Source organism: Caenorhabditis briggsae (genome assembly GCF_000004555.2).
Source record: "Caenorhabditis briggsae complete genome, chrIII, whole genome shotgun sequence".
NCBI classification, from domain to species: domain Eukaryota; kingdom Metazoa; phylum Nematoda; class Chromadorea; order Rhabditida; family Rhabditidae; genus Caenorhabditis; species Caenorhabditis briggsae.
The window spans coordinates 12256639-12327106 of record NC_013490.2 but is presented as its reverse complement, the minus strand read 5'-3'; the positions used below and the strand labels follow the sequence as shown (position 1 = coordinate 12327106).

General features: G+C 36.4%; 11 protein-coding genes across 11 annotated transcripts in view; 2 read left to right on the top strand and 9 right to left on the bottom strand.

Annotated features, from left to right (window-relative positions):
* Cbr-cdh-3 overlaps positions 1-5153 on the bottom strand; it is a gene marked incomplete at both ends in the record, with an annotated part of 20314 nt that extends 15161 nt beyond the window's left edge. Inside the window, 7 exons of the mRNA XM_002642609.1 lie at positions 51-420; positions 884-1375; positions 1901-2051; positions 2645-2879; positions 4018-4427; positions 4879-4985; positions 5126-5153. Of these exons, the coding sequence (XP_002642655.1) occupies positions 51-420; positions 884-1375; positions 1901-2051; positions 2645-2879; positions 4018-4427; positions 4879-4985; positions 5126-5153 (1793 nt within the window). The remainder of the gene's footprint in view (positions 1-50; positions 421-883; positions 1376-1900; positions 2052-2644; positions 2880-4017; positions 4428-4878; positions 4986-5125) is intronic.
* Positions 5154-5194: 41 nt separating this feature from the next.
* CBG26053 lies at positions 5195-5308 on the bottom strand (the record flags this gene model as incomplete). The annotated part of the gene is made up of 1 exon (XM_045244522.1): positions 5195-5308. The coding sequence occupies one exon, from the start codon at positions 5306-5308 to the stop codon at positions 5195-5197; it is 114 nt and encodes a 37-aa protein (XP_045097850.1).
* Positions 5309-12843: 7535 nt separating this feature from the next.
* Positions 12844-16819, bottom strand: Cbr-pcp-1.1 (the record flags this gene model as incomplete). Its single annotated transcript, XM_045244521.1, has 7 exons — positions 12844-13401; positions 13506-13668; positions 13719-14310; positions 14468-14625; positions 15046-15449; positions 16606-16698; positions 16736-16819. The coding sequence occupies 7 exons, from the start codon at positions 16817-16819 to the stop codon at positions 12844-12846; spliced, it is 2052 nt and encodes a 683-aa protein (XP_045091455.1).
* A 3141-nt stretch (positions 16820-19960) lies between these two features.
* Cbr-pcp-1.2 lies at positions 19961-24184 on the top strand (the record flags this gene model as incomplete). Its single annotated transcript, XM_002642607.2, has 7 exons — positions 19961-20044; positions 20093-20217; positions 21036-21428; positions 22303-22460; positions 22619-23210; positions 23261-23423; positions 23984-24184. 7 exons carry the CDS (start codon positions 19961-19963, stop codon positions 24182-24184), a joined length of 1716 nt encoding a protein of 571 aa, XP_002642653.2.
* Positions 24185-24386: 202 nt separating this feature from the next.
* On the top strand, positions 24387-25221 carry CBG00034 (the record flags this gene model as incomplete). The annotated part of the gene is made up of 2 exons (XM_002642606.1): positions 24387-24461; positions 24700-25221. 2 exons carry the CDS (start codon positions 24387-24389, stop codon positions 25219-25221), a joined length of 597 nt encoding a protein of 198 aa, XP_002642652.1.
* Positions 25222-25731: 510 nt separating this feature from the next.
* Cbr-mtx-2 lies at positions 25732-28432 on the bottom strand (the record flags this gene model as incomplete). Its single annotated transcript, XM_002642605.1, has 4 exons — positions 25732-25971; positions 26937-27089; positions 27930-28219; positions 28381-28432. 4 exons carry the CDS (start codon positions 28430-28432, stop codon positions 25732-25734), a joined length of 735 nt encoding a protein of 244 aa, XP_002642651.1.
* Positions 28433-29836: 1404 nt separating this feature from the next.
* CBG00032 lies at positions 29837-37602 on the bottom strand (the record flags this gene model as incomplete). Its single annotated transcript, XM_045244520.1, has 7 exons — positions 29837-30002; positions 31467-32032; positions 32751-33174; positions 34094-34447; positions 34667-34803; positions 35864-36172; positions 37564-37602. 7 exons carry the CDS (start codon positions 37600-37602, stop codon positions 29837-29839), a joined length of 1995 nt encoding a protein of 664 aa, XP_045091454.1.
* Positions 37603-38816: 1214 nt separating this feature from the next.
* CBG00031 lies at positions 38817-40684 on the bottom strand (the record flags this gene model as incomplete). The annotated part of the gene is made up of 3 exons (XM_002642603.1): positions 38817-38923; positions 39354-40042; positions 40458-40684. 3 exons carry the CDS (start codon positions 40682-40684, stop codon positions 38817-38819), a joined length of 1023 nt encoding a protein of 340 aa, XP_002642649.1.
* A 978-nt stretch (positions 40685-41662) lies between these two features.
* Positions 41663-42766, bottom strand: CBG00030 (the record flags this gene model as incomplete). Its single annotated transcript, XM_002642602.1, has 2 exons — positions 41663-41892; positions 42340-42766. 2 exons carry the CDS (start codon positions 42764-42766, stop codon positions 41663-41665), a joined length of 657 nt encoding a protein of 218 aa, XP_002642648.1.
* Positions 42767-45736: 2970 nt separating this feature from the next.
* Cbr-mab-5 lies at positions 45737-57166 on the bottom strand (the record flags this gene model as incomplete). The annotated part of the gene is made up of 5 exons (XM_002642601.1): positions 45737-45859; positions 46143-46291; positions 54155-54258; positions 55243-55325; positions 57017-57166. 5 exons carry the CDS (start codon positions 57164-57166, stop codon positions 45737-45739), a joined length of 609 nt encoding a protein of 202 aa, XP_002642647.1.
* Positions 57167-59062: 1896 nt separating this feature from the next.
* Positions 59063-59119, bottom strand: CBG26052 (the record flags this gene model as incomplete). Its single annotated transcript, XM_045244518.1, has 1 exon — positions 59063-59119. The coding sequence occupies one exon, from the start codon at positions 59117-59119 to the stop codon at positions 59063-59065; it is 57 nt and encodes an 18-aa protein (XP_045097849.1).
* Positions 59120-70468: the final 11349 nt, after the last annotated feature.

The following is a 70468-nucleotide window of genomic DNA, read 5'->3' as shown; positions in this document are numbered from 1 at the left end:
TCAAAAACTAGAAAAGCGATCAAAATGTTTAATGTTTCTACAAGACCCACCTATTCTCCAAAATTACTTCCAATCGAACCAAATCTCCAGAAATCGATTTTCCAACAAAAATCGATCCATCCGGAAAGACACCTAACTCTGATTCCAGGTCCCTTGTTGAGTAGATTTGTGCTTTTGGCAGTTTGCCAACTACAGTACCCACTGTCACATTTTGCCACGTGTCAAAGGTATAAGCCCTTTTTAGATGTACCGGTGGATCTGTGCTTCTGATGAGATTTTTCGGAACGGAAGAGGCTTGAAGAATTTTCACGAAGACGTCAGTTTCCAAAATCTGAGTGCTAGGAGGTGGAGGATGGATTCTGATAGGTAGATGGTAGCTAGAGACGTCCGATGGGAGTTCAGAAGACGTGACGATGATTCCTGGAAGATTTTTGAGTTCTTATGACACTGTCCGATAAAAATCGAAAAAAGTTAATAAATTATAAATGCTACAGTTTATACATTGTTAGAAAGCCCTTTTAGTTTACTAAATTTCGCAATAAGAATTAATTTTCTAGCTCTATTTTGAAGCGAGTTACGACGCTATTAATGTTTCTGTGGGCGCGCTCAGAGAGAGGTGGGGAGCTACGGGCGCGACAGCGCCACTCCCATGTTCCGGTGGGCGCGACCATCAGTGGCGTTTTCTGTCGCGCCAGCCGCTCATCACCTCTCTGCGGCCACGCCCTCAAAAACACTAATTTGCCTATAATTCGCTTCAAAATAGAGCTAGAAAATTGATTTTTATTGCAAAATTCAGGAAAATAGAAGGGATTTCTAGTTGTAGCAATTTCAACCTGAATAACTTTGAAAAATTTTCCGTCAAAAGGGTATTTTTTTAACTTACCATTCATCCCATCAATTCTAAAAACATCCGAGCTCTGTTGCAGTTCAAATCTGCACATTTCCGAGCAATTCGTCTCAACATGAGCAACAAAACTTCCAGCTACAGTATCCCTCTCCAACTCGACATGAATCTCTCTGGCCACTTGGATTACAGTAGATTTGACAAATTTTTTGAAGAAGATTTTCAAGCTCCTTCGACAAATTTTCTCCTCCGGACCCTGTCCATCGTTAGCGGCGAATTCCAGAGTGTACTCCTCTTTTTCAGCCAATTCCACATTTTTCAGCGTTAGAATATTGATTGATTGGCGGGAGATCAGAGAGAATATCGATTGATCGTTTCCAGAATCTATCCAGATTTTTGAGCTTGGACCCAGCGGACCATCTGGATCGGTGAGTGAAAGAATAGCTAGCGTTTTGCCATTCACGTCTTCTGGTTGAACGACGATGAAGGGAAAATCCGACGGGTAGAATCTGAAAGTGTAGTTTATTGTAGCTTATATTGTAGCTTGTGCATTGTAGCTTGTGCTATTTTCAGAATTTTATTTGACTCAAAGATTACAAGTTATATATAGCTAGAAAGCCCTTAAAATTTCTTCCTGCGATTTGCAAAAACTTCCAATTCTCTAGCTCAATTTTGAAGCTAGCTATGGGCAAATGAGTGTTTTGAGGGCGCGTTCAGAAAGAGGTGGTGAGCGATGGGCGCGACAGGCAAGGGGCTGCTCCTGTCGCGCTGGCTGTTCACTTACCTTTGGGTGAGCGGCGGGCGCGACAGGAAGCGCTGGTGCCTGTCGCGCCAGCCACTCATCACCTGTCTGTGACCGCGCCCTCAAAAACATTGATTGCGCCATAACTCGCTTCAAAATAAAGCTAGAAAGCTGATTTTTGTTACAAATTTTAGGAAATTTGAAAGGCTTTTTAGTTATATAAATTTCATATTTTTTACTCTCAGTTTTTTTAAAAAGTTGAATTTTGACTTTTCGCAAAACTTTCACCCTTCCTATAATTTTCAAATACCAACCGTATATTAATATTTGGCTCATGCTCATTTCCATATTCCATTTGAACAACTCCATTTGAACAACCACATTTAGCGTTGTCGCCAGCGGTGGAATCCCCGAATCTTTGGCTTCGATGACGAATTCGCAAATTGGTGAACATTTTGTAGAATTCTGCAAAAAGTTAAATTTAGGTCAATTTCTTTTTTTGAAGTTGTCTAAATGGTCAAAAATCTAAAATTTTACTAATTGTTCAGACAAAACCACACTCATGGAAAAGTAAATAGATACTTGAGTTATGGTCAAAAAACCTTTTTTTTGTGTCTGTTTGTTTGCCCGAGTGTCCGGATGTCGGGAAACATTGGAAAATTGAAAGTTTTGACAAAATGGAATTTTCTAGTGATTATTAAAATTTATGAGTTTTGGAAATTCAAAACAATTATATATACCTAGAAAGCTTTTACAATTTCCTAAATTTTCCAACAAAAATCAGTTTTCTCTCTTCATTTTGAAGAGAGATATAACACAATTTATGTTTTTGTAGGCGCGGTCACAAAGAGGTGATGAGCGGCCGGCGCGACAGAAGCGTTACTACCTGTCGCGCCAGCCGCCTACCACCTCTTTCTGAGCGCGCCCTCAAAATACTTAATTTGACTATAACGCGCTTCAAAATTGAGTTAGAAACTTGATTTTTAGTGGAAAATGTAGGAAATTTAAAGGGCTTTTTGGGCCTAAAAATTAAAATAATTCAATGTTCTAAAAATTACCTTGGTCACCAAAAATCGCCCATCTTTCTCTTCTAGAATACCAAAAATTTCTTCTCCTCCTTGAATTCGATACTTTAATATTCCATTGTCTCCAGAATCCGCATCCGTGGCATTCAGAAGGAAAAGTTTGGCGTTTTTATGTCCATTCCATTTTAGATGAATTTGTCTAATTCCGAAATCCGGTGGGTTATCGTTAATATCCAGAATTCTAATGTTCAGGAGACATGAGGCGCTTCTGAAAAAAGAAGTTTAGGAATTCAGAATCCCCTAGATGACGTTGGTTGTCAAGAATCCTGAATCAAGATTCTGAATCAAGAATCCTCAATCCCAATTTAATCCCTATATAAACTTGATTTCCATTCGTTCCCCCAATTCTATTCCACACAAAATGATTGGTCGGTCATAAAAACAAGCCATAAAACTGGGGAAAAAAGAGGGGACACCTGTCCCGGCTACACGGTCATCATTTCTGGAGGCAAAAGGATATGCAACATCGACTTTACTGGTTTTGAGGTCTTTGGCGGGAAAATTAAACAGACATACACCATATGGCAAGCGACCTTGATAGGCGATGATAGGGGAGGGTTTGGAGGCGCAGAGGTTAAAGGCGCATATCTTGAAAACTAGGCGAGCAGGAGGAGAAGGAGGCGGAAAGGGGTACGCAATCTTTAAAGGCGCATATTCCCAATACAAAGTTTGCTATTAGAAAATGATAATTACAAAAACGTAGAACATAAAATGTTAACCATTTTGTTGAGTTACAACTTTTTGCTAGCTATAATAGTTTTTGAACTATGCGCCTTTAAAGATTACGTACCTTTTAATAGGATGAAGCAGCAAAGGGGTGTACAGTCTTTAAAGGCGCATATTTCAAAAACTAAGCAAGCTGTTTAAAAATTAATCATTGCAAAAATGTAAAAATTTAAATTTTACACATTTTGCCAATTAATAGCTTTTTGCTAGCTATTATGGGTTTTTAGCTATGCGCCTTTAAAGTTGGCACACCTCTTGCCGTCTTCCAAGCGTCCGCCAGGCGCGCAACTATTGAACGCTCATATCTCAAAAACCAAGTTAGCTAAAGATAAATAATTAATTACAAAATGTAGCTTAGGAAATTTCACACATTTTGTTAATTGATAACTTTTTGATAACTAATTTACTTTTTGAGTTATGCGCCTTTAAAGATCACACTCCCCTTACAAGGAGGATGCTTCCCGTTTTTTTGTGCGCGCTAACTTTAAAGGCGCATAACTTCCTTCTAACTTTACCGATTAGGAATGAACTAATTTCCAAGTATAGAACATTTCAAGCTCTATACACTCCATTTTACAGAACTATTCTAGTTTTTCTAATAATTTTTGAGCTAAACTCACAACTCCGGTACCCCTTCATCACTTGCTGTCAATCGCATTGAATAAAAATCCCTCATCTCTCGATCCAACGTTCCCACCACTTCCAAATAAACAAAACCATCGGATTGAAGCAATCGAAACAACGGTGGCGTCGGGGTGTCTCCATCTACAGTAATTTCATCCAACTCGTACTTTCCAATCGACCCATTCTTTCCTTGATCCGGATCGGTGGCGCCGGAAATCGGCACACGCCAACCGATTGGTGCGGTTTCCGGAATTTCGACGTTTTGGATCTCGAGTGGAAACTTTGGTGGATTATCGTTGATGTCGAGGATGTCGATGAGAACGTGGATTATGGATGGAGGAGATGAGACAATGAGCATGTCGATCGCATTTTCAGATTCACGGTCGAGTGCGGAGGATACGGAGAACTGCAATATATGGAGAATGGTAGAAGCTAGCCAGAAGATGATGACTGATAAACTGTAGATCATAAAATTTTACACATTTTGTTAGTGAGCAATTTTTTGATTGCTATATTGCTTTTCGAGTTATGCGCCTTTAAAGATAGCGTGCGCAAAAACAAAGATGTTTGGACTTCTCAAAATTAAAGGCGCATAACTCAAAAACTGGGAAAGCTACTAAAAATTACTAATTAACAAAATGTATAAAATGTTATAAGCTACATTTTTGTAGTAAAAGTTTGATAGCTATCATGGTTTTTGAGATATCCTCCTGGGAGGTGTGCAATTTTTAAAGGCGCACTCAAAAACCAACTAACAAAAAAAAACTAACTCAAAAACCAACAACTCTATCAAAAAGTTGTTAACTACTAAAATGTACAAAATTTCAAGTTCTATAACATTATATTAGCTTTCTTACCTCAAGTGTCTCCTCGTCAAACTTAATTTTTGAATTCCCGCGCGACAGTCGATAGCTATAACCATTTTCCGGTGTAAGGTGTCCAATGATTGTATCGATTGGAGCATCTGAAAACATCCAAGATTTTGAAAAAGTTCAATTTCCCCTAAGTATCCCTAATTATCCACTTTCCATCTAAAAATTTCACACCTCATCGACCGCGGCAAAAATAATTTTGCCTTTTTTTTTGCCATCCTTTTTTAATTACCTTCTTCTGGGCCAAAATAACTGGTCATATAAAGTGGGTTTCATGTTTTTTTCGGTGTATATGCTAATATTATAATTTACCTTCCGCAATCGAAAACTTGACTGTTTCTTCGGAAAATTGGCGCGAAAATTTGAATATTAGAGTGAGAAGAAAAACAAGAAATAGGTGGTGTCGTATTAGCATCTAGTCGGCATTGATCTGGAAAGAGAAAAGTTTAAAGGCACATAACAGAAAATTGAAAATTGAGAAAATGTGTGAAATTTTATGAGCTACATTTTTGTAATTAACACATTTTAATAGTAATTTTAGTTTTCGAGATATGTGCCTTTAAAGATTGCGTACCCCTTTGCCGCCCTCATGATAGTCAGGAGGAGGCGGCAAAGGGTGCGTAATCTTTAAAGGCGCATAGCTCAAAAACTAAATTAGCTAGCTAAACGTTGTTAGATAAAAAAATGTGTAAAATTTTATAGGCTATATTTTTGTAGTTAATTATTTTTAGCTAGCTACTATGGTTTTTAATACATGCGCTTTTAAAGTTAGCACCCTTCTGTAGCCGTCTATCAGAAGGAGGCAGCCGCAAAAGAGTGTGCAATCTTTAAAGTCGCATAACTCAAAAACTAAATTAGCTAGCTAAAAGCTGTCAATTAACAAAATGTGTAAAATTTTACAGGCTACATTTTTGTAGTGAACAAATTTTAGCTAGCTTAAATGGTTAGTGAGATATGTGTTTTTTAAGAAAAGGTAATTTCAAGTAAGATCATATTCCCTCAAGAAAAGGAAAAAAGAGAAAAGAAGAAGAAGAAGGAGGAGAAGAAAAAAGGATTGCATAATTTCGAAGAGAGAGAATCCGAATCGGAATCGAAGTGTTTGTTCGGGAAAAATGGAGGGAGGAGGAAAGGAGAAGAAGAGGAAATTAGATGGTATCATGGTTATTAAGTGGAACATTTGAAAAAGAAGAAGGGGAAGATGACCCGCTGATTTGAGGAAGAAATATTGAATAAGAGGTGAATATGAAAATAATTTAGAGAAATTGAAAGTGAGAGATCCGGTTGGGAAGATATTGAATATTTAAGAAATAATAGGTAAATCTAGGAAATTTTCGAAATACCGTACTTTGAACCCATATATCTCATTTTCTGTAAAAGATATCAAAAAGTAGTCAACTAACAAAATGTTTATCATAAAATCAGCAACATTTTGTTAATTGATTAATTTTTGATATCTCTTGCAAGAAATGAGAAAAATGAAATCAAAGAAAAATGCGCTCCATAGACAAGTTGAGAGGGGGCGTAGTTCATAGCTTCTACTTTAAGCTCTCATATCTAATTTCTCAACAAAGATATCAAAAAGTGATCAACTAACAAAATATTGTTGGTACTATGATAAACATTTTATCAGTTAATTACTTTTTGATATCTTTTACAGAAACTGAGATATAAGGGCTCAAAGATAGCGTCGGTCTAGAGTGGAATACTCCCACAAAACGCAATTTTTTCAAAAATAAATCCTATCAACAGTACCCCTTATCACCTATTCTCTAACCCATAACACTATGATAGGGGGTCCTCAGAGCAAACATGGCTCAAATCACTAAATCATGCGTCGGGGTACCTGGTACCTGTTCAAATAAACAGGTCCCAAGAATAAGAACAAGAAGAAGAGGCAAAAGGAAAATACATACAAATAGAATGAATCTATCCATTGGAAACAAATAAAAAAGTGGTTGTTGTAGATGGCTGGGATGACAGGTAATGGATTGGCGGAAAAAAAAGAAGAAGAGGAAAAAGAAAATTAGCATATCAAAAGGACATATTGGCGGAAACCAAGAAGGGATTTGTATTGGCTGTGAGGTGTGAAGTACACAGGCCTGTGTTCCGAAAGACAATTGGCACTGTTTTGGAGGACAATCTCGAAAATTGGATATATGAGAGGAACAGGAAGAGGAAGAGGAACAGAAGGATTTGAAATTGGGGAGGTCAAAAGCGACATCGGGACAAACAGACACATAACTCAGTTTGAAATTGGAAACTTTGTTCAATCAAAAAAGGACCATGTAGAGCTGAAAAAGAGCTACAAAACAGTATTAAATTTGACTACATTTGACTGCCAACAGTTTGCACCAGACCCCAGGAAACAGTGAGGCCTAAAATCAGATCTTGGGTGGCGCTTATTATGACTGCTGCATAACTTGTGTCAAGATTAAAATTTTTGTTTGAATTTCAAAAAGTGTTGTAGAGCTTAAGAAGATCTACAAAATGATAATACATTCAACTGTATTTGATTGCCAAAGATTTGCGCTAGAGGATGGAAAACAGAGAAGCCACAAATCGGAGCGCTGGGGTGCCGCCTACTAAGGGGTGACGCATACTAAGGTGCATAACTCGGTTTAAAATGAGAACTTTGATTTGAGTGATAAAGGGTCTTGTAGAGCTTAAGAAGAGGTACAAAATGATAATAAACTCGACTATATTAAATTGCCAAGTTTCGCACCAGAAGCTGTGAAATGGAGGGAGTCGCAAAGTCGACATTGATGTCGCTTACTATGGCGCATAACTCGGCGCATAACTCTGTTCAATGTCAGAATTTTTGTTTGAGCAAAAAAAACTAAATAGGACCCTGTAGAACTGAAAAAGAGCTACAAAATGATAATAAGTTTGACTATATATGACGGACAGACTTATGCACCAGAGGCTTCGAAACATCTGTCGGCCCTGGTGGCGCCTACTATGGATCACAGGTTAGTGCATAACTCGGTTCAAAATTGGAATTTAAATTTGAATGAAAAAGAACCTTGCAGAACTTAAAAAGATCTACAAAACAATAACAAATTCGACTATATTCTATTGTCAAAGCTTTGCACCAGAGGCTTGGAAATCGGAGGTCGCAAAATCTGAAGACTAGGTGTAATCTACTAGAGCGCACAACTCGGCGCCTAACTTGACTCAAAGTGTAAATTTTTGTGTGAATTAAAAAGAACCTAGTCGAACTTTGAAAAATCTACAAAATCGTATAAAACTCACCTAGTTTGAACGACAGAGTTTTACACCAGATGCTGAGAAACAAAGGGGCCTGCAAAATCGGGATAGCGCTCGTTATGGATCGAAAACTCGGTATTCGAATATATCCGAATTTAACATCATTTTAAAGATTTATTCTAGTTCTACAATTTTCTATTTGATTTGCGCAAAAATACCAATTTTGAACCGAGTTATGCTCCATTTTACGAACTTCTATGAGTCACTTCCACCCCTGTTAGCGCGCGGTAAGTTTAAAGGCGCATAACTCAAAAACCATGAAAGTTATCTTAATTTTGTTAACTAGCCAAACGTGTAACATTTTATGAGCTACATTTTGATAGTCGACAACTTTTTGATATCTTTTCCAAAAAACGCGAAAGCTAAGTATGGTAGCCTGAAACATCATTGAGCACTTATTCCCATCTGCTAGGTATATTCTACTAGATATATATTATACGCCAATTAAACCACCCAAAAAAAAAAAGATTGAAACCTATGTTCATAACCAGGTGTCACACTAATGCTACACTATATACGGAATATGGGGTTGGAAGGTCGAATCCGGAAGCCCTCTTGGATAAGTGGGGTACCACCTATCCATCAATCCAACCCAATCCAAGTATCTTTATTCGGTTGGTGTACATGACACTTCCGATACAGTACTACTCGTATTTACGTATGTTCTGTATTGTTATACGCTCATTTACACACACCTTTTGCTGTGTAAAAAAGAACGGGAAGGAACACAGAACAGGCCACTTGAAGAGCGAAGGGTGAAGGGTGGTAATTAGTACGGTTCGAGTGTCGAGAGAGGGAAGTAGAGGTGTTAATTAGAGAGAAAGAAATGATTTTATTTATGGGAGTTACCATATTTTGAAATACCTAACCGTTAGGTCAGCTTCACCTAGAGAACTCCAAAGCCAGGGGAAGGAGTTTCCTAGCTTGAGCCAATTTATCTCGGCTCCAGTGTAAGATACCAAAAAGTGGTTAACTAACATAATAGTGCTAATATTATGCTAAGAATTTTATTAGTCAATAACTTTTTGATATCTTCTACAGGAAATTAGCTGAATGAGCTCAAACTTTGTTTCTAAAGCTCTTAGAACGGGATGAGACGAAGATTATGCACATTTGGAAGCGTTATAACTCTGAAACCAAAAAACTATTGAAACATTTTTAACTAACAAGATGATGATACTTTTAAGGGCTTTGTCTTCATAAAAACACCATTTTATGCGCCTTTAAAGTTAGTTTCAGAGACGCTTTCTGTGGCGCGCCAACTTCAAGAACTCAAAAACTATAAAAGTTATCAAAAAATAGCCAACTAATAAAATGTTGGGCATAAAATTTTATAGATTTCAGTAGTTATAAAAATTTGAAAAGCTTTTATGGTTTCTGAGTTATGCGCCTTTAAAGTTAGCCACGCTTACTGTGTCGCGCAAATTTCAAATGGGCGTATCTCAAAAACGGTTGAAGTGATCAAAACTTTGCTAACTACGAAAATGCTAAGCTTAAAAATTTATGCAGTTTATTAGTTAACAAAATTTAAGTAGTTCTCATGGTTTTAGAGTTATGCGCCTTTAAAGTTTGCACGCGCTGCGGAGTGGAAGAGACGCATGTTTGTGCTGCGCTAACTTTTAAGGCACATAACTCAAAATGGAAAAAAGCAATTAAAAAATTGTTAATTACAAAAATGTTAGGCATAACATTTTATGCAACTTAATAGTTAGCACAGTGTAGATATCCTTTATGTTTTTTGAGTTATGCGCCTTTAAAGTTAGCCGAGTTATTTGTGGCGCGCTAACTTTAGAAAGCATTATCTCAAAAACGGTTGGGTTTATCAAAACATTGCTAACTACAAAAATGCTAAGCATAAAAATTCATACATTGTATTAGTTAATAACATTTAAGTAGTTTTCATGGTTTTAGAGTTATGCGCCTTTAAAGATTACACACCTTTCAGGAGGAGGCGGCGAGGGCCGCACAATCTTTAAAGGCGCATATATATAAAACGGTTAAATTTATCAAAAAGTAGTTAATTACAAGAATGTTAAACAAAGAATTTTATACATTTTGCTAGTTAGCAAAATTAAAGTGGCTTGTATAGTTACTGAGTTATGCGCCTTTAAACTTAAAGCGCGCATGAAAAAAGGTGCGGGAAGAGCCGAGCTTATCTCAAGAACAGAAAAAACTAGGAAGATTTTGCAAATCACGAAAACGTTAAGAAAACAAAAGAGAAAAAAAAACATAGAAGAAAATGGAGCCAAAACTGAGCCATATGTCACCATAGCCCAATTACTGACCTCTTTTGCTTTCTTTCGACCCACACCGGTAAGCACAATAATTGTTCTCCCTGTCCCGAAAACGAGCTCATTTTCTCATCCGAAAAGGGGGGAGGTACGTACACAAGCCAGACCATTTTATGGCCTTGATTGGTTATTAGGGCATATTCCATTTGGTCTGTTTCTGTGTCTGTGGAATGGTGGATACGCGCGAACGAACACACAAAAAGACAGGTGGCTAGGAGGGGGCAGGAAGAGGAGGTGGGGGTCCGTATGGCCTCGAGATTGTTAATTGTTTCACACAAACTTTTTTTTTATTTCTTATACACGACGCGCGGTACGTTTTGTAGTTAGAGACAATACGGGAGAAGGTGTCAAAGGGGCGGGGATTTAAGGAATTCAGAAATTGGGGGGACTTTGAGCGTAGAGCTAAAATGCTCCAACTTTAAAGACGCATAACTCAAAAAACAAAATTAGTTACCAAAAAGTTATCAATTAAGAAAATGTATAAAATTGTATGATAACTAACACGCTTTTTGAGATATGCGCCTTTAAAGATTACACACCTCTCAGGAAGAGACGACAAGGTGTGCGGGAACTTTAAAGGCGCATAACTGTTTTTTTTTGAGAACCTTAAAAGTTCGGAAGGGTTTAAAAGGACAGGAGTAAAAAGTTTTGTGGATTTACAGTATAAATAAGCCTCATGGGGAAATGTACTTCGAGGTGCTACCGGCTGAGCTACGCTATTGCAGCAGATAAGAAACACCGCGCTTCGAGCTTAATTATCTCAGTTCCTATAATTTTGCTCGTGAGTTATGCGCCTTTAAAAATCGTGCATCCTTTGCCGCTTCCTTCAGAGGGCAGCAAGGGGTACGCAATCTTTAAAGGCGCATAGCTCAAAAAGCAAATTAGCTAACAAAAAATTGATCACTAACAAAATGTGTAAAATTTCAGGATCTACATTTTTGTAGATAGCAATTTTTCTGATAACTAACTTGCGTTTTGAGATATGCGCCTTTAAAGAAAGCCAGCTAGAAAAACAACGTTCAAAAGTCTAAAAAATACGGCTAAAATCCAAGGAAAAAAATTGGCAGATGTATATCAAGAGGATACAGAAAACCACCCATTCATTATTCACAACATACGTAAACATTAGAAAATGGGGGTCATTTTTTGTGCCACCTCGTGTGTCAATTCCTAAGATAGGAGGGGACAGGTGTTCCTCTCCCCAGGAGAGAAAAGAAAACGAATATGGCCACCTGCCCCATAGTCAGTCATTTTTGGAATGTTTTCTTTAGATACTCTAGATTCACGGGGAGTTGCGGACATCTGGACGTATGGAAATCTGGATGGAGTTTCTAGTGACTTGTAGCAGAAGGGTCCCCTCACTTTGAGCCAATTTATCTAGGTTAATGTTTAAGATAACAAAAAATTGCCAACTAACAAAATGTGTAAAACTTCACGAACTACATTTTAGTAGTCGACAACTTTTTGATAACTATTTCAGTTTTTGAGATGTGCGTCTTTAAAATATGCGCACTCCTTGCCGCCCTTCTGATAGACAGGATGACAAGGCATGGGTGCGCTATCTTTAAAGACACATAACTCGCGAACTAAATTAGCTATCAAAAAACTGTCAACTAACTAAATGTTTGTGATATTATGATAAACATTTTATCGGTCGACCGTTTTTTGAAATCTTCGACAGGAAACGAGATAATTAGGGTCAAAGAGAGGACCTTTTTGAGGAATTTTAAAGAATTCAATACCAAAAAAAAAAATTTAAATTCTCCACCGAAAAATCTACGTGATTTGATATATTGACCTCGGAGGATTACTATAAAGAGAGAGGAAAGTCGGGATTCTTGGATCCTTGAGATCCTTGGATCCTTATGATCCTTGGATCTTTGGATCCTTCGGATCCTTGGGTCCTTGGGTCCTTGGTTCCTTAGAATCCTTGGATCTTTGGGATCCTTGGAATCTTTGGGATCTTTGGGATCCTTAGGATCCTTGGATCTTTAGGATCCTTGGATCCTCGGGATTCTAGGGATCCTTGGGATCCACGGGATCCTCGGGATCCTCGGGATCCTCGGGATCCTCGGGATCCTCGGGATCCTCGGGATCCTAGGGATCCTTGGATCCTCGGATCTTTGGATACTTGGATCATTGGGATCCTTGGGATCCTTGAGATCCCTGGGATCCTCGGGAACCTTGGGATCCTTGGGATCCTTGAGATCCATGGGATCCTCGGGAACCTTGGGATCCTTGGGTCTTTTCAATTTCTGGGTCATGACCTAGATTTCAATTTCTAGGTCATGACCTAGATTCCAATTTCTGGGGCATGACCTAGATTCCAATTTTTGGGTCATGACCTAGATTATAATTTCTGTAAATTTATTGGTATATAATGGAATTTTACTTAAATAATCGTGCACAGGAGGACAAAAATAGTACTGAAAAATGAGAAAATTGAGAATCCAGATGATGTAGTTGTTGGTGGATTGGTGGGTGTGGAGCTAGGGGGAAGGGTAGAAGCCGTGGACGATCCTGAAGACGTCGTGTTCGTAGGAGAGTTAGATGTGGAGGAGTGGGATTCTGGAGATTGGGATGAGGAGCCGGCGATTGGAGCAATAGAGGATGTCTGAATAGCAGGAGCCACTGATGACGTGGCGACTGGAGCAACAGACGATGTTCGGACCGCTGGAGCAGCAGATGACGTGGCCATATGGGCTTCCGAGGAAGTCGGAACAGCTGGAACAGCTGATGACGTGGCAATTGGAACAGTGACAGTGGTTTTGACATTCGGAGCCGTTGATGACTTTAGAGCGTCAGTTTGTCCCCATGGATATTCTCCAATTCTGTCTTTGCACTCGACGTTTGGAATCGAAAGAGTTGGAAGAGGAGAGATGGTTGGGTTGGTGTTGCAGTTTACGTCAACCCAGCATTTCAGGATTTGAACGATCTGGAAATTTGAATTTTTAAGAATTAAATTATACCTCTTGAAATTCACCACATTTTTTTAAATTTACATAATTTGAGAAGCTCTAATGGCTCTTGAGATATAAGCCTCCAACCTCTTACCTGATATCTAGCATTAACCACTGTATTCGGATCACAAGTATTTGGTTGTCTCAAATCTAAATGATGTGCAGAACCGGGAATTTCCATGACATAGATTCCACGGGCAGTATTGGTTTGGTCGACTTTGTAACCGCCTCCAGACCATGGGTCAAGGTGTCCTTGCCTGCAAAATTTAGAGTCTACAGCAATCTCGCCCCATCGCACTAGGCTTACGTTAAGATTAGGTTACTGGATCCACTCAAGTCATATCCGTAGAGCGTCTTTACTGCATCAATATTCCAGTTGGCTGTTGTCCACTTCATACTTCCGAAAATCGAAACACATCCCTGCTTCAGCGTATCATAAATATTATCTCCACATTCAGACCAGAAGACGTCATTAGCTCCTCCAGATGCACACATCGCCATTATGATTTCCGAGCATTCTTGCCATGGCCATCCGAGAGCATCATCCCCAAGTCCTCCGGTTCCTTGATCTCCACAAATATTAAAATCAATGCACCAGGTGAAATTGGCATTTTGGTTATAATTGTAATAAACATTTGCTGCATTGGCCACTGCTGTCACCAAGTCCTGATCAGAGAATGATTCTCCAGTGGCGTTCATATATCCGCATGCTACAGTAACCGGCCAACCTGGAAGAGGCTCCAAGAACCCGGTTGGGTATGGATAGTCAACCATTGCCATGTATTCGATGGCTTCACGCATGTAGGCGTTGAGATTCCATCCATCAGTTTGATTGTTGATTGGAGTACGTGGATCTAGCTTGAAGACTGGGTTGTTGTTGAGCCACGCACGACCAGAATCTGGAAAAGGTTGGCTACAGTAAGACTTCAAAAACCTAGGACGCTGTGGACCGCTGAGATCGTTCTCTTGAGCTTAAATTTTGAGAATCTGTGGACCCCTGAGCAGAAGCTCTTGCTCAACCCAAGAGTCCAATTTCTACAGTAATCTAGAACCCACCAGTAGAGGAAAGATTGAGAACTGCATTCCAAGCATTTGCCAGAATAAACCTATTGCATCCATTCTCAACATAAGTTCTTGATGTGATATTATCGAATGCTCCTGGATCCACACCTCCATCGTGCATGTAAATCAGAGGTGCCGAACCAGCCCAAGCTCTGAAATTTAAATTTTTTTTAGTTTGGATACTGTAGATCATAAAATCCCTCTAGCTAATAAAGATGTTGAGATACAAAGCTTAGAAACTAGCTTAAAACTAAACCCTTGGTTCTGATTCATAGTCCTTTTGGTGTCTGTTTAAAGGCGCATAACTCGAAAACCAAAAGATTACTAAAAATTTGTTATCAGTGATTGTTAATGCCCATCGTCATTTTGTGTAAAAAACTACATTTTTTTACTTGTAACTCAATGATTCATCACCATACGCTTATCAGGGAAATTAATACGCTTATCAGGGAATCATCGTTAATGGCTGGATGATCACTGATAAAGACTTTTTACGTGATTTTCATCACGGGAGAAGTAGCTAAAACTAGAAGAAGTTTCTAGAAGGTGTTTTCAGCCAAAAAGTTACTTACCCCTTGACAATATGTGGATACTTTTGCCTAAACCAAGCGGACAGCATTCCACCGTAAGATCCACCGAAAGAAATGACTTGTGAATCCCTATGGAACGTCTTCCCGAATTGATTATTGTCTCTCTTCAACTCAGTCAAAAGTTCTGCATAATCAGCCAGAGCCTGTTCACTAGTCAAGTATCCAACATTGGCTAGATTAGCATAAGATTGATTTCCGAATGGCTGAGTGGCTCCGTAGAATCTGTGCTCGGCGAAAATGATGGAAGCATTGAACATTGGTGCCAGGTCAAACATCATTCCAGTCGCAACTTCGAATGTCGACACTGCTCCCTCGTTTCCAGTGTAGAAGAAGATGGGACCGCCCGGTTGGTAGTAGGTGTTGTTCCACATTATTCTGCAAGAATAGAAATTTCATGATTGTCTGGATTCCTGCGGTAGATGGCAAAAAGTTGTTAACTAACGAAATTTGTAAAATTTCTAGAGCTAAATTTTTTTAATTTACAATTTTTTTTTCTAGCTTGGTTTTTGAAATAAGCGCCTTAAAGGTGACACACTTTGTAGCCCTCCTGAGGAGGAGACGGCAAAGGGTGCGCAATCTTCAAAGGCGCATAACTCGCGAACGAAATTAGTTATCTAAAAGCAATTAACTAACAAAATGTAGCTCTTAAAATTTCACACATTTTGGTAGTCAACTATTTTTTGATGGCTTTTTTGGTTCTTGAGATATGGCTGAAAACTTCAAAAAAGCACACCTTGGATTGCACTTTCTCTGCGTCTCTAAGGGGTATGCTATCTTGAAGCACTCATACCTCGAGAACCATCAAATTTATCAAAAAGTTGGTAACTAACAAAATGTGTAGAATGTTAAGAGCTACATTTTGATGATTAGCAAGCTTTTTATAACTAACTTACTTTTGAAGATATGCGCATTTGAAGATTGCACACTCCTTGCCGCCCTTCTGTCAGGAGGAAGCGGTAAGGGGTGCGCAATCTTTAAAGGCGCATAACTCGCTAACAAAAGTAGTTATCAAAAAATTGTCAACTGACAAAATGTGTAAAATTTTAAAAGCTACATTTTGCTTGTTTCTACATTTTGATAGCTAGTTATCTTTTAGAGATATGAGCGTTCAAAGATTGCGCACCCCTTGCCGCCCTCTTTGTAGTCAAGGGGCTCGCAGTGTTTAAAGGCGCATAACTCGAGAACAAAAATAGTTATCAAAGAATACTTAAAAGAGGCCAGACATTAAAAAAAAGTTTATTCTGATATTTGGCCTAGAGGACCCCCATAAGGAGTTAAACTCATGACAGACAGCTCAGGGGTACAGCGTCGCTACCGGCTGAGCTACGGGGGCGCGAAGACGCCTAACGACCGATGGCCTACATAAACGCGGCGCGATTTTGCCCCCCAAACTGTCCCCCGAAATTTTTGCTGTCTGGCCTCCTTTAACTAACAAAATGTGTACTATTTTAAGAGCTACATTTTTGTAGTTAGCAACTTTTTGATATCTCTCACAGAAATTGCAATAACTAACCTCAAATCAAAAGTTCTGGTGTCTCCCCATGTGAAATGGTCCAATCGCATGCCTTTGTACCAGCGCACTTCAATATTTTCGGGTATGAAGTCATAGTTTTTGTAGAATTTCTTAAAATATTTCAAGATTTTCAGATTTTTCAGATTTTCAGACACCTACCTGAAACAAACGGCTTCTTCTACTAGACTCTACTGCAGAAACTGCAAAAAGTGCTAAAAATAGGACTGCAAAAATTTTTTGCATATTTCAAGATGAGCACAAACAAAGAGTTGGGTCTTTTTAAAGCAAAAAAAGGGATGAGAAGTACTTAAAAGTGACGAAAAGGACGTATTATACTAGAAAGACTCTTTTTTGAGGTGATAAGAAAATTCAAGAACATCCGACGACAAATTATTTCCAAAGATTAGGAAAAGTTTCGAAATTGGTAAGAAAAACTGAAAAAAAATTCAAAAAATCAAAAATTCAAAAATTCAAAAATTCAAAAATTCAAAAATTCAAAAATTCAAAAATTCAAAAAATCAAAAATTCAAATATTCAAAAATTCTAAAATTCTAAAATTCTAAAAATTCAAAAATTCAAAAATTCAAAAATTCAAAAACTCAAAAATTCAAAAATTCAAAAATTCAAAAATTCAAAAATTCAAAAATTCAAAAATTCAAAAATTCAAAAATTCAAAAATTCAAAAATTCAAAAATTCAAAAATTCAAAAATCAAGATCCAATGTTTTCACATCCATCATTTTCCTTTTGAAATGTTATTATTCTCAAACTTTACTGTCCCTTTTGTTTGCAGAAACATCAAAACAGCCGCCAAGTATACTCTGCGTCTCCAAATCTCTCCTTTATGTCCCCGACCAGAATGTTTTCGTCATTTCTCATATATTTCTTCTAGGCTACCAACTGATTTCGGAAGCCTCTATCGATTTTTAATGATTTTTCTCAAAATTATATTTTTCCACTGAAAATGAGCCTGATTGAATTCGAAAAAGGTAATTTCCAAATTTATGAAAAATCAAATATTCCAAAAAATTTCGAAAAATCCATAGTCATTTTTGGTGTCCTACCGAACTACTTCAAAATTTTTCGATTTTTTCTTTTAAATTTCAGAATATACTAAACAAATCCAGAGCTTCAATTTTGTAGTTGACAACTTTTTTGAAAAATCAATACCTAAAGAGATAATGACGCAGACAGTTAGAGTGTCTCCCATCCTAACCATCAACGCGCTTCTAGGATGGCTAGCTTGGCTCCTAGTAAAGCTAAAAAAGTGATTTTTAGCGTCAAACCTCTAATTTCAAAATTTTAAACATTTTCCAAATATTTTCCAACGAAAATAACCTTAATAGCTTTACAATAATCCAAGATATGACGCTAGTTTAGGTCTCCGAGACAGTTAAACTGTCTCAATCACTTCAGCAAGTAATTTTACAAAAAAGTTGACAACTACAAAAATGAATAGGAAAATAAATTTTACCCATTTTATTAGTTAACAATTTTTTGATAGCTAATTTTGTTCGCGAGTTATGCGCCTTTAAAAATCGTGCATCCTTTGCCGCTTCCTTCAGAGGGCAGCAAGGGGTACGCAATCTTAAAAGACACATATCTCAAAAAGAAAGTTAGCTATTAAAAAGTTGTAAATTACAAAAAAGTAGGAAATTAAATTTTACACAATTTGTTAGTTGACAACTTTTTGATTACTAAATTAGTTTTTGAGTTATGCATCTTTAAAGATCGTCTGAGGACGGCAAGAGGGCCGCTATCGTTAAATGTGCATAACTCCAAAATCAAACTAGCTATCAAAAAGTTATTAACGACTAAAATGTAGCTCTTAAAATGTTGAAAGTTTTGTTAGTTGACTATTTTTAGATAACTTTGATGGATACTGAGATAATTAGAGTTAAAGTTAAGATAGCGACGGAGGCAGTTCGACTGTAGCAGTGAAGGGCCAGCAACAGCGATTACGATCCGGAAGAGCTGGAAAAAGTTTGAAGAGGATTACCACAATGGGCGTCTTGATAGATACGTTCTATCAGACCTCAATGCCGCGGTTAAAGGTCTCGAGGTTCGACCAATTCATCTCGATAACGCAAAAGCTAACCGAACAGTGATCATCGACGGAATTTGCAAGGAATCCGCAAAAACGTAAGTAGATTTTGAAATATTTCTGTTTAATAAATTCGTTTTCAGCGCTTAGTTTGGTTTTGGAAAAGGAAGATGCACGGACATCACAATATCAAACTGAAGTACCCAGAAGGTGGATATCCTTCGAGTCTTCAACGATCCGAAGTCCAACACAATTTTCCCTATTCGCTTTCTTTTTTCTTTATCCTTTACTTTTTATTTCATGTAAACTATGTTACTTCTTTAAAATTTGCTATAAAGATTCAATTTCTTAAATTTGAAAAGCCAAAAAAGTTCTAGAAATTCTAGTGTCTTTCAACTACTGAAAATTCAAAAAATACATAAATTTGCAAAAAAAAATTCCACAACCTCTGAAATTTTGAAAATTCTATAAACAATTCCAAATTTCTAAAATGTTCAAAAATCCAAGAAGGTTTCAAAAATGTTCCGAAAAAGTTTCAAGAATTTAAAAAATCGTTTTAAAAATCATTAAATTCAAAAATCCAAAAATCCGAAAGGAATAAAAATCGAAAATCCAAAAATAATTCAAAAAAAATTTTTTTTTTTCAAATTCCTCATTTTCTATTAAACAGCCTCTGTCCCTTTTGTTTGCAGACATGAAAAAACCGCCGCCTACTCTGAGTCTCCGATCTCTACAACTTTTTGTAGTTGTCAACATTTTGGTAAAATCACTTGCCTAAGAGATAGAGATGCGGACAAAAGTATACTTAAACTTCAAAAAGCCATATCTTGGCTGTCTTGGCTATAGAGCTATAAAGAGGTTTTCATTGGGAAATGTTTTGAAAATAGTCAAAATCTAGCTTTTGGGCCGAAAATCACTTTTCTAGTTTTTCTAGGAGCCAAGCTAGCCTTCCTAGAAGCTCCTTGCTGGCCAGACAGCGAGACACTCTGACTGTCTGCGTCTCAATCTCTTCAGGTATTGATTATCCTGAAAAGTTGTCAATTACAAAATTGAAGCTCTATTTTTGTTTAGTATATTCTGAAAATTTCAGAAAAATTGGAATATGGAATGTGATAATTTTCGTGGGGGTTCAAAGTTTATTGGTTTGGTTTGGCGCTGCTCGGTTCCTGTTCTTTTACCGCTGCTCTTCAAATTTTCAATTCTTATCAACCAACCTCAAAAAAAAGATTCGTCTGTTTAGTATTGTCTCTTTGTGTCTCTTTTGCCACTATTTCAATTCTTCTTCTTATCAGTTAATTTTTCTCCAAACCTAATTCACTTTTCGTGCTCTTCTCCGCAAACATGCGGCGGGTTTTTACTGTCTTAGTTTTGGCACTTTTTGCGTTTTCAGCCGTAGAGTCTAGTAGAAGAAGCCGTTTGTTCCAGGTAAAAGCCTTCATGGATACCAAAATCAAAGGAATCAGAAATTTTTAGAAATTCTACAAAAAACCAGTCAACTATGATGCAGAAATCATCCCAAAAAATATCGAGGTGGTCTGGTACAAAAACATGCGGTTGGATCATTTCACATGGGGAGACACCAGGACTTTTGATATGAGGTTAGTGTTAACTAACAAAATGTAGCTCTTAAAATTCCACTCATTTCGTTAGTTAGTTATTTTATGATAGTTAGCTTACTTTAGGAGATATGCGCCTTTAAATATCTTTAAAGACGCATATCTCTAAAAGTAAATTAGCTAACAAAATTTTGTCAACTAATAACATGTATCTTTTAAAAAAATACACATTTTGTTAGTTAACAATTTTTTGATAGCTAAATTTGTTCGCGATTTATGCGCCTTTGAAGAGTACGCGCCTTCAAGTGAGAGCGACAATGGGTGCGCGGTCTTTAAAGGCGCATATCTCCAGAAGTCCTAGACCAGAACCAAGCTTGATATCAAGCATTTGTAAACTGAAAACATGTAGCCCTTAAAATTTCCCAAATTTTGTTAGTTGACAGATTTTAAATAGCTAATCTTGTTTGCGAGTTATGCGCCTTTAAAGATCGCTCACCTCTTGCCGCTTTCTCTTGGAGGGCTGCAAGAGGCGCGCGCAATCTTTAAAGCCTCTTATCTCCAAAAGTTAGCTAGCTATTGTAAATTTGTAAACTAAAAATCTGAAGATCTTGAAATTTTACAAACTTTGTTAGTTGATATATTTTTCCTAGTTAATAGGCTTATCGAGTTCTGCGTCTATATCGTGCCACTTCCTCCCTCCTGATGAGTGCGTAGTCTTTAAAAGCGCATATCTCCAAAACTAAGCTAGCTATGAAAAAGTTGTGAACTACAAAAATATGTAGAATTTAAAGAGCTACATTTTGTTAGTTGACCACTTTTTGCTAGGGATCCAGATAATCATGCAATTTCTATTCTTGCAGAATAATGTGGAACAACACCTTCTACCAACCGGGCGGTCCCATCTTCTTCTACACTGGAAACGAGGGAGCAGTGTCGACATTCGAAGTTGCGACTGGAATGATGTTTGACCTGGCACCAATGTTCAATGCTTCCATCATTTTCGCCGAGCACAGATTCTACGGAGCCACTCAGCCATTCGGAAATCAATCTTATGCTAATCTAGCCAATGTTGGATACTTGACTAGTGAACAGGCTCTGGCTGATTATGCAGAACTTTTGACTGAGTTGAAGAGAGACAATAATCAATTCGGGAAGACGTTCCATAGGGATTCACAAGTCATTTCTTTCGGTGGATCTTACGGTGGAATGCTGTCCGCTTGGTTTAGGCAAAAGTATCCACATATTGTCAAGGGGTAAGTAACTTTTTGGCTGAAAACACCTTCTAGAAACTTCTTCTAGTTTTAGCTACTTCTCCCGTGATGAAAATCACGTAAAAAGTCTTTATCAGTGATCATCCAGCCATTAACGATGATTCCCTGATAAGCGTATTAATTTCCCTGATAAGCGTATGGTGATGAATCATTGAGTTACAAGTAAAAAAATGTAGTTTTTTACACAAAATGACGATGGGCATTAACAATCACTGATAACAAATTTTTAGTAATCTTTTGGTTTTCGAGTTATGCGCCTTTAAACAGACACCAAAAGGACTATGAATCAGAACCAAGGGTTTAGTTTTAAGCTAGTTTCTAAGCTTTGTATCTCAACATCTTTATTAGCTAGAGGGATTTTATGATCTACAGTATCCAAACTAAAAAAAATTAAAAGTGACTTTTTGGCTCTTTTTAGGTTGAAATGACCTTGAACCTTCCGGAAACTTTTTAGCGGTTTTTACGATGATGAGAATTACAAATAAAAAGTCATAAAAAACAGGAACTCTTTCTTATCAATTATCATTAACTGTAAGCTATTAAAATTTTGAAGACGATTCCCTGATAAGCTTATTAATTGAAGATGATTCACAAGAAACAGAAAAATATTTATGACAATCTTAGCACAGATACAGAGCATTAATAATCACTGATAACCAAAGTTAGGTTTTTGAGTTATGCGCCTTTAAACAAACCCAAAAGAACTATGAATCAGGAAGCAATGGACTAATTTTAAGCTAGCTTCAAAGCTTTGTATCTCAAGAATTTTCATAGCTATCAACAAATTTCCAACTAACAAAATGCTAGGAACTTCCTGATCTACAGTATCCAAACTAAAAAAAAATCAAACTTTCAGAGCTTGGGCTGGTTCGGCACCTCTGATTTACATGCACGATGGAGGTGTGGATCCAGGAGCATTCGATAATATCACATCAAGAACTTATGTTGAGAATGGATGCAATAGGTTTATTCTGGCAAATGCTTGGAATGCAGTTCTCAATCTTTCCTCTACTGGTGGGTTCTAGATTACTGTAGAAATTGGACTCTTGGGTTGAGCAAGAGCTTCTGCTCAGGGGTCCACAGATTCTCAAAATATTAAGCTCAAGAGAACGATCTCAGCGGTCCACAGCGTCCTAGGTTTTTGAAGTCTTACTGTAGCCAACCTTTTCCAGATTCTGGTCGTGCGTGGCTCAACAACAACCCAGTCTTCAAGCTAGATCCACGTACTCCAATCAACAATCAAACTGATGGATGGAATCTCAACGCCTACATGCGTGAAGCCATCGAATACATGGCAATGGTTGACTATCCATACCCAACCGGGTTCTTGGAGCCTCTTCCAGGTTGGCCGGTTACTGTAGCATGCGGATATATGAACGCCACTGGAGAATCATTCTCTGATCAGGACTTGGTGACAGCAGTGGCCAATGCAGCAAATGTTTATTACAATTATAACCAAAATGCCAATTTCACCTGGTGCATTGATTTTAATATTTGTGGAGATCAAGGAACCGGAGGACTTGGGGATGATGCTCTCGGATGGCCATGGCAAGAATGCTCGGAAATCATAATGGCGATGTGTGCATCTGGAGGAGCTAATGACGTCTTCTGGTCTGAATGTGGAGATAATATTTATGATACGCTGAAGCAGGGATGTGTTTCGATTTTCGGAAGTATGAAGTGGACAACAGCCAACTGGAATATTGATGCAGTAAAGACGCTCTACGGATATGACTTGAGTGGATCCAGTAACCTAATCTTAACGTAAGCCTAGTGCGATGGGGCGAGATTGCTGTAGACTCTAAATTTTGCAGGCAAGGACACCTTGACCCATGGTCTGGAGGCGGTTACAAAGTCGACCAAACCAATACTGCCCGTGGAATCTATGTCATGGAAATTCCCGGTTCTGCACATCATTTAGATTTGAGACAACCAAATACTTGTGATCCGAATACAGTGGTTAATGCTAGATATCAGGTAAGGCCCCCTAGATAATCTAGTTTTCTCCGTAGAGCGCGTTACCTTTCTAGCTTTTCTGCTTCTCTTGACGTCACTTCTCGGTCTTTATATTTTGAAGCGGTATCTCAAGAACCAGAACAGCTACTCAATTTTTGTAAACTAACAAAATGTGTAAAATTTAAGAGCTACATTATCCTAATTGAATAATTTCAAAAATCTTATTTAGTTTCCGAGATACAGCGTTTCAAAGATCACTCGCTCTAAAGAAGAGTAGAAGGGTGATGACCCTCCCTTGTTGGACGTGCAAAATCTCCGAACGCTTATATCTCGCATACCAAAAACGTTATCGAAAAATTATTGTTAACTAATGAAATATGTATATTTCAAAAGCTACAAAATACTTGTTGACAAGTTCAACGGAAATTTTGAAGTTTTTGAGATACAGCGCTTTGAAGAGTTGTCGCTCTGAGCGAAAAATGACCAACTAATAAAATGTGTAAAATTTCAAGAGCTACAATTCATCAGTTCACAAATTTCAGATATCTATCCCACAAATTGAGATAACTTGAAATTTCCAGATCGTTCAAATCCTGAAATGCTGGGTTGACGTAAACTGCAACACCATCCCAACCATCTCTCCTCTTCCAACTCTCTCCATTCCGAACGTCGAGTGCAAAGACAGAATCGGAGAGTATCCATGGGGACAAACTGACAAGGCAGCCGCGACGTCTTCTATTCTAATGTCTTGTATTCTGGCACTTGTCTATTATATGTTCTAGAATAAAGTTTTTGATGATTTTCCAAACTTCCATTACATCATTTTTCAGCCAAAATTTCAAAATGTTCCTTTAGAAAATAGTGACTTTAAGACACTAATCCGACCATCCTCCTTATCGAAATATGTTTGGGGCGTCGGCCTTGTCTTAAATAAGACCTAAACGAGAGAGGAAGTGAGTTCCGTTTCATTTTTAAAGTTTCAAAATGCAGATCAGAAATTTTTTGGTCTTATTTGCTTTGATTTTTGCAGAATCGGATGCCAGCAGAAGACACCATAAGGTAAGCTTTCTCGTCTTTTTAAGCTGAAAATTTCTAGAAGTTTGATAAAGCTCTCTTTCGCTAGGCCTAGCTAGCTTCAGCTTAGCTCTAGATACAGTACCCGGCCAATAGAATACAAAAAAAAAACCATGTTTTCAGTTGATTTTCGGCCTATCAAGTTTCCAATCACTTTGAAAACTCTCGAGGATCTAAAAGAGGCCCAAAACTTTTCAAAAATTCTTTTCTGATCCTTTTTCAGTTCCATAGACATCTGGTGGCGTTGGGAGAGGCGGCTGACGGGACAACTTCTGGCGCAGCGGTTCAGACATCGTCAGTAGCTCCAGATGCCAAAACTACAGCTAATGCTCCAATCGCCACGTCATCTGCTGCTCCAGAAGTAAAGACACCTTCAGCGGCTCCAGATGTCAAAACTACTGTAGTCATTCCAATCGCCACGTCATCCATCGCTCCAGCTGTTCATAGCTCTTCCGCAGCTCCAGCAGCTCAGACGTCTTCAGCAGCTCCAGCTCACCAGACATCCTCTGTGGCTCCAGTTATTCATTCCTCCTCATCTGCCCCAATCGCTGGCTCCTCGTCCCTCTCTTCGGAACCCCAATCCTCCACAGCAAGTATTCCTTCAAACTCGACATCTTCAGAATCCACCCCTTCTTCTATTCTTCCTCCTAGCACCACATCAACCCTTCCATCCACAACTACATCATCCGGATTCTCGAATTTCTCATTTTTCAGTACTATTTTGGTTTTGTGCTTGATTTTCTAGATTAATAAAAGTTGTTAAAACCTTTAAAAACTGAAAACCAAAAAAAAAGAAAAATAATGTTTAATAAATAATGAAGCTGATGCTCCTTTAAAGGTACAGTAATCCACATGCTCATCTAGCTTCAATGTGGTCAGAAGCGCGTTTTAAAGGCGCATGCTCCTATAGCATAACCGCAAGCGCCGTAGGCACATTTAAAGGCGCATGCTTCTGTTCCTTTCCTACAGTATCCAAGTTTAAAAAAAAGAGCAAAAATAATGACAAAAAAATCTAGCAAAAAATAAAATGAGGGATGCGCCTTTAAAGGTGCATTCTCCGAGCCCAATTTAAAGCTCCAAAAGCCCACAAAGCTCCAAAAGCCCAAATGCTCCAAAAGCCCACAAAATGAAAAACAAAAGAAAACTGATGCACCTTCAAAGGTACAGTAACCCGAATAAAAAACCTCAGACTTCATATATAGTTGAACTACAAGGGATACAAAAAAAGACAATCAATCAATAAAAAAATACAATTCTACTGCTTAAAATACTGTTGCTCGACTCTCTTGGTGAATTCAATGAGATTCGTGTATTTTTTCAGAATATTCGTGATATTTGTCAGCGGAAGACGGACGGTGATCAGCGTGTACATGTGGCCGAATAGAAGAGCATCGGCTTCTGTTGGCAAGTCTCCAGTCAGGTATTTTTGAGTGCCAAGTTGGGCGGAGAGGGCACGGAACACCTTGTCCGCTTGCTCGCCGACCTCGTCCATTGTCTGCAAAATTTGAATTTTTCAAAAAAAAAAATTTTTTTAATTGAATTTTTTTTTGAACTTTTTGATCCATTTTATCTTGGCCCCTATGAAAGATATCAAAAATCTGTCAACTGATAATATGCTTCTCACATTATAATCAACATTTTATCAGTTGAAATATTCCTGATATCTCATACAGGAACAGAGATAAATTGGCTCACAGATTAAGCAATTTTGAAATATTGAGCTCGTCAACTTTGAGCCAATTTATCTCGACCCCTATACTAGATATCAAAAATCTGTCAACTGATAAAAAGTTTCCGATAATGTGATGAACATTTTATCAGTTGACAGTTTTTTGATATCTTTCACAGGAACCCAGATAAATTGTTTCAAAATTTGGGAATTTTAACGGAACAGTTTGAGCTTATCAACTTTGAGCCAATTTATCTCCGCTCATATCAGAGATATCAAATGTCTGTCAACTGATAAAATGTAGCTCACATTTTGATAAACCTTTTTATTAGTTGACACATTTTTACATCTCTTACAGGAAGCAAGATAAATAGGCTCAGAAATTGAGCCCTCCTACCCCCCAAAAGTGGGCGGGGCCTAAATTCTAAATCAATCCAAAAACGCTAAAAACGCTTCAAAACTCTTTGAAAACTCCTCTAAAACCGCCCAAAAACCGCTGAAAATCCATTTTTGAGCATTTTTCAAAAAAGTGCCCGGATGGCCTAGTGGGAATTTTCATCAAAATCTATCAATCTGAAGGTCGCGGGTTCGACTCCCACCGATGGCAATTTTTTTCGTTTTTTGTGTGGAGCTAGAAAATGACCTTGAAAGGTTGGAATTTCTAAAAGTTAGGCTCCGCCCCTGACTCCGCCCACTTTTGTGGGAAGGGTGGCTCAATATCATTCGTTTTTTTCTCGTTTTTTCGCCATTTTCCGTGTGTCTGTGCATCCAGATGTCCCTCCCTACCGTACCTTTGCATCCCAATCCTTATCAGCGAGCTCTTCCAACACGCTACGACGCTTCAAAAACGGCAAAACCGTGGAAAGGGGCCAGTGATAGACGCTACCGTACCTCAGACGTGTCACCTTGTCGTACGTCTCGTCGTGTTTCCAAAGAACAAATTTCTGGAAGAAGATTCTTGGGTTTTTGGGTTTTTCTAGGCCATCTTGTCAGGATTCTAGGACACTATCGAATGATGGCCTAGTAACCCAAAAGTTGGGATTTCTAGGCCACTGTTTCATTTTTGGGGCTTCCAGACCTTCCTAGATGGCCTATAAATATAAATTTTTGGATTTCTGGGCCACAACTTGATTTCTGGGGATTCTAGACCTTTCTAGATGGCCTAGAAATCCAAAATTTGGAATTCTAGGCCACGGCTTGATTTCAGCGGTTCTAGAGCTTTCTAGGCAGCGTGCGATGGCCTAGGAATCTCAAATTTCGAGATTCTAGGCCACCGCTCAATTTCGGTGACGTTGGACATTTTAGATGGCCTAGAAACCAGAAATTCGGGATTCTAGGCCGTTGCTTGATTTTTTTGCGATTCTAGGTCTTCCTAGATGGCCTAGAAACCCCAAATTTTGGATTTCTAGCCCACTAGTTGATTTTGCCGTTTTTAAACCTTTCTAAACCTTTTTAGATGGCCTAGAGATTCAAAATTCGGAATTCTAGGCCCCGGCCTGATTTCAGCTGTTCTAGACCTTCTTAGATGGCCTAGAAACACACATTTTGGGATTTCTAGGCCATAGCTCGATTTTTGGGATACGAGACCTTTCTAGATGGCCTAGAGACCCAAACCTTGAGATTCTAGGCCACTGCTTTTTTCCGAAGTTTCTGGACCTTTCTAAACCTTTCTAAATGACCTAGAAACCCCAGCATTTGGATTTCTAGGCCATTCTAGGCCTTTCTAGATGGCCTAGAACCCCCAAACTAGGCCATTTTTGGGGGTTTTCCCGGCCCCTACCAACCTCTACAGTAGTCAACAAGTGCTCAATCATTGAGATATTGGCTCTCATATCGGCGACTTGCGTTTCGCTCAAATGTGACGTCAAGGTGACGCCCTTCTTATGAACAAAATCGACGATGGCGTTGAATCCCGTAATCAGGGTTTTATTGATTTTCAGAAGCGGAACGACGCCGTCTGGAGAGATAAAGTCGACGTTGGGACGTTGACGAACGTTGAATGGGAGTGACGTCATTCGGAGGAATGTCTGGACGGCGAGGCAGTCGGCAAAGTCGTACATTAGAGCTTGGTCGTCTGGAAAATTCGATTTTCAGAGTTTTGGCGGGAATTCAAAATTTTGAAAAGTTTGAAAAAATTACTTTTTTTCTAAATTTTCAGCTCAATTCCAGCTTTTAAAGCCATTTTTTCCCAAATTTTCAGATAAAATTCCAGCATTTCCAGCCAAAAAAACCCACTCAAATACGGTGTAAACAACGACACATCCTCCCAATCTTGCGCCGCGTTCATCGACAACGCGTCGGTTACCAATTGGGTTATCACACCCGAGCTGCTCATCTGGAAGTATGTTTTCTGGCTTAAAATATGATAAAAACAGGGGGCGAAAATGGTGAAAAATGAGTCGGAAAACGTTCAATGTCTGCCTAAAATTAACAAGATATAAGTAAAAATCCCTGAAATTGCCTCAAAATAAGCTGCAATGGAGCCAAAATGGCTCAAAATTGCCCGAAATCCCCTTAATTTCAGGCGACAATCGCTAAATTTCCAAGTTAAAACCATAAATTTCCAGCCAAAAATCTCTAAAAATCAGGTTTAAATCCTTAATTTACAACTAAAAACCGTCAAAATTCAAAGCGAAAAATACAAATTTCGAAGTGACAACCATGAATTTTGAGCAAAACTGTAAAAATCGGTAAAACCCTAATTTTCAATGAGAAATCACTGAAAATGGCTCAAAACAAATAAGTTTTTCATTAAAATTCTAAAATCACTGAAATTCGGATTAAAAATCACTGATAAAGGCTTTAAAAAGCTTTAGAAAGGGCTCAAAATAACCTAAAAATCCCAAAAATTTAAATATAAAAATTCCTGAAAATGGCTCAAAATTTCCCAAAAATCCCTAAACTTCAGGCAAAAAAATCACTATAATTCAGCTGAAAGTCTCTAATTTTCAAGTGAAAATCTCTGAAAATAACTCAAAATAAGCTGAAAAAAGCTCAAAATTATCCGAAAATTTGCTAAATTTCAATTGTGAAAACCATTGAATTTCGAGCAAAACTCTCTAAAAATCAGGTTAAAATACCTAATTTTCAATGAAAAATCACTGAAATTTGGAGCGAAAAATACAAATTTCGAAGTAAAAATTACTGAAAATAGCTGAAAAAAGCTTTGAAAATGGCTCAAAATTGCCCAAAAATCCTTCAATTTCAGGTTGAAATACCTAAATTTCATGCGAAAATCTCAAAATTTGAAGTAAAAATTCTCAAAATTTGAGCTAAAAATCACTGAAAATAGCTCGAGTAAAAGCTTCAAAAAAGCTGAACAATCGCTCGAAAATAAGGTTTGAAAAAGGCTCAAAGCTTTCTAAAAATCCCTAAATTCCAAATTTAAAATTATGAAAAATTGCTCAAAGTGTGACCCAAAAATTACAAAAAATCAATAAATTTCAAGTATAAATCACTGGAATTTCACCCAGTTTCCACAAATTTCTCAGCAAAAATTGGATTTTTATAAAAGAAAAATGAGTATTCATGGGTATGCGAAAAAAAAAACCAAAAACAGCAGCAACAACAGTGTAAAAATCAACGAAAAAATCAACAAATAATGGCATTAAAAAACAACGAAAAAATTGAATTTTTGGGTCCAATTTTGGTGAAAATTCTCCAAAAAATCGATTTTTGGATCCGAAGAGCATCACTCCGTCGTCGTCGTCTTCTTCTTCAACCACGGCTTTTCTCCTCTCGCATTCGGTCTGCTTTTTCGTTTCGCTTCGAAACCGGATCGTTTGGCAGCTGAGCCATTTTTGGTTTTTGTGTTTGTAGAGACGATGGTTTTGAGGGATTCAATCGCTTTCGTGTATCTGGAAAAATTGGGAATTTTCAGCATCAAATAGAGGATTTTGGGACCAAAAACTGAAAATTTCCAATAACAAATTGGTCGTTTTTGGAAGGAAATTCGAGAAATTTTATCAGAAAATGGTTGATGTTGGGGATCAAAATTTGCCAATTTTCAGCGAAAATCCCGAAATTTTTGGGATTAAGGTTAGTCATTTTTGAGCCAAATCAGTCAATTGTTGGACAAAAAAAAACCGGTGACTTTTAGCTAAAAATAGGCGATTAGCGATTTAAACTCGACAATTTTCAGCAAAATATTGATGATTTTTCAATCCACATCAATCAATTTTTGAAATCGAAATCTGAAATTTTTAGTTGAAAATTGGCAATTTTGGGATCGAAACTCGGACATTTTTTAGCATGAAAATGATGATTTTCAAGCCTAAATTTTCCTATATTCAACCAGAAAATTGATGATTTTAGGATGAAAAATCGATAATTTTCCGCATGAAATTGGTGATTTTAGGATCAATTTTTTCCAATTTTCAGTGAAAATTCCAAAATTATTGAGATCAAAATTAGTCAATTTTTAATGGAATTTCGACCATTTTCAGCTGGAAATTGATGATTTTTCAAGGCAAATCAGTCAATTTTTAGAATCAAAATAGATGATTCTGGGGTCGAAATTCGAGAATTTTCCGCATAAAATTGAAGATTCTGGGATGAAAAATCGATAATTTTTCGCATAAAAATAGTGATTTTGGGATAAAAATTAGTCATTTTTCAAGCCAAATCAGTCAATTTTTGAGAAAAAAATTCGCTAATTTTCAATGGAATTTTGACCATTTTCAGTTGGAAATTGATGATTTTTCAAGCCAAATATAACAATTTTTGGAGGCAAAATAAACGAAATGATGATTTTCAAGCCTATATTTTCCTATATTCAGCCAGAAAATTGATGATTTTAGGATGAAAAATCGATAATTTTCCGCATGATATTGGTGATTTTGGGATCAAGTATTTCCAATTTTCAGCGAAAATTTCAAAATTATTGAGATCAAAATTAGTCATTTTTAAGACAAATTAGTCAATTTTCAGTCGAATGTCGACTATTTTTAGCTGGAAATCGGTGATTTTGAGATCGAAAATTTGAAATTTTCTGCAGAAAATTCGAAGTTTTTGGGACCAAATTCTGCTACTTCTGTAATCGAAATTCGTCTTTTTTGGACTCAAAATTGTCATTCTTGGAGAGAAATTCAGCAATTTTCAGCATAAAAAAGGTGATTTTTGGTCAGAAATCTGAAAATTTTTAGATCGAAAATTTGAAAATTTCCAGCATAAAATTGATGATTTTGGGTTCAAAATTGTCAAAATTTCAGCCGAAAAAAAATAACAGTTTCAGATTAAATTTTTGCTGATTTTTGGGTGAAACTTTATGATTTTCAAGCCGAAATTTCAATTTTCAGCTCAATTTTCATTTTAAACCTCACCTCTCCAAATCCTTCTCAAACAGGTACTCATCCATTTGCTCCTCAACCGTATCTCCCCACAAATTTGTGACTTTGAGCATCTTCACAAACAACCTCTTCGTCTCCTTATCACCAACACTAATCACATATCCCTCCTGCCCAGCACGTCCCGTTCTTCCGGCTCTATGCACAAAAAGCTTATCATCCGCGGGCAGATTGTAGTTGATAACACAATCAACCCGATTCAAGTCCGTTCCTCTCGCCAGCACATCTGAGCAGATGAGCACTCGATTCGGGTTTTTATTGAATTTCTCCAACATCTTATATCGGCGTTTTCCGAAGAGCTGCGCTGTGAAGTAATCGACTTCGAACTCTCCCTGAGAGAGCTCTTTGAGCACATGAGCCAGCCGATTTGAGGAGGAGACTTCGTTGACGAAGATTAGAGTTCTGTTGAACTTGTTTCGTTGGATTTGTTGATAAACTGCTAGCGGGTGGAATTTAGAGTCGGAGACGATTAGGCGGTGGGAGATGGAGGATGGGAGGGCGAGACGACCAGAGATATGATCCATTGGGACGGTGGAGGTGATCTGAAAGCGATTTTTAAGATTTTGGGGAATCTAGGAATCCAAGGACCCAGGGATCCTAGAATCCGAGGATCCTAGACATCAGGGCTCCTAGAATCCAGGGATCTCAGAATCCACGGATCCCAGAATCCAGGGCTCGTAGAATACAGGGACAGGCCCTGAGACGTAGGGTAAGCACCCCCTGATTTTGGTAGAAACTAGGGATTCTAGAATCCAGGGATTCGAGAAACCAGGGATTCTAGAATTCAGGAATCTCGGAATCCAGGGATTCTAGAATTCAAAGATTCTAGAATCCAGGGATCCCAGAATCCAGGGATTCTAGAATCTATGGATCCTAGAATTCAAGGATCCTAGAATTCAGGCATCCTAGAACCCAGAAATCCTAAAATCCAGGGATCCTAGAATCTAAGAATCTAAGAATCTGAGAATGCTTGAAATTTGAAATTTCAGGCTTATTTGATTTAAAATTGAATTTTGGACCAAATTTCGGTATTTTTTCATCCCGAACTGCTCATTTTTACTTTAGAAAACGGATTTTCAGCTCAAAAATTGTATTTTCAGAGCTTAAAATCTGGATTTTCAGAGCTGATTTAATCGATTTGACTGATTTTTCTAGCGAAAAAAAGCGACTTTCAGAGCTCAAAAACTAGATTTTTCAGCCCGAAAATTGGATTTTTAGCACGATAATCCACTTTTCGGCCAATTTTAAGACAAGCCCCACATCTTTAGCCTTCGTCGCCGTTGCTGAGAACAATTTGGGCTTGAACAGATTCCACAAATGCAACTCTTCGACATCCTTGGACAACGTCGCCGATAGAACAATCTTCTGTGGAGCCCGTCTCTGTCTGATGACGTCATTCAGACAAGCCACTCTCTCCATGCCTCCACACAAGAATTCCACCAAATCCAGCCATTCCTCTCGCATCAATTTGCCCATTCGATCCGCTTCATCAACGATCAGAAATCTCAATTTCGATAGATCGATTGGGGGCGGGATTTGGGCGGTTAGGTGTTGAACAAGGCGCGCCGGCGTGGCGACGATCACGTTTGGAGGATCGGCGGATAGTTGACGTTGCTCTTTGTCGAAATCGTTGGCTCCGGAGAGAGAGACAACCTTGGCAGTGCCTTCGGGACCATTCCAGCGTCTGGAAATAGCGATTTTTGGCTTAAAAACTGTCAAAAAATCGGGGAACCTCACATTTTTTAGCTTAAAAATTGGATTTTTAGCTCAAAATTTGATATTTTAGAGCTCAAAATTTGATATTTTAGAGCTCAAAAATTGAATTTTCAGCTCAAAATTGGTATCTTAGAGCTCAAAAATGGGACTTTCAGCTCGAAATTTGTTATTTTAGAGCTCAAAAAGTGGATTTTTAAAATTAATATTTAGGAACTTAAAAATTGGATTTTCAACTCAAAATTTGCCACTTAAGAGCTCAAAAAATTAGATTTTCAGCACGAAATCGATATTTTAGAGCTGAAAAATTGAATTTCCAGCTCAAAATTTGAATTTTAGCTTGAAAAAATGTTTTTTGTCAGCCAAATTTTCAAAAATTTCAAATGTTTTCTGACAATTTTATTGCTTAAAATTTGATTTTTGGTGATTTTTCACTGCAAAAAGTGACTTTTAGAGCTCAAAACTGGGATTTTCAGGTCGGAAATCGGAGTTTCAGCCCGAAAATCGGGGATTTTTAAGCCAATTTCAAATTTTAAAGGTTGATGGCCTAGAAATACACAAATTTGGAAATCTAGACCTTTTTAGGCATTGTATGAAGGCCATTTTTGGATTTTTGAGATTTTTTGGAATTTCGATTTTTCTGAAATTTTAGGATTTTCTGGATTTTCAAGGCTTCTTTTTTTGCATTTTTGAGTTTTTTTTCGAATTTTTTTTGAAAATTTACAGATTCTAGACCTTCCTAGACATCGTATGATGACCTAGAAACCTGAAATTTGGGATTCTAGGCCAGTTTTTGACTTTCTTGATTTTTTTGGAATTTTTTCAACAATTTAGATGGCCTAGAAACCCAAATTTCAAAATTCTAGGTCTAAAAATCACTATTCCCGTACCTAAATTCCTCCACAATCTGTGTCACCAGCGTCTGCACTGGCACCAAAATCACCGCATGCAAGCTATTCGACGGCCTGGATCCCACGGCCGCCAGCACCGGCAAAACATAACAAATCGTCTTTCCACTGCCCGTCGGAGCCGCAATTGCCACGTCACGAGGTCTCAATGGGGGCGGAGCCTGGATATCTTTGAAAAGGGCGGGAAGGACGGAGTATTGAACCGGGAACCAGGTGGAAATCGTGTCGGGGACGGTTAGAAAATCGGGAATATCGATTTTCGAGAGGCTTTGAGATGTGGAGCTGTCAATGGTGGCTGAGAAGGTGGTGGCGTGCTGGACCCACGAGCTGGTGACTCTGAAAATGGAATTTTTCGAGAAATTTGAGGTAAAAATCGTTTTTTTCAGCTTTTTAAACCTTATTTATAACAATAAAACTATGTTTTTCAAAATTTTTCGGGAAAAAATTTTCTCCAAAAATTTTTTTAAAAACCAAATTTTCGCATTTTTCCTTCATTTCTAGCTTAAATTTCGAGTTAAAATCGTTGATTTCTGCGTTTTTCAGCCTAAATCTCACTTCAACGCCTCCAAATTCTTCATTTCCTGCTTTCCGAGCACTTTGAACAGCTCTCGATCCTTATTAAGTCCATTTTCTCCTATTTTTGCTTCAGGCTTAGGCTCAACGTCTTCTGTGTCCATCTCTTCATCTTCTACCTGCAAAAATTGGCTTAAAATTAATTAAAATTTTGAAAAATTACATTTTCTTCTAGCTTTTCAATTTCTTCATTAACTTCCTCCATTTCCTCCTCTTCAACCTGAAGAATAGGTTACATTCATTAAAAAACTCGGAATTTTCAATTTTTCCTACCTTTTCCTCCGCAAATTCTCTCTTTTGCTTCATTTTAATACCAAAAAATCGGCTAAAAAGCGCTGAAAAAAGTTGAGATCGAGAGCCGAAATTCGTGTGGATTTACGCTAAACAAGGCGCACGCCAGCGGGATATGCGGAGTGTCGTTCGCGAGATGGGCGGGGCGAAAATATACTTTTCTTGCGCCTGGAATTTCAGATTTTTAGAGGGTTTTCTGACTGAAACTTACGATTTGTAGCATTAAAAATTGTGAAAAATATGATTTTTTCACTGAAAAATCATGTTTTGGCATGAATTTGTCAAAAAAATCTTTTAAAAAATGAAAATTTGGGTCAAAAATTTCCAGATATTTTCCGAGTTTTTGTTGGGAATTTTCAGCTAAAACATATAAAAATGCACATTTTACTTAAAAATACACTTAAAAATTCGCTTCAAGGCCCAAAAAAATTTTCCAAACATTTCAGATTTTCCTCGAGCCTTTCTGGCTAAAATATGGGATTTTCAGCTAGAAAAGTTAGATTTTTTGGGTTTTTCAGCAGATTTTCAGCTAGAAACTGTAAAAATTCTACTTAAAATTGGTTTTTTGGGTGAAAATTTTTTTTTTGAAATTGGAATATTCTGGTCAAAATTTACTGGAAAATTCCAGGTTTTTTTTTTGAGTTTTTCAGTGTATTTTCAGCTAAAAAATTGAAAAATTCCAATTTTTACCAAAAAAATCACGTTCAGGCCTAAATTCTAAAAAAAAAACATTCAAAAAATTTCAAGTATTCCAGCGGCCTAAATTTGTGCAAAAAACAAAATATTGCCAAGATTCCAACAACAAAAAAATCGAGTTTTATTGAATTTTAGCACAGAGAAAAGAACGAATAAACATTTTACAGAAAATCAATGCAGTTTCATATCCTTATGCGACACCTCCCAATGCGTTTTCAGCGATTCCTTATCCTTGAATTGTCGCTCGCACAGCTCACATTTCACATGACTCATCGCATTCGGACCGTAATGCGTTTTCATGTGTCGGTTGAATTGAATCGTTCGAGTGAAGAGTTTCAGACACAGGTGGCACTCGATGTAGGCCGTATTGTGTACTTTATTGCGGTGGAGGAGCAGCATTTTGGAGCTGGAGAAGTTCTGTTCGCACAGCTCGCAGTACGTCGTCACGATGGTTTCTGTCACTTTTCGCTTCATCGCTTCTTCCCGATTCTTTTCCTCGTTCTGTATTTAATTGGGATTTTTGGGAGGGGCGGGAATTTGAATTTTTTGAAAAAATTCAAATTTTGGGATTTGAAATTTCAGCCAAATTTTCCAAAACTTAGGGGTTTTTTTTACAGTGAAATCTTTTTATTTTTGTCGTTTGACCTAATTTTGAAAAATTGAGGATTCATTCGAATTTCGAAAATCTCGAAAATTATAAATTTAAGGATTTTTGAAAAATTTGAATTTTCGAATTTCCAAAAATTTCAAAAAACATATTTTTTGAAAATTCAGAATTTCAGAAAATCGAAAATTCTTAAAATCGAATTTTCAGAAAAGCGAAAATTCAGAATTTCAGAAAAATCGAACATTTTCATAAGTCGAAAATTCAAAATTTTCGGGAAACCAGATTTTCGAAATGTTCGAATTTTCGAAAAATTTGAATTTCAGAAAATCGGATTTTGGAAAATTTTGAAATCCAATAATCCAAAATTTTTGGAAACCGAAATTTCAGAAAATTCAAACTTTCTAAAAATCAAAAATTTTCAAAAATCGAAAATACCAAAAAATTGAAAATTGAAAATTTCAAAATTCCAAAAATTCAGAAAACCAAAAAAATCGAAAATTTCAAGTTCAAATTTTTGAAAATCGAAATTTCAGATAATTCGAAAATTTGCGAAAATCGAAAATTAAGAATTTCAAAAGTTCAAATTTTTCAAAAATCGAAAATTCAAAATTTCATAAAAATCGAAAAATTTTAAAAACTCGAAAATTTTTCATAAATCGAAAACTCGAAATTTTTAAAAATTAAGTTTTGAGAAAATTCAAAATTCTTAAAATCGAATTTTCGAAAAATTAAAAATTTTCATAAAAATCGAAAATTTTCAAAAATTCGTAAATTACAAATTTCATAGAAATCGAAACTTCAAAAATTGAGAAAATTCGAAAATTTCAAAAATCGAAAAATTCAAAAATTTCAAAAATCGAAAATTCGAAAATTTCAAAAATCAAAAAATTCGAAAATTACGAATTCCAAAAAAATCGAAAATTTTCAAAATTTTCAAAAAAATACTAAAATTCAAGAAACCCAAAAATTGAAATTTCAATGATTTTTATTTAAAAACCCAAAAATCTAAAAAAAAATTCGAAAATTACAAATTTCATAAAAACCGAAAAATTCCAAAAATTCCAAAATCAAAAATTCCAAAAACTTTTGAAAATCGAATTTACGGAAAATTCAAATTTACAGAAAACTTAAATTGAGATTTCCAAAAAATGAATCTTGGCTTTTTCTTATTTATCTAAAATTCTGGATCCTCGAAATTTCAAAATTTCTCGATTTTCGAATTTCTTGAAATTTTCGGATTTTTCAAAATTTCGAAATTTCAAATTTCGCGCCAAAACTTCCTCACATCAATGCCGGAACTGGTCCGAATGATGCCTAGATCCATGAACAATTTCTTCTTAATATCCCGTCGCTCCTCGGCATTTTTCCTCCTTCGATCCTTGTAAGCATACGGTTTTCGAGCCGGAATCGGTGCTCCGTCAGACCCCAATTTTCGATTTTTCTGAAATTTTTGTCGGGGAAAAATGCTCAGTTTTCATGCTGAAAAGCTCAAAAAATTTGCTATTTCTAGCCTAAAAATTCTCATTTTTCTGGTTTTTTTTTCGAGTTTTTAGATCAAAAATGCTATTTTTCTAGAACTTTCTCGCTATTTTTTAGGCTAAAAATGCTCAATTTTTCTTGAAATTTCCAAAATATTTTTTGGCAAAAAATCTCAATTTTTTGGGACTTTTTGGCTGGTTTTGGGCCAAAAAGTCTCAATTTTTTTTTGGAATTTTTCCACTTTTTTTGCCAAAAAATTTTGGATTTTTCTGGAGTTTTTTTTGGGCTCTTTTCATCCATAAAAGACTGGTTTTAAGCCTAGATATAAGTTCTAAAAAGCCTAAGATTGCTCATTTTAAGCCTAAAAACCTTCTGCAAAATCGGCGCAAGCCCAAACTGGCTATCCGGAGCATAGGTAAAAATGCCGGCCACCGAAAACTCAGGATCCCTATCGAATTTCCGGTCCGGCTGGAGAATTGTGAGCATCGCTGGCATTTCTGGAGTCGTCACGTCTTCTGGCTCCTTCTCGAAGCATTCACATCCCACCGACTCGTGCTCCATGAGCTCACAGAGCTCTCGAGTAGCTTTTCGGCATTCTCGGTGCTCCAGGTAGCTGTTGTACTCCCTAGAATCAGCGGTTTGGCCGTTGAAGACGTCTTCTGAAGTTCCTAACAAACCGAAACTTCCGATGCTCTTCTGTCTCTGGATCCCCCATGAGCCTCCTTCTGATGCTTCGTCCAAGAATTCAGGAGGCATCATGGAGATCCTCGCCAACCTGGATAAACGTGGCGGGGAAATTTAAAAAAAAGGTTCACGAGGGAATTTCAAAAAATTCTTTAAAAAATGAAATAAATTACAATTTATCCGTCTAGAATGTTTGGAAATTACATAAAAAGGGACCCAAAATTTAGGAAAAAGCTTTGGAATATGAGGAGAGTCTACAAGTAAAGAGAATTTCATATAGAAAAAGAGAGAGAAAAAAGAAAAAAATTATTAATTTAAGAAGAAAAAACACAGATTTCTGTTGGCGGCAATGGATCTAAAAGAAGGGGGCGGGGCTTACGAGAACAAGAAAGAGTATGGGTATCCACGGTATTTGGAGCGGAACACTGAGAGCAGGAACGAGAAGAAGACGCAGATGAAGACGAGTCCGACGATGGCGAGAGCTGGAAATTTCACAGCATTATTGGAGCAATTCGGGATGTTTTATACGAATTTTGAGCAAAAATAGACATTTTCGAGGCTAAAAATAGCCATTTTCAAAGATTACGCTGTTAGGAAAGTGATGGCCTAGAAACCCAAATTTTCGGATTTCTAGGCCACAAGCTTTAAATTTGTGTATCTAGATTGAAAAATCATATTTTCTAGCTTCGAAACACTAATAAATAGAATTTGGAATACTCTGCAATTTGGTCAAAAATTCCCATGGCCTAGAAACCAAAATTTTTTGGATTTTCTAGGCCACCAGTTTTGTAATATTTTTAATACCAAAAATAATGATTTTTCAAGGCTAAAACAGCACTTTTTAGGCTCATTTTCAGGGCAAAAATAGCTCTTTCTAGAGCAAGATAGCTACTTTCAAGGCCAAAAACTCACTATTAGCTGGAATGCTAAAAAGGCTTGACAACGGGTTAGCCTTCTTCTGCTGATTCTTCTTATCCTTTCCGTTAGCCTGATCAGCTGCCTCGTTGACACAAATGAATCCAACGGCGACGAGAGCATAGAGAATTCCAACAATGTAGGTCTCAGCAATCAGCTGGAATTGTGTGGATCCATGGATGAACGATGGCTCCTTGGTGTTTGGATTGGTGATCATGAATGGTGGTCCACGAATGTGATTCCACATTTGTCCAGACATGAAAATGAAGGTGATAGCCATGCAAACGAATCCCCACATGGTTCTGTTGAAAAGGAAGTCCAGACTGTTTCTCTTCACGTAGAGCATTCCCAAGAGAAGCGAGACGAAGAGAGCAATCACAACTGGAGCCGTGTAGTTTGGTGGGCGAATCACACGAATGTGAACTTCAGTCTGGTCTTGAACGAATCTTCCAATAGCGTCAGCATCGAATCCTTGTCTCTGGAAATCCATCTGTTCTGGACGCTTCTTGGCGGAGAGTTTGGCTCCAAAATGGTAGAGAATTGGGGCGGTGTTGAGGTTCATTTGTTGGAAGATTTGTGGAGCGTCTTCATAGTCGACGATTCCGAAGAACACCTTTTTGCGGTCGGACTCAGAGCTCGTGTAGCGATGGGAGTTGGCAACGATCATGAATTCGTCGTAGGCGGGTCTGAAAATGGCGGTTAATGTGGATTTTTGAGTCTTAAAAATTGGTTTTCGGACTCTAAAAGTTGACGTTTTGGCAATCGTTTCTAGTCGATTTTCAGTAAATTTTAAATTAAAAAAGACCTGAAAAACCCTGAAATTGGTCTAAACTTAATTTAAAAAGCGAATTAGGGTCATTTTGAACTATTTTCTGACCAAAATTTTTTATTTTCGGCAGTTTTTTCAAATGTTCCCAGTCGGTTTCCAGTATGTCTAACCTTATGAGAATTAAGCTATTTTGTTCAAAACCGGCCAGAATTTCAGCGTTTTAGCTATTTTTCTCAGCATCTTCTCGGCCATTTTTCGCTATTTTTGGCTACTTTTAGTCCGTTTTTCCAGCCAATTTCAACGATTTCCATCAATTTTCCACCTGCACTCACTTGCAAATCGGGCAATTCACGCCTGGCGACAACGCTGTGAACATGACGATCATCGAGTAGTTACGCGGTTGCATTCGCACCAAATTCTTCCATTTGTCCATGTTGAACTTGACAATGGACTGACGGGCGGTCAGGTCCGCCAGGTTTTGAACCTTCTCATCGAGAGTCTGCTGTTGAGCCAAACAAATGGCGAACAGCGCGAGGAGAAGTGGTACCAGTGTTCTCATCTGAAAAATCGCATTAAAAATTGGATTTTCAGCTCAAAATTCGCATTTTTAATATGAAAAATTGGATTTTTGTCTTAAAAATTTGGTTTTTTTTTCAGCTAATTTCGAAAAAAGTAATCAAATTTCGATTATTTTGTATGACACTTCTACAGCGAATTCTGGCAAAAAAGATTTCTTCGTAAAAGAAGATTTTTAGAGTTCAAAATTCAGTTTTTGAGCATGAAAAAGTTTTTGAGCATGAATTGGATCGTCAGCTTGAAAAGTCGGATTTTAAACTCAAAAGCAGGCTTTTAGGGAAATAAGCAAAAAAAAGAGAGAAAATAGGTAAGAATTGGAAGCTTAAAAATTGAATTTTCAGCTCGAAAAATCGGATTTTAAGCCTGAAAATTGGATTTTAGCCCTATAAAAACCGGGGTTTGAGCTAAAAATTGGGTTTTCAGCCCAAAATTCGTATTTTTAGCTTATAACATTTTAATTTTCAGCTCAAAATTCAGTTTTTGAGCATGAAAATTGGATCGTCAGCTTGAAAATTAAAAAATTGAATTTTTAGCTCAAAAAATCGGATTTCCAGCTGGAAAGTTCAATATTTTGAGTCCAAAATATGGATTTTCGGCTTAAACAATTCATTTTTAGCTCAAAAAAAAAACGAATTTTCAGCTCAGAAATTAGATTTTCAGCTAAAAATTGGTATTTTTAGCTATAAAATCGGATTTTCAACCTAAAAAATGGGGTTTCGGCTCAAAATTTGGATTTTGAGCTTAAAAACTAAAATTTGAGCTTAAAAATTGGACTTTAGGCACAGAGTTTGGATTTTAGCCTAAAAAGAGGTTTAGAGAAAAAACTAGCAAAAAAACAAGAGAGAAAATAGGTAAAAATCTCGCAGAGACGAATAAATCAAAAATAGCGAGAAAAAAAACCAAATTATTATGAAAATTTTATACAAAAGAGATCCACAAAATAGCTCAAAAATTCCGCAATTCATCTCTTGCTCGTCGCAAATCCAGAGAATCCCATCATGGCACGAATCTCCGGATCCAGACCATCATCATCCTCCTGCTCATCCTCATCCTCTTCTTTTTTCGCTTCTCTCTTTCGTTTTCTGTTATTATCAACCTTCTTATCTTTCTTGTAGTCTGCCATTCTCGCTTCTTCTTCCTGCACGTCTTCTAGCAACTGCTCCACTTGCGCTTCCCGCTTTTCTCGTTCTTCTGAAAAATGGAGATTTTTAGGGCAAAAATAGGCATCTTTAGGGCGAAAATAGCTCTTTTAAGGTCGACAATAGTCACCGTCTTAGGTTAAAAATTGCTCTTTTAAGGCTAGAAATAGCTCTGTTAAGGCCAGAAATAGCTCTTTCTAGGGCAAAAATGCTCTTTCTAGTGTGAAAATAGCTTTTTTAGAGCAAAAATAGCACCTTTCGGGCAGAACTAGCTCTTTTCAGAGCAAAAATAGGCATCTTTAGGGGAAAAATAGCTCTTTTCGGAGCGAAAAAAAGCTCTTTTTAGGCCAAAAATAGCTCTCATTGAGTCAAAAACATACCTTTTTAGGGCAAAAATAGTCCATTTTAGAGCTGAATTGGCGCTTTTTCGGGCAAAAAAAACTTTTTAGGGCAAAAATAAGCTTTTTAAGACCAAAAATAGCCTTTTTTAAGCACTCACTTTTCTCCTTGAGCAATTTAAACCTGTCTCGCACATCTTCCACCGTACTCTTCTTCGTTTTCATCGACATTCCGATATTTCTCTGATGGTTCTTTCCGTTGATATGGTCCAGAAAATTGATGGAATCCTTGACTACACAATCACAAACGTCACAATAGAAGCCTCCAGTCTCCGCCGATGGTGTCGCTTTTGTGATAACCACTGATTTGCCGACCTTTGAATCTAGATCCACCTTGTATTCCCTGGCTTTCAGCATCTCTCGCTTCACTTTTGGCTCGTCTTTCTTCTTTTTTCCAGTTCTGATATCTTCGGCCTCTTTTTCATCGAGCGCTCGTTGATGAGCAGCTAGCGAGTACTCTTTCTCATCCCACGTTCTTCTGTGGTTGGTCCCAGACGCCTGGGATCCGCTTTGTTGGTAGAACGACATCTGGAAAATATTTATTCGAATTTTTTTGTAATTTTCAAAACAAAAACGTTCTCTAAAACGGATTAATACTCAATATTAGCCCGCAACATCTATTTTGATGACAAAAAATTTGAAAACAATTTTTTTTTCGAAAATTGTCTATTTTTTAAACCGTTTTCCAGCCGAAACCTTGCACTAAAACGGTTTTTTAGGCCGCGAAATCGATTTTAAAACTTAGAAATCAATAAAAAATCTCTAAAAATCTAGAAAAATAGATGAAAAAAGAGCCCGAAAACCAATACACCAGAGAGCAGTGCTTTGAAAATTCGACGTGGCTGAGCGAGGTGCAAACACCGTTGTTTACCGTAGTACTGCGGAGTAGGCATTTAAGTCTACGCGCAAAACGCGAGTCGTAAAAATGGAGACCGTACCGATCGGAAAGAATTGAAATTCGAAAGAAACGAAACCGTAAGAAACGAAAGCGAAAGAAACGAAACGGAAAGAAACGAATCGGAAAGAAAGGGGAACCGTGCGCCACTTTGCGGAAACTCTGCGCACAGGTTGCAAATGGGCGGGGTTTATCAAATCTGAAGTGAAGTGCTGAAAGACTGAATGAAAACTGGAATTCTTCGAGTATTCAAATCAAAATTATCGATATTAATTGAAAATCGGCAAATTTATTGAAAAAAAATCATGTGAAATTTACAGATATTTCAGGAAACGAGGTGAACGAAGTTTTGGCGACGGAAAATGATGATTTCTGGAATAAATTTGATAAAAAACGAATGAATGCCGATAATAATGTGATAAGGACAAAAAATGAAGAGAAACACATAAGAAATAGGGATAATTAATTGAGAAAATAAATGAAAATTTAACTGGAAAAAATGAAAAGCCGCGACGCGACCGCGCAACGCGTCCAAACTTGGCGCGCTTTCCAATTTTTAAATCTAGGTTCCCTTCAGCGAGGCCGTGGCGAAATAAAAGAATAATGGAAAAAATGGTCGAAATAAAAGGGAATCTGTAGTAGGAATGTAACAGTAATAAAAATTTAAAATTTGAAAAAATGAATATGAATATATAAGAAGTGAAGTGGATTGGTTGAGAGAAGAAGGGAACATTGAACTGGAATCTCATGGAAAGAAAAAAAGAAAAAAAATGTACAATTATGAATGATTTACAAATATGTTGAAAGAAAAAAAAAGTTACAAAAGAAAACAGATAGGAGATACATATGGAAAAACATGACAAGTAATTAAAATGGAAAATTATGAATGAATAAAATATGAGGAGCTTGGAATTTTTCGGATTTCTCTTATATATTCTTATTCATTTTCATCCGCATAACATTGTTATCGTCTTTCATTTGTTTTTTAAAAATTACATTTATTCCAGGAATAATCATTTTACTCATTTACATTTTTCCCAGTTTAATTTCCATTGTATTCCCTATTTCTAAACAATTACGAACCGCTCATATTTGATTAAATTATAAGATTCCTTTTTTTTTCTTACTTTTCATGAATTTTCATACATTCTTACTATAGATTCCCTTTTATTTCTACCATTTTTTCCATTTTCCTTTTATTTCGCCCGTTTTCATTTTTTCCAGTCAAATTTTCATTTATTTTCTCAATTAATTATCCCTATTTTTTATGTGTTTCTCTTCATTTTTTGTCCTTATCACATTATTATCGGCATTCATTCGTTTTATATCAAACATATTCCAGAAATCATCATTTTCCGTCGCCAAAACTTCATTCACCTCGTTTCCTGAAATATCTGTAAATTTAACATGATTTTTTTTCAATAAATTTGCCGATTTTCAATTAATATTGAAAATTTTGATTTGAATACTCGAAGAATTCCAGTTTTCATTCAGTCTTTCAGCACTTCACTTCAGATTTGATAAACCCCGCCCATTTGCAATCTGTGCGCAGAGTTTCCGCAAAGTGGCGCACGGTTCCCCTTTCTTTCCGATTCGTTTCTTTCCGTTTCGTTTCTTTCGCTTTCGTTTCTTACGGTTTCGTTTCTTTCGGATTTCAATTCTTTCCGATCGGTACGGTCTCTAAAAATGAGTTTTTTAGGTCGATTTCCGGTGATTTTCCTCGATTTTCTGCTGAGAAAGTATGAAAGATAAATTGAAAAATTGAAAAATATGAATAAAATGACTGAAAAACTTCTGCAAATTTGTAAAATTCCGAAAATTGAGATTTCTGAATTTTTAATTTTTTTTTGTCGGAACTTTCTGCTTTTGTACTTAAAATGTGTGTTTTAGCCGGTTTAACAATTCCTATGGACGAAAAATCGAAAAAATTGGCGAAAAATAAGAAAATTTTGCTAAAAACCGGTTTTTCAGTACAAAATTTAAAAAATAAAAATTTTCGCCGCGCTCAACCGCGCTCCGCTGAGAAAAAGGCTTGCAGTTCATATTGGGAGCTGGGGAGAGCGTGTATTGTGAAAAATTTTTCGGATTTTGAAAATTTTTGTATCGAAAAACCTTGAATTTCCTGGAAATCGAAAAATATGAGATAAAAAACTGAGTTCAACGAATTTTGCCTCTAAAAAAGCTAAACATCTCAAATTTGCCGAGAAAATTATAACAATTATTTTTCGATTTTTTCAGTCGATTTTAGAATTTTTTTTAGCAAAAAAAGATAAAATTCATTCTCCAAAAATTACAAAAAAACAGAGAAAAAGCGATTAGAAAACGATATGTAGACCTTGTAAATTTTGTGTCAAAAAAAAGTTCAAAAAAGCAGTGAAAGTTTAAAAAAAAGAGGGGCAGAAGAGATCATAGAATCCCAGAAAAAAAAACAAAGATTTATGTGAACTTTTGAAGCAAAAATCGGAATGAAAATGAGGAAAATTTGGGGTAAAATAGGGAGAATCACCGATAAAAAATGCGAAAAATGGAAAGTTTTTAGTGGAAAAAGTGACCGGAAACGAGGTATTTTTAGGAAGAAAAAAATGCCGAAATTCGAAAAAAAATCAAGAAGAATGCTGGTCATTTTGCTCGTCTTGATTCGATTCCTCATCGGATTCATTGCTTCCGCCCTCGCCCTTCGCCTCCTTTTTATGCTTCATTCGACGGTTTTGAAACCAAATTTTCACCTGAAAATGTGAAAAATTTTATGAAAAATTCAAGTTTTTGATGTAAAAAAGCCCTAAAACCGTATAAAAATCCCTAAATTCATTGAAAAGCAAGCTGCTGTATTTTGAAATTTCAACTTCCCGCGGCTTTTCCCTGCAATTCTGCGACAGAGTGTACTTGCAGCGCGCTGCGTCTCTCGAATCTACACACTCTCTCGCCGGGGTTTTTTCGGATTTTTAAAAGAAATTTGAATAAAAAACGGCCGGAAATCGGGAAAAACTAAGAAAAAAACAAAAAAATTACCTGTCTTTCAGTCAAATGAAGGGTCTCTGAAATTTCCTGTCGCCGCTTTCGGGTCAAATATTTGTGATAATGGAATTCTTTTTCTAATTCCAGGGTTTGACTCCTTGAGTAGGTTTGACGGGTTCGTTTTGATTCGCCTCCTTTTGTGCCTGGAAAACAACATTTAGATTTTTTGAAAATTGGAACATTTTCATTTGGAAAGGTTTTAGGACTTCTTGGAATATGAAAATTGTGAAATTTGAAAAAATCAATTTTTTTAATTGAAAAATTTCAAGAATTCTGGAATTTTTGGAATTGTCGAAATTCTGAAATTTTGAACTTCTGAATTTATGAATATTCTAGAATTTTTGATTTTAGACTTTTCTTGAATTTAAAGGTTTCCAGAATTTCGAAAGTTTTGAACTTCTGAATTTCAGAATGCCTGAATTCCTGATATTCAGAAATTCGAAAATTCAGGAATTCCAGGAAATTCGAAAATTCGAAAATTCAGGAATTCAAAATTTCAGAAATTCCAGGAAATTCAGAATATCTGAAATTCGAAACTACTGTAATTTGGAATTTCCGATTTTCCCTGAATTCCCAAAAATTTTTTTACAGTAATCCTTTGAAAAGTTCAAAACTCTCAAAAACGGTCAAAATTCCAAAAATTCAAATTTCTGCATTTTTTATATTTTCTGGGGTAATTGGAAATTTCGGAAAATGTAGGCCTTCTGCGATTCTTTTTAAATTTCTGGAACTTCTGATAATGGGTTACTGTAGCAAGTTTTGAACTTCCTGACTTTCAGGAAATCTGCAATTTTCGGAGTTCTAAAAAATCCAAAAATTTTTCATAATGGAAAACCAGAAAAAAAATTTAACTCCTAAATTTTATTAGGGATTACTGTAGAAATTTAGAATTTTCAGGAATTTAAAAAATTGTCATTTATTGGAATTTTTGAGTGAAACTCTGGAAACTTTCCTAAATCCCGAAAGTTCGTAAATTTCTGGAATCTCCGACAATGGAAAACTAGAAAAAAAGATTTCAAATTCAGAATTTCACTTTGAAATTTCAAAATTTTGAAAATTCCAAACTGTAAAAAATTTTTTTTTAATCCCTATACCAAATTCCTGAACTCCCCCAGAAAATTCTCTCAAAATTCTACAGTAACCCCCGTTCCTCCCCTCCGCCTCTCCCCAAATGATTGGTCAGTTGTCCCGCTCATTGTCTCATCTTCATCTTCTTCCAATTCTCCCCAAAGTCGTATTTCATTATCGGCCTCCGCCTCCGTCCCCAAATTCCTCTTTGTTCTTTTTGCCGCCTTTCGGGCTGTTGTCATAACAGTTGTTCCTAGAGACATGGTGTCACAATATCATATCACACCTTTTCACAGAATATATTGATATTGATAATACACAAAAAAGATTATGATAGGTGTTTGGAGGAGCACAGATGTTCTTGGGACTTGAACAGTTGAAAAAGTTGAGCTACGCAGTCATATTGGGGATGCGGTAGCCATAGTAAAATTATACGGTAGCCAATGTATAAGGTGTGAACACCATTCCGTAAAAATGCACACTCTCTTTATGCCTTCTTCTTAAAGGTCCGTTTTTAAGATATGCGCGCTTAAAGGCGCATATCTCAAAAACGAGAATAGTTAACAAAAAGTCGTCAACTAAAACATGTAGCTCATAAAATATCTCATATTTTAACAGTTTTAACCTTGAAGCTAGCTATTTCAGTTTATAGGATATGCGCCTTTAAAGTTAGTGCGCACTTCTAGCGGTGCGAGAATGGTGCAAGCGTTCCTGCCTTCTTTAAAGGAGCATATCTCGAAAACCAAAGACGCCTTTTTCTCAAAATTTCTGCTTAGGTATGTTAGTTTTTGAAATATGCGTCTTTAAAGTATGTGCGCATCTCTAGTGGTGCGAAAAGGGAGTGCAAGCGCCCCTTCTTTAAAGGCGCATATCTCAGAAGCCAAAATAGCTATCAAAAACTGACAACTAAAGAAATGTAGCTTATAACATTTTCTATATTTAAACAGTTTAAACTTTTTGGCTAGCTAATCTAGTTTTTGAGTTGTGTGTATTTAAAGCGGGCGCACCTCTAAAAGTGCGAGAATTGGTCCTTTCCTTCTTTAAAGGCGCATATCTCAAAAAAAAGATAGCTATCAAAAAGTTGCCAGTTCAAAACGACCTCCTGGAGGGCCTGGGGCTCTTCACACTGTTAATTGATTTATCTTGGTTTCTTTAGAAGAAATCAAAAAGTGGCCAACTTGCAAAATGTGTAAAACTTTCTGTGCTAAATTTTTGTAGTTAAAGGTGGTGTGCGGTGAAAAATTGTATTGCTTTATTATGTGCAGAAATCCATGTAGATTCACATAAAAACAAAGAAAAAATTCAAAAAATTCCTTCATTGAGAAAAACGTCATCGAAAAGTCAAAGTGGGAACCGGTGGCCTAGCGGCCAGGTGTGAGTTTTCTAGGCCAACTGCCGGTAAAAGCGCGCGAAATTTGAATTTTTATTGATTTTCAGTGTTTTCTCTGATTTTTGTCAGGTTTTTCATACACCTGGGAGGAAATTAAAGGGGGACTCCGACCAAAAATTTTTATTGCATTAAAATGTGTTAAAAGTTATATATTTTCCGAATATTATTGCGAAAAAATTCAAAAAAAATCCGAAATTCCCAAAAAACGCCGTTGAAAAGGAAGAAAATTCAAAAAAAGGTGCCGCCGGGGGACGAGGATTTTCAGTGAGAAACCTAGGCCACGGCAGCGGGCGCCTTTCCTATGTGGCAAATTTTCCGGATTTTTTTCAATTTCATGTCCGGCATGTAAAAAACGTAAAAAACCACTATCGGCGACTTGAAAAAAAGGCTGTCAGGTGCCGTGGCCTAGGTTTCTCACTGAAAATCCTCGTCCCCATCCTCGGCGGCACCTTTTTTTGAATTTTCTTCCTTTTCAACGCCGTTTTTCGGGGATTTCTGATTTTCTTTGAATTTTTTCGCAATAATATTTCAAAAATAGGTAAATTTTAACACATTTTAAAAATTTCTGGTCGGAGTCCCCCTTTAACAAAAACATTTTGAAATCTTTAAAAAACATCAGAGAAAACACTAAGAATCAATGAAAATTCGAATTTTTTACCGGCAGTTGGCCTAGAAAACTCTCACCTGGCCGCTAGGCCACCGGTTCCCACTTTGACTTTTCGATGCCGTTTTTCTCAATGAAGGAATTTTTTTTGAATTTTTTCTTTGTTTTTATGTGAATCTACATGGATTTCTGCACAAAATAAAGCAATAAAATTTTTCACCGCACACCACCTTTTTTCAGTTTTTGATATATTTCATAGGAAGTGAGATAATTAGCTTCAAAGTAGACGGATAGAGAAACATAACGAGATAAATCATTGAAGTTGTGAGAAAAGGAGTTATGGAGAAAAACTCAAAGTGGGAGGGTCTCTTTATTACAGGTTTTTGAAGATTGCAAAGTTTGGAACTCATAGCTAAAAAGTAATTGACAAGAAGTCAAAAAAAAAACAGAATTACAGCAAAGTTTTTTACAGAGTGTCTACAGAAATAGGAATTTAATTTAATTTATTTATTTCAACGAAGGGGAGAAAACCACTAACACGTGAAATGTCGATGAATCTTGGAGATATAACAGGGACATACATTTGTAGTAAATGGGAGATGGGATCAAAAGAAGATGTGTGATTCCAAGACACATATTCAATCAGATATCAATCGTTCAAAAAAGTGGTCAACTACAAAAATGAAGCTCTTGTCTTGTTTAGTCTATTCTGAAATTTTGAGATGTTGCGGACGTTTTTGAGCTACTTTTGTAAACGATTCAATTTCGGAAAATGAAAAATTGAGCTTTTTGGTTCAGTAAAGCGCAATTCGGAACCTTTTGTGTTAAGCTAATCTACAATTTTTTAGCTGAAGAAACAGAGAACCGAAAAAGAAACAGGAACTTCCAGAGCCGCAAACCAGAACAGCCATGGCCGTGGTTCGAATGGACCTTGATTCCCACCAATCTACCGTACTCCTTCCCTTTTCTCTATTTCTCTGCGTCTCCAACTCTTTCTTCTAATTTTTCTTCATCCAACAACACCAATACCACTGTCTCTCTCTCTCTCTCTCTTTCCCCAAATTTCCCAAAATTTTCAACACAATTTTCATTAAAATTCAATAGAAACACCATCTGCTCATTTCCATCTTCGACCAAGTATTCGATTTCTTGGGGGGGGGGGGGGGGATTACTGTAGGTTACTGTAGATAACTGTACCTCCTCTTAACATGCCAAACCATAAAGAGTGAGTCACTGTAAATAATTTCGAGATTACTGTGGAGTACTAGGTTCCTGAGGGTTACTGTAGACTAATGTACCTCCCTGAAAAAGTGAAACAACAGCAAAAAACCTGTCCCCTTGGTGTTCGCCAAAACTTTTTTTTCTCATTTTCCCTTTTTCTGCGTTCCTCGTTTTTTTCTCATTCGATTAGATTTCAGTTTCGATTAGAAAGTTTTGGGAAGGGAAGGGAAATCGGCAAATGGGTTACTGTAGGAATCTGAAGAAATCGAAATGAAAAAAAGAGATTAAAGAATTAATTAATGACAAACGGAAGAAGGATAATTAGAAGGAAAAAATAGGAGAAAAAGGATGAAATCTTTTTTTTTGGAACTTTTGTTAAAAATTGAAATTTCCAAAATTTTGAAACACGTTCAGAAACTAAAATTTCAGAAATAGGCTTGAATTTGGCTGGAAATCCTTTTTATCGGAAATTCAGAATTTTCAAAAAATGTGGCTTTGTCATTTTAGTTCAATCAAAATTTCAAAATCTGGACGTTTTCAGAATTTTGGAATTTTAAAACTTTTAAATTATTTGAAAATCTAAATATTTGAAAATTCAAACTTTTTTGATTTTTGAAAAAATTTCAAAACCTAAAATCAATTTCTGAATTTCTGAATTTCTGAATTTCTGAATTTCTGAATTTCTGAATTTCTGAATTTCTGAATTTCTGAATTTCTTTTTTGTTCAGAAATGCAGAAATTCAGAATTCTAGAATCCTAGAATTCTTGAATCCCTAAATCTCAGAATTTCAGAATTTTCAAATTTACAAATTCTCAAAACCCCAAAAAACCCTAAAATCACAATTTCAGGTACTAAAATTACTACAAATTACAAGATTCTCCATCTCTTAATCCCTCGTTCTAATCCATGTATCCTCTCTTCCTTCGTTTTCCTCCAATATCTTTCTTCTAGTCCAACCGTAAATCATCAGATTAGACGCACCGACCTTGTTCTGTCTTCTGGAGAGTACAACAGCTGTTTGGCTCCGGAGAGCATGTCGTAAAATGTTAGGGTCATCGCCGAACCGCAAACATTTTGACAGCTTCGTGTCACTTGTTGATGCCCTTCTTATTGTAATCTTACAACAGAAACAAAAAGAAAAAATATCATGCAAGGAGTCGAACCAACAAGTCAGCTCCCCCGGATTGGGAACGCCGCGCGCTCCCACCTGAGCCACCGCTGCACAGCCTTACCTGGGTGTGGAAGGCGGATAAGAAGGGGCGAGAAAGCGGCGCTACCAGATGAGAGGTGGCGGAGCCAAGTAGACAATGAAAATATTAATAAATCAAGGAAATTTACAATTTCGAAATTTTACATCCCTTTCCATTTTCTTTTGCTCAAGAGGAAGAGGGTTTTCTGGCACGGCGGCGGCATACTTCAAAGCGTCCGGAGGAACCCGAAAGAAAATAAATGATTCGAGAGGCAAGAAGAGACACAGATTCTAGTGGGAAGAATCTCGTGTATTTACGAATCTTTTCTCGCTTTTTTCCACTTCTTTTCGCTCTATTTTCCATGTTTTTTTTGGGGAGAAGGAGGAGAGCGAAAAAAATCTGATAGATGAAGAGTAGTCCTATGACATCAATCAGTGGCCGCAATTCTCATTGATTAATAGCTATTGATTGGTGATTGGGAGAAAAAATTAAAAGAAAAAAGATTTTGTTCTTCTAATTTGCTAAAAACAGCGAAAAAATCGCTTTAAAACGGCTGTAAAGGCTTAAAACCCTAAAAACGAAGTGCGCTAACTTTAAGGATCCATAACTCTGCTCAAAATCAATGTTTGCAAATGAAATATGTTTTGTCTGAAAGCTGAAATTTTAGGCTTTTCAAAAATATATAATTCAACTACTTCGTCTCAAAAATTAGTTGTGTAAAAGAGCTGAAAACGTCCAAAACTCCGAAAATTAAGCATACTAAGTTTCGTGACTTATAACTCGGCTCAAAGTAGACATTTTCAATAGAATTTTGTTTTATTGGAAAGCTGAATTTTTGAGCTTTTTGAAAATATATAATTCACATTTTTTCGGTCGAAAATAACTTTGAAAAACTCTGGAAATGTTCAAACACCTCAAAGTTTAGAACTAGTAAGTTTGAGGACTCATAACTCAAGTCAAAAATGTTACTTTTAGATGAACTTAATTTTGTTTGGAAGCTGAAGTTTCAAGCTTTTGAAAAATATATAATTCAAGCACTATTGAAAATTGGCTTTGAAATATAGCTGAAAATCGTTACAACCCCTAAAAGTTACACCCACTTATTTTAAGAGTCTATAACTCAGCTCAACAATTATAAATTCAGATGAACTTAGTTTTGTTAAAAAGCTGAAGTTTTTGGCTTTTTAAAATATATAATTAAACTTATGTTGGTTCGAAGTTAGCTTTGAAAAAAGATTTGAAAGCATCGAAAACCTCAAAAATGAGGTTTGCCAACTTCACGGACCCATAACTCAGCTCAAAGTTGACATTTCTAAACAAATCCTATTTTGTTGAAAAGATGAAGCTTTAAACTTTTTGAAAATATATAATTCAAATTGTTACCCGTTGAAACTCAATCTTAAAAGGGCTTGAAACCCTCAAAAACTCCAAAAAACTAGGTTTACTAACTTCAAGGACTTATAACTCCGCTCATAGTCAATATTTTTAAATTAATTTAATTTTGTTTGAAAGCGGAAGTTTTGGGTTTCTTAATAATATATTTTTTTCAACTTTTCTTGGTTTGAAATTGGCTTTAAAATGCTAAAAATGCTTAAACCCCTAAAACAGGGTCCGCTAACTTTACGGACCTATAACTCAGCTTAAAATTATTACATTTTTGTGAATTTAGTTACGCTCAAAAGCCTAAATTGTGCGCTTTTTGACAATATACAATTCAAACTATTCCCCAATGAAATTCAATCTGAAAAGACTGATAATGCTTTAAAACCCAAAAAACTAGGTTCACTAGCTTCAAGGATCTATAACTCAGCTCAAAATCAATATTTTCAAATGATTTTAATTTAGTTGGAAAGCTGAACTTATGGGCTTTTTGAAAATATATAATTCCAAAACTTTTTTTTTGAATTTGGCTCTGAAAATTAATATTCCAATACTAATGGTTATGCATTTTTAGCAAATCATTAAGCCCGCGACCCCCGAGAAGCTGAGAAACCGGAGGCACTTAACCGCCTTCCGCATCACTCAAAAAGTTGCCGCGGTGGCATAGGGGATGTGGTGGGCGCTGGTGTGCGCAAGGCGACGAGTTCGACCCCGTCTATAGTTTTTTGTTTTTTTTTGTTTTTGCAAGGTTCTATTCTAATTGCAATTAACCCCTTTATGACTAATACAACCAAAACTTAGTACATAGTCCATTATTGACCTTCCAAGTACCACCACCACCCAGTAGAAGTATCATAAATAAATCAAAAAATTCCGCCTCGCCGCGATCGTCTAAAAGAGACCGCCATGCCGCCCATATTTTTGTCCCTTCTTGTCTCCCTTTTTTCGGAGAGACCTCCCAACAACACCCCCCCTTGTATCATACCGCCCCCATAATATACAGAATCTTCAAGAAGTATATAGATAAGCATCGAAAAAGTGTGACCCCCATGTCACTTCACACCTTTTTGGCGGTCAAATTACCGTTATGCGTATTAAAATGGACTACATATAGTACCTATGTCGAAATCTCAAAATGAATAAAAAACTAACCACCCATCTTCATCCACGGAAAAACTGGCTGTGAGATTGTGGCCATCGATGTGCGCGTCTCGCCGAAATTCGCTGATGTCGCTTGTAGAGGGTTATAGGCAAATCTGAAGGTATTTTCATGTATTATTAGTAAAATAGTAGGAAACAGCCAAAAATTTCACCTCTATCTTTATTTGGTAGCATTTAAATAGCTCTTTTAGTTTTAAGAATATGCGCCTTTAGACTTTAAAGGTGGCTTAAATTTTTAAAGCCTTATATCTTCAAAACTAAAATAGCTATGAAAAAGTTGTCAACAAATACAATGTAGCTCATAAACTTTTACACATTTTGTTAGTTATTAATGTTTTAATAGCTGTCCTGGATTTTAAGATTTGCGCCTTTAAAGAAGAAAAGGGCTCTTGCACAACTGCTAGAGTGCGCACACCTTAAAGGCGCATAACTCAAAAACTAGAGTAAGCATTTGAGAAATTTAAAATGTCATATTGTGTAAAATTTTACACTCTACATGTTTTTAGTTAACAACTTTTTGATAGCAATTTTAGGTTTTGAGATATGCGTCTTTAAAGAAAAAAGGTGCGCTTGCACCACCTCTAGAGGTACGTACACTTCAAAGGCGCATAACTCAACAAGTGAAAAAGCTACCAAAAAGTTATAAACATATAAAATGTAGAACGTAAAATTTAACAAATTTAACAATTTGAAGTTTTCAGCTAGCTATTTTAGTTTATGAGATATGCGACTTTGAAGATTACGCACCCCTTGCTGCCGCCTCCTCCTGACCAAAGGGGGGGGGGGGGCGGCAAGGGGTGTGCGATCTTTAAAGGCATAACTTAAAAACTAAAATAGCTAGCTGCAAAGATAAAACTGTTTCCATACGTAAAATTTTGCGCTCCACATTTTTGTAGTTTACAACTTTTTGATATCTATAAATTATTATCTGGAGGTCTAACGCCCATTTACCTTGGGGCCAGTAACCCCGTAATTTTCAAAGGAAAGGATCAAATTTGATCTCTTTGATAAAAATCAATTTCCCAAATTTTCAAACAGCTGTCGAATCAAAAAACCACAAAAAATCCTGTTACACTCACGGATTAGTGGAGTTGTCCATCCAACCAGCGGCTAGCATATTCTTCATGTTGTTCATATAGGTGTGATTGTAGAGTTCGTACGTCTGCAAGTGCGCTCTATTGATAAAACTCTTTATTTTTGAGAGTAGGGGTTTTGAAGAAGCAAAATCAACCTGACGTATTAAGGAGAAACACAAAAATCAGCTATTTTTTAGGATTAAGCCGTTAGTAAACCAAGAAAAACTCAAACTACAAACTACAAACCTCACTGTCAACCTCGGCGCAAATTGCTCCAGAAGACGTCCAATTCAGAATTTCCGATAGCTAGATAAGAAACTTGTTGTTTTTTTTAAGGGGGATCCATTTTTCACCTTTTTGGGGGTACTGTAAATGCTCTAATAGAAGCTCACCCAGAGTCCATCCCACCCGAGGCAAATCGAGCTACTTTGAGCTCAATTATCTCGGTTCCTGTAACAGATATCAAAAAATTGTCAACTAATGAAATACGTAAAGTTTTATCAGCTACATTTCATTAGTTGGTTATTTTTTGATAGCTTTTATGACAACCGAGAAAATTGAGCTCAAACAAGGGCGTATACGGTGGACTGGTTTCAATGAGCATTTAGGTAACTGTGTTTAACGGCTTCAGGTAACATTTGGTTTTTAAAACATCGTTAAGTTTTATATATTATTTTGTAGCCTAAAATGTGTGCTTTCAAATAAATGTAAAACTTTAAAAAGTTCTCAATATTCAGCAAAGTTAGAGGTTCCTAAAGATAGGGCCCATTTCATTAGGTATTATTGATTTCAATCAGCTACAGTATCCTTTAAATTCGAGACTCAAAACATCAATTTACATCATCTAGAAGCTTGTAAATTGGGCTTTAAGGTAATCTTTAAGTTTGTCAAAAATTTGTGAGTATAAAAAAGTTATGCGTCTTCAAAATAGCCACTACTTGACCTAACTTGTTTTTTCAAACCCCTAGCTCTATATCTTTAAGCCACTAGCGTAATAGCTCATTTTGAAGGTGAATTTATGAATTTAACAAAAATTTGAAAGCTCAAAATTTCAGCTTTAAGATTCTTTGAAATTTATTTAAATCCTGCACGTCTGAGCAAAGTTATGAGCCTTTAAAGTACCACTTGTGCGCCAATTCGGCTCAAATTAAGTCAGATTCTTTGAGTCTAAAATTTATCTCATATTGAAGTTAAACTTAAAAATTTAATACAATTTTAAAGCTCACAATATGAGCTATTAGGATTTAAAAAGTTTGTTAAAATTTTGCTAATTTGAGCAAAGTTATGAGTTTTGAAAGACACATGACTTTTTTTTGACGCAATTTGGCTTACGATTAATTAGGATGTTCATGCATGCTCATTTATGGATTTTGTATTATATTGCAGATTGAAATTTCTGTTTAGAAAAATTTTTTATAGAAACTTTCATGCTTGAGCAGAGTCATAGGTCTTTTTCTTAGTCAATAGTTTTATAGCGCCCAAATAGCGCGTCAACCTTCTTCAAGCTCAATTATCTCGGTTCCTGGGAAAAAGGTCAAAAAGTTGTCAATTAATAAAATGTAGCTCATAAAGTTATACATATTTTATTAGCTGATCACTTTTTGATAGCATTCATAGGAACTGGGATAAATGAGCTCAAAGTGCAAAGCGTTCCATAAGGGTACTTACAAACGATTCCTCGAGTATTAAAGCTCATTCTCAAGCTAGATTCTCATATTTTATATGATCTTAAAGCTCTCAAGCCGAACTACACGATAAACTAAAAAAAAGTTCCTACCTTCAAATTGTTAGCTGCAGCGGCAGCAGCGGCGGTCGACGACGCCGTTGACGACGCAGATGTGCCAGAAGAAGCGGGAGCGGCGGCGGCGGTGGTGCCAGCGCCCGCCCAGTACGAATCGTCGCCTGTCCATCCGGGATACATGCTCATTTAAAAGGGGGGATGAGAAAATGAAGATATAGGGGGATGGAGAAGGGGTTGGGTTGAGATGGATGGCGTGATGGAAGATGGAGGTGTCTGAAAAGAGTGAAATGGTAATTGAAGGGTATTGGGTGGCGAGGGATGAGGAAGAGAAAAAAAAGGAGCATTTGGAAGAACAGAGGTATATATGAAAATGTGAAAAAGTAACATTTGAGCTGTTTAAATTTTTGAGCTAGCTATTTTAGTTTTTGAGTTACGCGTCTTTAAAGAGTGCGCACCTCTACAAGGGCAAGAAAGGTACAAGCTTTTTTAAAGGCTCATATCTCCAAAACCAAAATAGCTGTCAAAATTTATTTAATTTATAACATGTAGCTTATCATATTTCACACATTTTGTTAGTTTACAACTTTTCAATGGCTGTTTTAGTTTTTGAGTTATGCGCCTTTAAAAAAGCAAAAAGGCTTTCAGAGTCATGTGGCTGGAGTTGGCCGCGTAGCGGAAAAGTGTTTAGCCAATAGTTTAAATCCTATTAGAGGCTTTTAAGACAGAAAGTAGAATTTTCTTAAAATTATGTTTTTTGAGAATTGGTGAAGCACATAAAGACGGTTAGCTACGCAGTCGGCTCCGGTGGTGGCGCCGACTGGGGCGACGGAGGCTTGGCGTACTCTGGATGCGCTTTCTTCAAAACGTTGTATCTCAAAAACGAAAATAGCTATCAAGAAGTAATTCACTGATGAAATGTAGCTTATAAAATTTTACACATGTTGTTTGTTGACAACTTTTTGATGCCTCAAATGGTCCCTGAGATATAAGCGTTTGAGATATAAGCGCAAGACGTGGGGACTTCAAGGTGCGTCCACTCCAAGTCGTTATATCTCAAGAGTCATAAAAGTAATCTAAAAGTTGTTAACAGCAAAAATGTAGCTTACAAAGTTTCACACATTTTATTAGTTAACAACTTTTTGATAGCTATAATTAGAAGCAAGATAATTAGCGTCAAAGTGAGCGTCAAAGTGTCCACAAAGGGAATAATCGACATAAATCTTGGAGGGAGGTAATTAAGGAAATGGGATTTTGGGTTTTTTTGTTATTATTTTCAAAAATAACAAATTTGGGAGGAAAATCTTAGAAAACATCTGAAACTTCAGATTTTCAAAAATTCAAGAAAAACGAAATTTTAAGCTTAAACCGCTGAAACAATTACCGATCAAAAATGGAAAACAAGGAATTTCAAAAATTGAAATTTTCAAAAATTAGAGACAAAATCTTAAAGTGTAGATTTTCAGCTTTCGAATGGTTTAACATTTTTATAGAAAACTTAAAAAATTAAATAGATAATTTGAATTTCAAAAATTCGAGTCAAAATTCTAAAATTTCAGCTTTCAGATTGTATAATTTAGCAAATTTAAACAAATATATTGAAAAAAAATCAATTAACACATTCTTAATTATCCAATTAACGCCTCTTTGGCTTCCGCTTTTCGGGGTCCCCTCGAAAAAAACCAATAAAAAAAGAAAATGGCTTTTCGGGAGAGAATTAATGGCTCTGCTGCCTCTTCCTCTCGGGGTAATTAAGTCAGTCGGGAGGGTAATTAACCAAAATTAATTGAGATATATAATAAATTTATAGAACGATCGAAATTAAGAGGAGGCACGAATTGAAATATGTGTTGGTTGGTTGGTTGGGGGAGAGGGGGGTCGATGAAATATTGGGGCGGTCTTTTTTTCGAAAAACGAAACGACGAGGGGAGAGAAAGAGAGAGAAAAGTGGGCGGAGCTTCGCTGCAAAACGTCGGCCAATGGGAAGGAAAAGGGGGCGGAGCCTATTGATGATGGTATTGTAGAATCATAATATTATTGTTGGGAATGAGGGGTTTATGGTTCTGGAGAGCCTCTGAAGGATTCCTAATGAGAAGAGAGATGCATAAAATTAGGAGGATTGTCCATTTTGGGAGAAAACATTTTCTTGGGGATCGGGGAATTGGATTTTCTGGATTCTTCTAAACTTTGAGATTTTGAGATTCCAGAAAAATTAAGCGCAGAAATCCAGAAATATCGTTCCAGAAAATTCAGTAGTTGAAAATAACTGGAGGGCTTAAAATACCGTAAACAGTCTAGAAATATAACTTTTAAAGCTTCCAACTTTCAGCCTATAAATCTGAGCTCTTTTGAAAGATATCGAAAAATTGTTATTTAACAAAATATGTAAAATTTTATGATCTACATTTCATTAATTGACCACTTTTTGGACGCTTCATTGGCTCTTGAGATATAACGCGTTGAATAGGCGCACCTTTCAGACGCCTGGCATCGCTCGCCCCAACTTCAAACGTTTATATCTCATGGACCATTTGAGGTATAAACATTATGCAAATTGGCAAAATGTATAAAATTTTATAAGCGCTTTATTTTATCAGTTACCAACTTTTTGATAGCTAACTTACTTTTGGAGATATGTGTTATTAAAGAGTGCGCACCTCTCAACAGGAAGCGGCAAGGGGTGTGCGGTATTTAAAGGCGCATAACTCGCGGACAAATTTAGCTATTAAAAAGTAGTCAGCTAGTAAAATGTGTAAAATTTTATAAGCAACAATTTCATAGTTAGCTAGTTTTTGATATATTTTATGGGAACCGAGAGAAATTGGCAAAGTAAACGCTAGAGGGGTCGTTCAAGATAAAAGGAAGGGTTTAGGGTAGCTGGAAGAAATCGAAATTTATTGGGGTAAAAGAAAAGAAATTTGAGTTTAAAAAGAGAAAAATTGATTCAAAAAATTATAAAAACTGTTTTAAAAAAACTAGAAATTTCAGCCTTTAAATCTGTTGAGCAACTGGGGAACAAGAAAAAAATTATATGGTAAAAAACGGTTTTTGAGGAATTGAACTTGCTGAGCTACACAGTCGTACTTGATGAATAAATTTGGATTACGGTAGCCTAAAAGATACAAACACCGTCACGCAAAATGCACACTTTCTTCATTATCTCTTCAATTCCTTAAATCTTCTTAAAGGTCCCACGTTAAGCACCTAATCTAATTCATTTAAAGGTTTTGGGAGAAGAGAGCTCCCCTTCTTTGTTTAAAGGCGCAAATCTCAAAAACCAAAATAGCTATCAAAAAGCTGTTAATTGATAAATGAAGAACGTAAAATTGTACATATTTCAACAATTAAAACTTTTTACCTAGCGTTTTTAGTTTTTGAGATATGCGCCTTTAAAGTGTGCGCACCTCTATAGGTGATTCAAGCGCCCCTTCCTTCTTTAAAAGCGTATATCTCCAAAAACAAAATGCTATCAAAAAGTTATCAACAGCAAGAATACAGCTTATAACATGTTCTATATTTTCACAGTTTAAACATTTCAGCTAACTGCTTTAGTTTTTGAGATATGAGCCTTTAAAGTGTGTGCACCTCTAGGTGATGGTGCAAGCACTCCTTCATTCTTTAAAGGCGCATGTCTGTCATGTCTCCAAAAAAAGCTATCAAAAATTTGCTAATTAATAAAATGTGTGAAATAATAAAAGCTACATTTTACTAGTTTACAGCGTTTTGATATCTTTTACAGCAAGTCAGATAAAGGACCTCAAACTCAAGAAGTTGTACGGTAGCTAATGATTGTTCCTAGAGGCGGGGAGTCATAAAACTTAAAATCATGTAGAAACTGTTACCGTATACCTATTGACAGCTATCTCTGCCGATGCTGCTAAGCCTGAGCAACACAGGTGAGGTGTCAATATGACACATCAAGAAGATCGCAACGAAGGGGGATTACATTATTACACCATCCCATACAAATAAATCTTGGGGGATTCTAGGAGGGAGGTATTATATGTCATCTTGATTATGTAATACGAAAGATAAGGGAAGGGTAAAAGGGGCGGGTTCATTTTAGTGAAAAATGGTCAACTTTGAATGTCGGAAATCGGCTGGTAAAACTCAGGAGTTTACAAACCTAATCTAGACCTCGATTCTCTAAAATTGAATTTTTGAATATTTGTAGAATAATGCCTGAAACATTCAAAACATTTTCCAGCAAAAAATCAAGTTTCTAGCTCAATTTTGAAGATAGTTATGAATCTATTTGTTCCTGGCACGTGGTCGGCTGGTGGTGATGAGCGCGGCTAGGGGCGCCGTTCCACACCTCCAGCCGACCGCGCCCTTGGAGCAAATTATCCTATAACTTGTTCCAAAATTGAGCTAGAACTTTGATTTTTGTAGCGAAGTACTTCAAATTTGCTAGGCCTTCAACCTATGTTTAATTCATAAACATTACTCAAAGGAAAACTAATGCGCTAGCTTGAAAAGTTTGGCCAACTTCGGCTCGAATAATCTCGGTTCCTGTAAAAGATATCAAAAAGTTATCAACTGATAAAATATTTCTCATTTTATGATAAACATTTTGCTTGTTGTTAATTTTATGATATTTTTCATTGGAGTTGAGATAAATTGAGTTAAAAAAGACACTCTAAAATGGTCCCTGGCTTTAGCTCCTAAAAAGCTCCTAAGCTCCTAAAGAATATGGTTTTCTAGGGAACCAATTAATCTTAACTTGTTTCAAAGGTCTTACAGCATTTTAGAAGTAAAAAATCAATTCGTTTTCAAATCAAGTCACACTCTCAAACTTTCTCAAAAGCGAGAAAAAAGAAGATCGATGGCGTGAGCCAGGGCTCTTTTTCTTTCGAGCAACAGTTGAGAAAAAATAGAGGAGCAGCAGACTAATTATGTGATGATGGGACACACTGCATCGCCGCCACAAGAATTAGTAGAAAATGGCGAAAATGGCTCCGAAAATTGGGTAGTTTAGAGGATTTATTGGTGGGAAAGTAATTCGGAAAATTAGCCCTCTTTTGTTTTGGTTTGGGGTTAATTTTTTTTTTGGAATAGAAAGTTTGTTTTAGGTTTAAGGGATTTTTCGATAATGGATTTGAGGATCAGAAACTTTGTACTTGGAAAAAAAAACCTTTTAAAAATCTACTTCTTGAAACTTGAAGCTTTTCATACAGTAATCGATGTTCATCACACCTCGGTTCGCCTTAATTTCAAATGACTATATCTCATGGTCCATTAAAGCTATCAAAAAGTTGTTCACTATTCAAATATGTAAAATTTTATGAGCTACATTCTTGTAGTTGATTACTTTTTAATATAATTAATTTTTCTTGAGATATAACTTGTTGAAGTAGGCGCACCTTGATGGTGTCACACCTCACATGCCCCTCACTTCAAACGCTCATATCTTATGGTTTATCAAATTTAGCACAAAGTTGTTAACATGCAAAATGTGTGAAATTTTATGAACTAGATTTTGTTAGTTGATTACTTTTTGACAACTGTCTTTGTTTTTGAGATACAACGTTTTGAAGTAAGCGCACCTTAAGAACGTCAAGCCTCGGTTGCCTCACTTCAAGCGCTTATAACTAATGGATCATATTAATGGATCATATTAGTTATCAAACAGTTGTCAGCTAACAAAATTTGCAAATTTTTGGAGCTACATTTTGTTAATTAATTACTTTTTGATATATTTGAGGTTTTTGAGATATAACGTTTTGAAGTAAGCGCACCTTAAAGACGCCACACCACACTTGCCTTAGCTTCATACGCTAATATCTTATGAACTGACAAAATATGTAAAATTTGATGGGCTACATTTTGTTAGTTAACAACGTTTTGATAGCTTTTTTGGTTCTTAAGATATAACGCGTTTAAAGGAGCGCACCTTTAAGACGCTCCAAATTCAAGCGTTTATATCTCATGGGCTATTTGAGTTATCTAAAAGCTGCTAATTAATAAAATGTGCGAAATTTTAGGAGCTACATTTTTATAGTTGACAAATTGTTGATATCTTTTATGGTTATCGAGATAATTAAAGTTGAATAGGTTATTTATAATTAGCCACCGGCGTCGACCGCGTAGCTGAGCATGCAGCTCTACTATTTGGTCCACAACTGCAAAAGGAGTTCCAAAATTGTCAATTAATCGGTTACTTTAGATTTCATCAATTTCAATAGAAAAACACAACGAATTTGTTGTTTTGTGTCGGAGTTTAAAGACTGGTTGTCACCAACTAACTACAGTAATCTTTTTTTTCTTAGAATTTTTAGATTTTACCGATTTAAAGCTTAGAATATTGAAAAGGCGAAAACCAGAAAAGAAATTCTGAACTTTCTAAATTTTCCAGAATTCTGTGATATTCTGAATTTCAGAAGAATCTCAACATCTCAAAAACCGATATTTCGAAACGTTCTAGCGCTAAAATTGTGTCGATTTAACATATTTTTAACTGGAAACCTTAGAAAATGCCTGAAAGAAAATTTCTCTTTCAAAATCTAAGAATCCAAGGATCTCAAAATCCTTTGAATTTGAAAATTCAAAAAAATTTCATATTACTCATTATTCAAAAGAGCCGCTTTTAACAACCATACACCGCCTCTCATCATCTGTTTTCTCAAATTTTCCAGAAAATTCCGTCGATTAGTCACCCCTTTTATAATCCCTTTTTGATCTCAAACCGACAAAAAAATTGGCGGAAAATGAGATAAAAGAGAAAAGGCCACCTGGAATTTAAATTTCCAAAAAAAAAATAAATATATAAGGAATTGAGATGACTGTGTTTGTTCCGAGAATCGGCGGTGTCCCTTTGAAGTGTCGAAAAAACCGGGAGGCGAGGGAGAAGAGGGGGAAAAGAAAAAGGAAAGGAGATGAGTAAGGGAAATCGAAATTGGTGGAAAAACGGTTTTTTGAAAACTTTTCTAGAAACAAAAACTTTTTGAGAGCCCTTTTTCAGCCATTTTCAGACGTTAAAACTTCATTTTCAGATTTTTTTTTCGAATTTTGAAATCTTTGGATTTTTAGATTTTTGACATAGATTCTTAGTTTCGCCGAAACCCAAAAAATCAGATTTTACTGAAAATTTTTGTAATTGTTAAAATCTACAGTAATCTAAAGCTTTAAAGTCAGAAATCTGTTAACAGAAATCCCTTGGCTGAGCTACGCGGGCGCTAACTTAGACAGTACTGTTTTGACGCTAATTATCTCAATAACTATAAAAGATACCAAAAAGTTGTTAAAGGAAGCCAAACATGAAAATTTTCAAAATTCTATTTTTTTTATATATGCCACAGTACAGTCAGAAAATAACAATGGACACAAAACCATAACTCCTTGTTACTGTACAAGCGATAACGCGACCGTTCTTCCAAGCGGCGCCCACTCCTCGTTTCATAATCGTTTTAGAGGTAGAAGCCGACAAGCGCTGTGTAGTGTGAAGGTGAGCGTGCTTGTCTATCAGTCGTGCATCGCGGGTTCGAATCCTGTATGTGCGTTTTCGTTTTTTTTTTCTGTTTTCATGCGGTGAACATCCTAGAATGGACGAATAACGAGAAAAAGTCGGGAATAAGTGCCAAACAGTAAAAAAATCTAGTGTATGCTAAAAAAAAATAAATGCTCGTCAAGTAGCGCGCATTGGTCGCAATCGCACGATTTTCCGTCAGAATACATGATCTCGCCCCGAGAAAACCCCGTAGACTTTCGTGTCTGGCCTCCTTTAACTAATAAAATGTAGTTTATAAAATTTCACATATTTTATAAGTGAGCAACTTTTTGATAACTTAAACGGTCCATGAGGTATATACGTTTGAAGTCGGGACAAGCGAGGCATGAGGTCCTTAAGGTGTGCTTCTTTCAAGGTGTTATATCTCAGGAACAGTACAAGATATAAAAAATGTTTAACAAATAAAATGTAGTCCTTAAAATTCTACACATTTCATTAGTTAACAAATTTTTGATGGCTATATTGGGAACCGAGATAATTAGCCGCAAAAATGAAACAGCGGTTACTGTATGCAAAAATGCATCATTTTTCTCCGAGTATAAAAAATGCTTTCAAAAACTTTAAAATCAAAAAAAAAACTAAACAAGATTTTTTGGAAAAACCCTTTCAGACACTGCAGTATCGGTAACTTCTGAAATACTCAAATTTAAAAAAAAAGAAATTTTCAAATACTGACAGTAACCCAAAATGTTCCTTCTCGCTCTTCTTCTTCTCCCCCGAAAACTTTGTTTTATCACCCATTTCTCTTTTGCACAGCTTTCTTTTTTGTGCACATAATTTTTTTGCGGTGCCTTTTCTCTTTTTCAAGTTCAAACAGAAATACCGCCTGGTTTTATGGATGTGCGGGAGGAGGAAAAGGAAAGAGAGCAGGGAAATATTGCGAAAAGGATTACGGTAGTTTGAAGCTACTACTTTAATTAGCCAATAATCTTAAGAACCAATTAAGTTATCAAAACAATTGATAGCAATCATGTAGCTCATAAAATTTCCTACATTTTTGTACTTTACTAAATATTTGTGACTTTTCAATGTAACGGGATATACCTAAAAACCCGAAATTTAGCTTGCTCATATAATTAGCCAATTCTCTCAAGAAACAATTTAGTTATCCAAAAATGATAAACCACAAAAATATAGCTCATAATATTTCCTTCATTTATATAGTTAACAAAATTGTTGTAGCTAATTTACTTTTCGAGTTATGCGCCTTTAAAACTGGCGCATAACTCAACAACCAATTAAGTTATCAAAAACGTCAATTTACAACAATTTAGCTTTTAAAATGTTCTATCTTTTTGCAATTTGCAAAACTTTTCGAACTAGTTTACTTCTTGAGTTATGTGCCTTTAATGTTGGCGCGCCGTAGCGTCTCTTTCCTTTTTCTGCGCGCGTTATTTTTAAAGACGCATAACTCAAATACCAATTAGGCTATCAAAAAACTTTAAATTACAAAAATGTAGCTCATTAAATTTGCTACATTTCTATTATTAACTAATTATTTGTATCTCTTGAATTAAAAGAGATACATCCTCCGAAACAATAAAGGTCATTAATTCGGTAATAAACTCCCGATGGGAGTCCATTAAAACTATGTGTTAATGATGTGTAATCTCCGAAAAAAGTGGGCGGAGCTTAGAAGGTGGGAGAGTCGTAAAAATGTATTACTATTAGTACAGTAGGTCAAACAACTTTTTGGTAGATCAGAAAGAACTTTTTTGGATTTTCAAAATTTTTTGAATCTTAAAAACTTTTTGTGGTTTTTCACCTAATTTTTGAAATATTAGTTGCTAGATATGATACTAGAATCTTAAAATTCAAGGATCTCAGAATCTCATATTCTGAGAATCCCAGAATCCCAAAATTTCCCGGACCAGCCCCGTGAAATCCTAGTGATGAGCCAATAAAAAGTGATTGATTTAGTGGGTTAACGATAGCTAGATGATCCCAGACTTATCACACAAATGCTCAGTTTGATAAAGATGAGCAATCCAAAGGGGAACTCCTAGGTTTTGAAGTAAGAAAATGCTAAAAATCTAAGATTCATGCAAAATGACAAATTCTCGGAACACTTGAGCCTCTTAGAAATGACCCTATGTGCTCCAGGCGGTACGGTGTCAAATTTCCAAGAGACTTTTCTCAAGTAGAATGTGCGCGCAGATTTGGTTTATGATTGATATAAAACTTTAAAGGATTACTGTAACAAGGAACCCTCAGAATTAGATGAAATTTTTAGGATAGGTTACCGTAACCCTACCCAGATACTTCTCTAATTTTTATAATTTGCCGATTGGTTTGAGCCGATATTTTGACATTTCCCCAAAATTCAGGGGTCATTTTCTGAAGATTTCCATCCTTTACCTTATCACAGAACTGCCTCTACTTCTCAGAAAAGCTGAGAAAGCGGCACACACCTTACCGCCTTCCACACCAGGAGTTAAAGGTGGCGCGGTGGTGTCGGGGATGTGGTGTTGCTTTCTGTCCGCAAGGTCAATGGTGAGATCCCCTTTGTGGTTTTTTTTCTTTTTTTAATGTTTTTTATGTTGCAAATTGTGTAAGAATCTCAAGGGACATGAAATTGATAGTTTAGGGCCCGGAAAAACTAGCCAAAATTTACAAACCTTAGTGAAAATTAGCATTTTTCAAGCTTTGAAAGTGCTTGCGTAATTTAAGATGTCTGAAAACTATCTGAAGTTCGGAATTTCAAAATTTTGTATCCCAAAAATGAATTTGGAGTTTCCACTGGAAATGTCTAACATTTTTGATCTATCGTAAAGGATGGAATATATCCAGAAAACCAAAAAAAAATCCGATTTATCGTAAAACCTCAAATGCCCCCAACCCCTCAATTTACCCTTAATTTCAACTAAATTTATCTCGGCTTCTGAAAGAGGTATAAAAAATTTGTCAATTAACAAAGTATAGCCCATAAAATGTTTAATGTTTTACCAGTTGACAACTTTTTGATATCTTTTACAGGAACCGAGATAAATTGAGTCAAAGTTAGGAGCACTCCTCTAAGTGATTCAAAACTGTTATATATTTGAACGCCTACAAAAGGATTTCGAAATTTTTTAATTTTGTGAAACTTTTTGAAATTGTATAAAACAAAATTAGAGCTTTATTTTTGTAGTTGATAGATTTCTTGTAAAATTAAGCCTTAAGGAGATACGGTAACTGGAAGAGCGCGCGCCTCGTTTCCAAACGCAAGACCGTTGAGGGACGTGCTCTTCCACGTGGCATATCTCTTCAGCTGTCAATTTTACAAAAAAACTGTCAACTACGAAAAGAAAACTCTATTTTTTTAGTATAAATGAAAATGTTCGAAGAACTTCGACAAGTTTTAAGGTATTAACTAGCCAAATGAATTTTCATGAAAATTCAAATTTTCCAAAATTTGTATTGGTTTTTTTTTATTTAGAAGCGCTGTCCCTTTAAAATAGGTTCAAACCAGAAAAGCACTTCAAATAAAAAGAATCTAGATTTTCAAATTTCTACAGTACCCCTCCTCTCCACCTCCTCCTTTCTCTGCGTCTCTCCGCGCGCATCACCATGCCGAGAATTTTCGGTGGCGGCAAGATCAAAGGGGAAGAATTGAACAGATCGAGAGAGATGCTCTCTGTTTCCTTTTGCGGGAGAAAGAGACAGGAACACGAACTGATTTATAGTTTTGAAAGAAGAGAAGGTCCCGTATGGCTGTAAAATCGGCAGCCGAGAAAAGAGGCAAAAAGATGATACATTTACTACCAGCATTTGGACATGGAAGGACCGTTTGGCGGTAAATTTGGGAAGGAAGATATTGTTGTTGGTTTTTGGGGGGACCGGTTAGGAGGGAATTTGAAAGTTTGAAATTTCGAGATTCTGTTATTCTAGGATTCTGAGGTTCTGAGATTTCCGGATCCTGAGGTCCTGAGGTTTTGAGACGCTGAGATTCTGAGATTCTGAGATTCTGAGATTCTAGGATTCTAAGATTCTAAAATAAGATTCTGAAAATACTGAAATTTCCGAAATATGGAAGCTAGAGATTCTGAATTTCCTAGATTTCAATTTATCGTTGTTCTTCACTTGAATATCTCGTTGGTTCCTGGTAAAGGCCGGTTAGGGGAAATTTGAAAATTTGAAACTTCGGAAATTCTTAAATTCTAGGATTTTAGGATTCTATGCTCCTGAGCTTCTGAGATTTTGGGACACAAAAGTTCTGATAATTGAAAAATTTTAATTTTGGTAATATCTCGAAATGTGGAGAGTCTTTTGAAGTTTTGAAAAATACTTCAGAATATTCAGAAAATTCGGAATCTTCGATTTTTGGATTGTCAGATTTGAATTGTCTGAATAATTCGGGTATTTTCATTTGGGGATTCGGTTTCAGGTTTTCAAAACATTCGAAATTCGAAACCTCTTGAAATTAGGTTTCCTTGAACTCTGTACCAGGCCTGTGCGGCAACAAAAAATTTTCGGTAATTCGGCAACTCGGCAAATTGCCGAACGCATTTCGGCAACTTTCGGCAGCTCGACAATTGCCGAAAACAAAATTCGGCAATTTCGGCAATTTTTCGGCAATTTTCGGCAACGAACCTTTTACCTATTTTTTAGCAAAATCGATGCTTACCTGAGAATGGTCTAAACTAGCTAAAAATGACAGTAGAGGACTGGCATTATTCATATAACGAAGTAATCACATAACATTCTCAATTCAGGACAATTTTTCAAAGTTTCCATTTCCATTTTCATAAATTGCTTTCATCAATTATTCTGAAAATGTTTGTTTTGGGTTTACAAGTTATGAACTCAATTCGTTATACGACTCATGACGTTACTCACGACGTTACTCAAATATTTAAGACTGTTACAATAATTTCCAGATGAGTTATGTGTGGTTCATAAAAATCACACTCTGAAACCCCCATTTGTAATATCAGACCGAGTATATTTACAATGCTCATCGAGACACTTTTTCTCGAAAATTCGCCTGGACGAAAAATCATCGAAAAATAAGTTTTTTAGAACCACTAAATCATTTTCCTGTCTGAAAATGTTTGGAAAATTGCGAAAATTTTCCACTGTCTTAAAAAAAAGTTTCGAGTTGCCGAAATTGCCGAAATTTTTTTGCCGAAATCGGCAACGGCGATTCGGCAACGGCAAATCGGCAACAAAAATTCGGCAATTTCGGCAATCGGCAATTTGTTGCCGCACAGGCCTGCTCTGTACTGTTATATTTCAATTTTTGAAAAAATAAAGAATAAACAACTAGTTTGTTCGAAAATGATTATTTTTTATTCACTAGAAAAAACTGATTTTCGGTTTTTCAAAAAATTGAGTCCTACAAATTGGAACATCATGTCACACGGATACACATGCCAGAGATGAGCGGAAGAGATTTACGGAAATTTACGGAAGACGTTTTATCTTCGAAATGAAAAATGCTACCAAAAAGCTGTCAAAAGACAAAACGTAGATTTCAATAAGAGCTATCGATTGGTATAAAAATTGTTTCGAAATTTTGTTGGATTATTTAAATAGAGTCTTTCTTCCGTCTTCCGTCTTCCGTGTGCCAGACGGAAGACGGAACACGGAAGAAACGCCATATCTCAACTCCCCATCACTATTATAAGATAATTTTATACCAATAAATAACTCTCATTGAGATCTACATTTTGTCCGTTCACAACTTTTTGGTAGCATTTTTCGTTTTGAAAATAAACCGTCTTCCGTAAATTTCCGTAAATCTCTTCCGCTCATCTCTGACACAGGCAGACAATGCAAAACCGTAACCAACTTTCCCCCAATTTATCTTGGCTTCGGTAACAGATGTTAAAAAGTTGTCAACCAAACAATTTTTTATAATTTGATACCCCTTGAATCGAGATAAATTGATTCAAAGTTGGGGATCCTTTCATTTGAAGTTTCACAATCATCCTGAGTTATAACTTCCTTGAGAGCCTATAAAAGCCCTTGACATTTTTAAATTTTTGAAATTTTTGTATAAA